Source organism: Nuphar pumila, chromosome 6 (assembly GCF_984573655.1).
Source record: "Nuphar pumila chromosome 6, dmNupPumi1.hap1.1, whole genome shotgun sequence".
NCBI lineage: Eukaryota > Viridiplantae > Streptophyta > Magnoliopsida > Nymphaeales > Nymphaeaceae > Nuphar > Nuphar pumila.
This window is the reverse complement of record NC_143254.1, coordinates 36,552,418-36,624,506: the sequence shown is the minus strand read 5'-3', so window position 1 is coordinate 36,624,506 and position 72,089 is coordinate 36,552,418. Positions and strand designations below refer to the sequence as shown.

Genomic DNA, 72,089 nt, shown 5'->3' with positions numbered 1-72,089 from the left:
GCGATTTCCATTAAAATCGTTTCACAACATCGTAGATATAATTAAATCACTGTCACGTGAATCGCTATCATCAACACACATATACGATAAATCGTTTCTTTTATTGACATGGTAAATAACAACTCGATGCATAGTATAAGCAAATAACAAATCATTGTTGCTTTTATATTGTGATTTATTCAATCGTTTCTTTGACTTGCTTAACCGTATCGGTATCCGTTGTTATATGCATCTTGAATAAATCGTAGTAAATGTATGTGCTGGCTAATGCAAATTGATATCTTGCTGATGACAGTGGTGAGTTTATCATCTAGTTGCAGTGAAGATGATCTATCTCAATCATTGAAAAGTTATGGAGAAGTGAACATCTATACTAATGGTGCACCTGAAGAAGTGAACATGTGCACTAATGATGCACATGATAAGTGTTACGTCAATGAAGCCGTACATGATACTTCAAGTACAAGGTTTTGATGATGAACAAGTGAATCAACTGCATTTCAGCTAAGGCAATGAAGAAAGATAACAAGAATTGAAGAATTCGATAAAAAATCTTTGAAGACTACTGTGCAAATGTAAAATTTATTAAGTCTTAGATTCTTGTAAGAGCCTTACTTAGAGTGCATATTTTGATTGCATTTCACCTAAAAAGTCTTTAGAAAAACTTTTCTAAAAGAACCCTTCATGAAAATCTTTTTAGAAAACACTTTATTTAACTTTTCATGTTTATTAGTCGACCAATAGACTCACCAGCCGACTAATCTTTTCGCGTCAAATTTTCTAAGAAAAATGTCATTTTTTTCAAATTAGTCGACCGAAGGTTTTATCAGTCGATCGGACAGAATGTATGTTTTTTGGAAACTTTAGCAGTAGTCGACCGGACAGAACATGTATTTTCAGAAAAAATTAGCAGCAATCGACTTAAAGATTTTTTAGTCTACTCATGATATTATCAGTCAACTAATTTTTTCTAGTCGACTAAGTTTCAAAACTTCATATTTTTAAACGGCTTGATAAACACATTAGTCGACCGACGATAACTGTCAGTCTACTAATAGTTAATTATCAGTCGACTAACTACTGTTCCAGTCGATTAATTTTGCCATTTTTTCTGAAACTTTTAAAAGGCGTGTTTTTTCATTTTTCAAACGTTTTGATCATTCAAAATGGACTGTTTTGACACCTTTTCTTACCCTCAACGTATAGAATCTTTCAACTATAAATATGAGTGCATTCCACACTCAAAAGCAATGCAATCCAATCGAATTACATTGAATTACTCTTTGCTTTTCACTCATATTCATTTTCTCACTCACTTGATATTTTTCACTTTAGTTTTCACTTAAATTCCCCTGAGAGACAGTGAATTCGTGAGTTGAGTATTTCAACAACCTCAAAAGCCAATTACATCTCATTTGCATTTATAAGAAGGGCTCGTAGGTTGTTTGTAAGTTGTTACTTATTTTATTTTTCTGTAAAAGAAAGGGACTTCTTGGTTTAAAGGAGTTGTTTGCTTTTAGTAGGTTTGTTACTGAAAGTGGGACCGGATTTGGTCTGTGTATGTTCTTGTAGCTACACAAGGTTGATAGTGAAAATCTCAAATTGGTTTTGCTTGGGGGCTGGATATAGGTCGAGAAAGACCGAACCAGGATAAATTCTTGTGTTCTTTGTGTGATTGATTTGTGAATATCAAAATCCGTTAAAATTCCAAAGACGCTATTTAAAAGTATTATTCACCTCCCCCACCTCTAATGTTCGTTGGCTCGATCCTATAGCACTTTCATTTGGTATCAGAGCAAGGTTAGCTATATTTTGATCTTACCATCATCTAGCATGGCAACAACATCATCTTAGCACAAAGAAGGATGTTCCTCTATTCGTCCTCCTCTCTTTGATGGAACAAACTATGGATACTGGAAAGTGGGAATGACAATATTCTTACAATTCATGGATCTCAAAATTTGGAGAGTTGTTTCAGAAAAGTACCAAATGTCATTAACTGATTTCAGTCAATGGACCGATAAAGAAAAGAAGACTGTTTCACTTAATGCCAAAGCTATGAATGCATTGTATTGTGTTGTTGACAAGGTAGAGTTCAATCGCATCTCTTAATACTCTACAGGAAATGAAATCTGTCATACTCTTCTCGTGACTCATGAAGGTACATCAAAGGTAAAGGAATCTAAAATTGCTTCTTTAGTTCATAAATTTGAATTATTTAAAATGAAACAAAATGAATCTATATCGGACATGGTAACTAGAATGACCGATATTACTAACACTCTAAAATCCCTTGAAAAAGAATATTCACAAGTGGATTTAGTCAGAAAAATTTTAAGGTGTTTAACTCCTGAATGGGAGAGAAAAACCACAGCTATAGAGGAAGCAAATGATTTAAACACTCTCACTCTTGAAGATTTGGTTGGTAACTCAATGACATATGAAGTCCAACTTCAAGACAGACAAGAAGAACCAAAGAAAAAATCTCTTGCTTTTAAGGCTACTTCTGACTCTGAAAATTCAGAAGAAGATGAAGATGAAGATGAAGATATTGCCCTCATTACAAGGCAATTCAATAGATTCATCAAAAAGGGAAGATTTCAAAGAAAGGTAAAGAAAGCGGATTCTTCCAATCCAAATGAAGTCAAGTGCTTTAACTGTAAAAAGGCAAGACACATCAAGAAAGATTGTCATCTTCTCAAAATCAAGACCAAGGACCAATTCAAGAAGAAAAAGGCATTTCAAGCATGTTGGGATGATAGTGACTCCTCTTTCGATAAAGAATCAAATGAAGAAGTCGCCAACATGTGCTTTGTAGCACAAGAAGACTCGGTAAGTCAATTTGAGTATGATGATTTATTAGAAGCATTTAATGATTTATATGTTATAACTCACAACTTTGCTTTTCCTAGAGCGGCTCCACAACATGGAGTTGTTGAAAGAAAGAATAGAACTTTGCAAGAATGTGCTAGAACCATGCTTCAAGATAAAAATTTACCAAAATACTTTTGGGCTGAAGCAATAAATACAACATGTTTTATTTTAAACTGTGTTCTTATTCGACTAATCTTACATAAAACATGTTTTGAATTGTATTATGATCGTATACAAAAGATCTCATATTTCAAAATTTTTGGTAGTAAATGCTTCTTGTTAAATACCAAAGATAATCTTGATAAGTTTGATTCAAAATCAGATGAATCAATATTTCTTGGATATTCTTCTAGAAGTAAAGCTTATCATGTTTTTAATAAAAGAACATCTTGCATTGAAGAATCTTTACATGTTGCATTTGATGAGAATTGTGAGCAGGTTATACCTCTAAGCGAAGGAGAATAAGTCATACTTCAAGAAGAACCTTTGATAGCGAATACTTTTCAAGAAAATGTTCCTCTTCAACCGGTTTGGAAAGAAGTTCCCAATCATCCACATGAACAAGTTATTAGAGAAATAAAGAGTGGTGTCCAAACTAGAAGGCAATTGCAATATATTGCAAATATTGCTTTCATATCTAAAATAGAACCAAAGAATATCAATGAAGCCAGTGATGATGAATTTTGGCTTTTGGCCATGTCTAAAGAACTTAACCAATTTACTAGGAATGATGTATGAGATCTAGTTGATAGACCAAAGGATCATCCAGTAATTGGAACAAGATGGGTCTTCCGAAATAAGCTAAACGAAAATGGCGAAGTCAGTCGAAACAAAGTAAGACTAGTAGCATAAGGCTATAATCAAGAAGAAGGCATAGATTTTGATGAAACCTATGCACTAGTGGCTCGATTGGAGTCAATTCAAAAGATGCTTGCTTTTGCTAGTTACATGAATTTTAAGTTATATCAAATTGATGTTAAGAGTGCATTCTTAAATTGACACATCAATGAAGAAGTTTATGTAGAGCAACCTCCAGGCTTTGAAAATGAGAAATATTCAGAAAAAGTCTACAAATTAAAAAGAGCTTTGTACGAACTTAAACAAGCACCAAGAGCGTGGTATGATAGACTACAAAATTTTCTAGAACAATCTGGTATTTCCATTGGTCGAGTAGACTCCACTTTATTTATTAAAAATCTTAATTCAGATATGCTTATTGTGCAAATTTATGTTGATGACATAATATTTGGTTCTACTAATGATTCTCTTTGTAAAGAATTTGCTAAAGCTATGTAGGAAGAATTTGAAATGAGCTTGATGGGCGAATTAAACTACTTCATTGGACTTCAAATAAAGCAAACTGAAGAAGGAATCTTCATCAACCAGGCTAAGTATACAAAAGAACTTCTCAAAAGATTTGGGATGGACTCATCGAAATCAAGAAGAAATCATATGAGCACAACTACTTCTCTTGATAAAGATGAAAATGGTAAAAATGTATATACTAAGCTCTACAGAGGTATGATCGAATCTCTATTATACTTAACTGCTAGTTGACCTGATATAATGTTTAGTGTTTGTATGCGTGCTAGATTTTAAGCTAATTCAAAGGAATCTCATTTAACTACAATAAAACAAATTCTTTGTTACTTGAAAGATACTTTAGATTTTGGTTTGATTTACCCAAAATCATCTTCCTTTGATTTAGTTTCATATAGTGATGCAGATTTTGCAGGAAGTAAATCAGATCGCAAGAGTACTAGCGGAACTTGTCATTTCTTAGGAAATTTCTTAGTCTCTTGGTTTAGTAAAAAGCAAAATCCGGTGTCACTCTCAACAACTGAAGCAGAATATATAGCGGCTAGTTTAGCGTGTTCACAAGTACTATGGATGAAACATACCTTAAAAGATTTTGGTTTGAATTACTCCACAACAACTATTTATTGTGATAACACTAGTTCTATAAATCTTTCAAAAAATCTTGTTCAACACTCAAGAACTAAGCATATTAAAGTTAGACATCATTTCTTACGAGATCATGTGTTAAAAGGAGACATTTCATTAAATTTTATATCCACTAATGAACAACATGCCGATATCTTACTAAACCACTTAAAAATGGAGATTTTATGAGAATTAGGAGAGAACTAGGTATTTGCATATTTTTAGATTTATAAATTTGCTTTTTGAAAATACTATTTTTGAACAAAAACTCAAAATCGCACCTTATTAGTCGACCGATAAAATTCTAGTCGACTGATGTTTTTAAATTTCAACTGAAGGGACACGATACCCCTTGGATTTTTTTTTTGGCAATCATTTTTTTTTTACACCCGTGTTTTTTTTTAACGCACCGTTTCACTTTTATGCCCATATGTTTTCCCCTTTTTATAAATGAAACCCTCTCTCTCTCTCTCCTCTGTCTCTTCCGAAAACCCCTAGGAGTGCTAGACGAACTCCTCCTCGCCAGAATCCTCTTGCCGTGACAATGTGCCTCTTCAGCCAACGACGCTTGCGACGCTTGCAACAACATCTTCTTACCTGCCGTCATCCACTGCGTCACCTCCTGTTCGTCGAACCCTTTATCGCCTCTTCTCTCTTGCCTAAAATTCATGGAAACTCGACATTCCTTTTTGGTGGACTGTTACTGCCGATTGATTTGGCCACTAACCGAAATTGTGATCGGTGAAGGTCTATTGTCCATCAAATCCTCTCCAGCGTATCAACGGAGCACCATCCGCATCACACGAAGGCTTCTCCAGTTTTTCTTCGTCAGATAGCTACCGTCCTCCACAAACCCTAGGAGATTTTAATGTCTTGTCAAAACCGACATCAACAGTGATTCTCTTTGACAGGTGAATCTGTTTTGTTCTTAACAACCATGCCTCGTCAGAAAACAGCCTCCGCACAAGGTACCCCTCCATCTACACCACAAGCACATCATGGATTTTCTCTCAGACTACTCATAAATCCTCTTTTATATGATACTTTTGGATCGATTTCTGCACTTCCCATTTTACCAAGCCGAAATATCATGTTTCACCTATTTTCTCGTTACAAAATCAGAGAATTATTTACAGGCATTTCACACTTTTTTGACGCAGGTGCAGACCCTCTTCATTATCCTTTGCTGATCCATTTGTTTTACACTAATTTACAAATTGATCATGAAACTGGATTTCTTTCCTCTCTTGTTCGTGATGTTGAAATTGAGTTTGATTTTAAACTTCTCTTGAACTTTGTTTACTATCACTATTGCACTTAAATACTTTCTGGGTTGTAATATTTTGAACTTGAATTTGCATTTTTTTATGCTATATCTGCACTTACTATTTTTTATTATGACAAAGGGGGTAAAAGAAAGCCGAAAATTGATGAGAAATTGCATCACATGGAAATAGCAAATGAGAAAAAGACGTTGCCTCACATGGCATAGAATTTGCATGGGAAAAAGAAAGAGAAAAAAAAATGAAAATTGCATCATGTGAAAGAATTGAAAATTGCATGCATGAAAAAGTTTTAGAAATGCATAAAGTAATGATGGAAATGCAAAATAATCAATATGTGATATATGTGCTTTGATTGTACTAACTTCTAATGTTTTGCAGCATATTGATAGAGGGAGTAAAATCTCCATCTATGCATCTAAATGCTCCATTTTTTATTAGTTTGTCATCATCAAAAAGGGGGAGATTGTTACGACAATAAAGTCGTAGATGATACTTCAAGTATAAGGTTTTGATGATGAACAAGTGAATCAACTGCATTTCAGCTAAAACAATGAAGAAAGATGACAAGAATTGAAGAATTCGATAAAGAATCTTTGAAGACTAGTGTGCAAATGTAAAATTCGTTAAAAGTCTTAGATTCTTGTAAGAGACTTACTTAAAGTGCATATTTCAATTGCATTTCACCTAAAAAGTCTTTAGAAAAACTTTTCTAAAAGAACCCTTCATGAAATTTTTTTAGAAAACTCTTTATTTAATTTTTCATATTTATAAGTCAACCAATAGACTCACCAGCCGACTAATCCTTTCGCGCCAAATTTTCTAAGCTAAATGTCATTTTTTTCAAATTAGTCGACCGAAGGTTTTATCAGTCGATCGGACAGAATGTCTGTTTTCTGGAAACTTTAGCAGCAGTCGACTAATGATTTTATCAGTCGACCGGACAGAACATGTATTTTCAGAAAATCTTAGCAGCAGTCTACTTAAAGAATTTTCAGTCTACTGATGATATTATCAGTCGACTAATTTTTTCTAGTCGACTAAGTTTCAAAACTTCAAATTTTCAAACGGCTTGATAAACACATTAGTCGACCGATAATAACTGTCAGTCTACTAATAGTTAATTATCAGTCGACTAATTTTGTTGTTTTTCCTGAAACTTTTAAAAGGTGTGTCTTTTTATTTTTCAAAATTGACTATTTTGACCATTCAAAATGGATTGTTTTGACACCCTTTCATACCCTCAACGTATAGAATCTTTCAACTATAAATTTCACACTCAAAAGCAATGCAATCCAATCGAATTACATTGAATTACTCTTTGTTTTTCACTCATATTCATTTTCTCACTCACTTGATATTTTTCACTTCAATTTTTCACTCAAATTCCTTTGAGAGACAGTGAATTCGTGAGTTGAGTATTTCAACAACCTCAAAATCCAATTGCATCTCATTTGCATTTATAAGAAGGGCTCGTAGGTTGTTTGTAAGTTGTTACTTATTTCATTTTTTTGTAAAAGGAAAGGACTCCTTGGTTTAAAGAGGTTGTTTGCTTTCAGTAGGTTTGTTACTGAAAATGGGACCGGATTTGGTCTGTGTATGATCTTGTAGTTACACAAGGTTGATAGTGGAAATCTCAAGCTGGTTTTGCTTGGAGACTGGATGTAGGTTGGGAAAGACCGAACCAGGATAAATTCTTGTGTTCTTTGTGTGATTGCTTTGTGAATCTCAAAATCCGTTAAAATTCCAGAGACGCTATTTAAAAGAACTATTCACCCCCCCCCCTCTAATGCCCATTGCCTCGATCCTATAGCATTTTCAATAAGAAGGGTGCAAGCATTGGATTCACTCTTGACTTGAATGTTCCAGCAGAAGAAATGCAATTCGATAATGAGGTAGACGATCATGATAGTACACTTTATAAATGTGCATGCACTAGGAATGTATATGATAGTACACTTGACTTTGTTTCCGTAGAAGGAATGCAGTTTAATAATGAGGAAGGTGCATATAAATTTTACAATGATTATGCCTTAAAACTTAGCTTCAGTGTTAGAAGATATTCTTAGTCAAAAAATGCACAGAGTGTCATGGTGAGAAAAACATATGTTTGTTCTAAGAAAGGTTGGAAGAAGTCAAGTGAAAATTCAACAAGGAGCAAGCCAGATTCAAGATATGGATGTCCAGCGAGAATGGTGTTAAGAAGACTTCCGAATGGGAAATATGTAATTCATACTTTAATCAATGTTTATAACCATAAATTAGCAGCTTCATTTAGGACTTCTATGTTAAGGTCACATCGTAAAGTAACTGAAGCGCATGCTACGATTGCTGAAATAACTGATAGTGCCAGCATTGCATCAAGAAAGACATACAATTTGTGCACGCACATAGATGGTAGTTGCGAGAATATGTCATTTACGCCTATGAATCTAAGAAACCACTTGAGAAGTAAGATAACAGATAACATGAAGAATGGAGAAATATGTTCTTTGGTTGATTACTTAAAAAAAAACAAGCATTGACCCTGGTCTCTTTAGTGCAATGTAAGTGGATGATGGATATGCTGTAAATATGTTTTGGGCAGATTCAAAGTCAATAGTAGATTATGAATGCTTCAATGATGTGCTTATTTTTTATACGATAGTGAAGATTAATACTAAACAATGGTCATTTGCGCAGTTTGTCAGAGTGAATCATCACTCACAAAGTTGTATATTAGGTGACGCTTTTTTGTATGACCAGACCAAGGAAAGCTTTGAGTGGTTGTTTAGAGTATTTACACAGGCAATGAATAGGAAGTAACCTGAAGTTGTACTTACAGCTAGTGATCACGCAATTGCGGTTGCAGTGTCTTATGTATGGCCAGATGCACATCATCGCCTATGTTTGTAGAATATCTTTCAAAATGCAACAAAGAACATAAGACACATATTTAATCAGAAGACAGAGTTTGACAAAAAGTTTACAATATGTGTACTTGAGAGTGTAGACGAGATCACCTTCATGTCTGATTGGGAGAAAATGATTCAGTTGTACGACCTTGAAGATTGTGTGTGGTTATAAAATTTATATGTAGAAAAAGAGAAGTGGGCATTGGCATATGAAAGATAATACTTTTGTGCAGGTATGATAAGCACACAAAGAGCTGAATCTATGCATGTCACACTGAAAAAAAACCTCGTGTTCATGTTTAACAATGTTTTGCTTCATGGAACAATATGAATTATTTGTAGACGGTCTTAGACAGAATGAGCTTGAACAAGATGTGAAATGCTTCAATACACGCCCTATAACTTTGGGCATGAAAATATTGATGTGACCTGCAGATCTGTATACACTAACTGTATTTAAATAGATTAAAAAGAAGGTTATACATGTCATGAATTACAACATAGAAGGACACATGCAAATCAAAAACATGCACAAATACCATATTGTATGGGAGGACGAAGAGCATCCAAAAAGGCAAGAAGCACATGTTATATATAATGTTGACAACAAAATAGTTGAATGTACATGCAAAATGTATGAATTCTATGTCGTCTTTCATTAAAGTCACTTAATCAAGAGAAGATACAAGAAATACCTGAGTCATATTTAATGTGAAGATGGACGAGACAAGAAAAGATTGAACTGCTAGATACAAAAAATGTCAATCAATCTAGTGTTGATGAGAAGTACCACATGGCCTCCCGTTACCAACAAATATGTAGGTCACTTATGCATGTTGCAGATTTGACATCGAAAAGTGAAGAAACCTATGTATGTATGAGAAAAGTGTCAAGGGTGTTACTTGAAAATGTGCAGTTAATTCACCATCAGTCTGTTGCAACTCATGAAGACCAGTCCAAAAAAATGGGAGTGAACAACGAAGGTGAAAATCATGCTTCCCTTGACCCACATAAGAAGTTGCACCAAAACGTAAATATCATCTTCAACAAGTCAGGAGTCAACGTTGTAGATTATGATAAAAAAAGTCACCTAATGAAGGATATCAAAAGGAAACCTACTTCTGATTGAAGTCATCGAAGGACAAAGGGTGCACTAAAATTGGTTGACAAGAAAAGGTCTAAGAAACAACCAACCTCTAAGCAAGAGCAACCAAGCCCTTTGTATGACCAGGTATGTAATACATTATATTGCTTCTCATATAAATTGTATTACGTGCAGCTTATCAATATCTAACTTGTGTAATTTCTAACATGAAACAATACCCTACAGACGTGCACTACAATGTTGAAACCTTCAATCCTCCTGACCAGTTGTTCTGGAATGATAGTTTTAGTTTTATAAGTTTTTTGGTATATAATCAATGTTGGGAGAATGTTTTCATTTCTTGTGAAACTTAATGTAGTGTATTATATTGTTCTGTTTCATGACAGGCTCAGTTCAATTTGAAAATGAGCTATGAAACACAGGAATCGCGTGGGAATTCTGTTTAATAATGTATCATTTACATGTATAAATCATTGTAATATGTATCCTTCACATATATAAATTATTGTCTCATCTAGCCTACAGAGCTATAATTTTGATACCGTAGGTAAATCGCCATTGTTCAGTGCTTATACCATTAGTAAAAATTGTTGTCTTATCTAACTTTCACATATACAAATCGTTATACATATATTATAGTTGAATTGTTACGCAAAAAGTTGTTCTGTAAATAAACTATCTTAAAAGTAAAAAGTTATTACATTTACTACCTGTGCATGATTGTTGTTAAATCGCTGCAGCTTAATTTTTACACTATTAGTAAATCACCTCTATGGTGATTTATTGGGTATATAAATTGTTATACCATGTAGTGTCCTATCGCGATTTACACAATGACGTCTATGTCGGTCACAACTGAATGAAAATCGCATTATGCATGAGTACAAATCACGGTAAAAGTGCATGGACAAATCGTTGTCTCATCTAGCCTTCACATATACACATCGTTGTTCATATACTATAGTTGAATCATTGCGCAAAAAGTTGTTCTATAAATAAATACTATTAAAAGTACCAAATAAATTTAATTATATTATATATATGTCTCACAACCAACCCAATCCAATCGCTCTTCCACCTAAACCCATAAATACAAATCGACGTGAAATTCAACGATAAAAATTAAGGTAAATTCAATGATACATATCGATTTACAGCATGATACCGATTTACGTTTTATACAAAAATAATATTTTAGTAACAATTGCAAATCGATATGAGTAAATCAGGATATTACATATCGATATTGTTCACAAAGACAAACAAAGATATATCATTGTTGTGGTAGCTTCTTAAATACAAATTGATCTTATTTACAACCATATTCATTTACCAAAAATATGAGTATGTGACAAAGATAAACAATGACTGATTAATAAATGGCCGAAAAGAAAAATAATAAACAAAGTGACACGATGTTTAGACTTAGTAAAGTACAAATCGAGAATAATTCAACAATACAAATCGAGGTAACTGCGACAACGATATGTTTTTGTTTATCTTTATTAACGATATCGATATGTAATATCATGATTTACTCATATCGGTTTGCAACTGATACTTAAATCAATTTGTAAATCGCTATAGAAGATATTGTTGACATAGACAAAGCCCGTAAAAGCAAATCGCGATAAGACAAATCGCTTCCGCTTTATGTTTGTGGTTGTACATATCGTGATCAAACACCTCCTCTATGAAAAATAATTCGCGATCTGTTATAGAAAGAATTATATAATCATAGAATGTTACGTTACATAATGAATTATAATTGGTTGCAAGTCAATCGGTGTCAAGCAAATCGTGATAGCACGTAGCCTTCATACGTACAAATCATAATTTCCACTGTAAATCATTGTGTAAATCATGATAGGAATACTGTAAAAGCAAATCATAATTTTCATTATACACAACTCTAATCGCTTTTATGATTTTCATTAACGAAGGCCGAACGTTACAATGATTTATTTATAAGAGAACCAATATATCATGAAATAAGGGGTGACGACGTGTATAGTATTGGTTGTTGTGTTGCTTTGAATATACATGATGAAATCATATATAATCTATTTGAAACAAATATGTATGTGTTAACATACATACCCATGACATAAGTAAATATACAACTGATAGTGGTTTCATACGTACAAAATTACTGATAGTATTTCCTTCTGTAAATTCATCTTGCAGTCGGTTGATGTTATCTTAGAGCTCTTTACAGAGTTTTTGGGCATCTTTTTTTGTGGATGTTTTACTGACATTAGCAGAATATTTAATAAATGATATTGCAATTCCTTTCTACAGTACACAACACAAATCGAATATATGCCACAAAAGCGATAATTTTTAAAGAAACTCATCATGAGGTTTAGTCAAAGCCCGTAAAAGCAAATCACGATAGGACAAATCTATTTTGCTTTATGTCTGTGGCTATACATGTCGTGATCAGACACTTCATCTATGAAAAATAATTCTCGATCTGTTATAAAAAGAATTATATAATAATAGAATGTTATATTACATAATGAAATATAATTGGTTGCAAGCCAATCAGTATCAAGAAAATCGCGATAGCATGTAGCCTTCATACGTATAAATCGTTTCAACCTTTTATTAATCATTGTATAAATCACGATAGTAAGGTCGTAAAAGAAAATTATGATTTTCATTATACACAACGTTAATCGCTTTTACGATTTTCATTTATGAAGGCCAAACATTACAACGATTTGTTCAATGGCACTAGTGTTTTATGCTTGTTAAAAAAAGAATATATTTTCCAAGCCTAAAACCTGTTGTCCAGGTTATCCATCATCACCGACCTGACCCATTTTCCAAGTCTAAAACCCTAATATATTTAACCTCTCTCCCTCTTTTCTTCAATATACTTTATGAGAAATATGCTACAGTTGTGCAGGCTCCATCTTCTCTGCCTCTTGGAATCCATACCTTATGCAACTTTGTCAGCTCTGCTTCGAAGCTTTCTGCGCTAGCCCATAGGCATGAACACATGTGAAGCCTTATATGTGCTCAATCTAAAACAAATGAGGGGACCACGACTGTGACATATTTGTCATAAAGTATATCAAAGTTTACGCAGAATATACCAATGACAAATATGCTACAATCGTGCGGTTCCATCTTCTTTGCTTGTAGAATTATATCGATGATGATGGGATCCCATTTATTCTGCAGCTTCGTCAGCTCTGCTTCGAAGCTTTCTACACTATTAGTGTTTCCGTCTACAAATTCATCTTGCAGTCGTTTGATGTTCTCTTGGAGTTCTTTGCTAAGTTTTTGGGCACTTTTTTTGTTTGGATGTTCCACTGGAATTAGCAGAATATTCAATAAACGATCTGTCGCATTATATTGCAATTCCTTTCTATAGTACATAAAGCAAATCGAATATACGATATAAAAGAGACAAATTTTAAAGAAACTTGTAACATGGTTTAGAAAATAGACGCTTGATTCATCATCGTTGGCCGTGTAGTTGTCAAAGTCTCCTTCCTTGCTATCGTTACCTCCTTTACGATGAAGCAAGTTATATGTTCAGCCCATGAATACGTTGTTTATAAAGGAAATGTTGGTTCATCTGTTCCTTACTCACGAAGCAAAGCGAAGCAACAACCTCCTGAACTTGTGCGACGTATCATTCGTTTATAAAGGAAACGTCATTTCACATATTGCTTCTTTTCAAAAATTGCACGCAAAGTATATAATTGTATAAACCAATAAATTATATTATGCATTAATTAAAAAATATCATTTTATTTGCAAATCACTATAAAAAAAATAAATTAAAAAATATCATGTCGATAAATTAAAAAATGTTAATTGGTATCAAGCAAATCGCGATAGCACGTACCCTTCATGCGTACAAATCGTTTCAACCTTTTATCAATCCTTGTGTAAATTGCTTACATAGAATATAATGACCATAATCATGTTATTTTGCTTCAATCATTGTGCAAATCGCTTACATAGAAAAGGAAACTAACAGTTGAAATTATCAATATATGCTAAAAAAATACTTGCAATCATTGCCATCATTATTTATGAAGTTACCTTGATTTGTAACATTGAAGTTGCATCGATTAGTACTTAACTAAGTCTAAACATCATGTTGATTTGTTTATTGTTTTTCTTTTTTTCTTTTTATGAATCGGTCATTGTGTAAATCGCTATAAGACATATCATTCACATAGACAGAGTTTGTAAAAGCAAATAGCTATAGGACATATCATTCACAATGATGAAATTGAACACATCATTTATAAAAGAAATGTTGGTTCATCAGTTACTTATTGACGAAGCCAAGCAAAGCGACACCTTCTTGATTTATGTAAATCGCAATAGGGCATATCGTTCACATAGACAAAGCTCATAAAAGCGAATCGTGATAGGACAAATATTGTTATACTATGAAACTTAAAGATTTGTGGTTCTAAGTCGATTTGTATTTATCAAGTTGCCTAGATTTGTACTTTACCAATAAACACGTGTCGTTATACCAGATAGTGTTCCATAGTGATTTACATAATGACATCTGTATCGTTGAAGTTAACTCAATTTATACTTTACAAAGTCTAAACATTGTCTTGATTTATTTATTGTTTTTCTTTTCTACCTTTTATGAATCAGTCATTATGTAAATCGCGATGGTATGTATCGTTCACTTAAACAAAGCTTGTAAAGGCAAATCACAATAGGATGTTCAAACAGATTTTGTTTGATGGGTTTAGGTGGGATGGTTGTACAGATCGTGATAGAATACCTTCTATAAAAAAATAAATCGCGATCTCTTATATTACTGGTTGCAAGCTAATCTGTATTAAGCAAATCGCGATAGCACGTGTCATTCATTTATGGATCAGAATTATGTAAATCGCAATAGGGCATATTGTTCACATAGAGAAAGCTCATAAAAGCAAATCATGATAGGACAAATATTGTTATACTATGAAACTTAAAGACTTGTGGTTGTAAGTCGATTTGTATTTATCAAGTTACCTAGATTTGTACTTTACCAATAAACATGTGTCGTTATATCAAATAGTGTTCCATAGTGATTTACATAATGACATTTGTATCGTTGAAGTTAACTCAATTTATACTTTACTAAGTCTAAACATCATCTTAATTTGTTTATTGTTTTTCTTTTCTGCCTTTTATGAATCAGTCATTATGTAAATCGCGATGGTATGTATCATTCACTTAAACAAAGCTTGTAAAGGCAAATCGTAATAGGATGTTCAAACGAATTTGGTTTGATTATTTGATGGGTTTAGGTGGGATGGTTGTATAGATCGTGATAGAATACCTTCTATAAAAAATAAATCACGATCTCTTATATTACTGGTTGCAAGCTAATCTGTATTAAGCAAATCACGATAGCACATAGTTCTTATACGTACAAATTGTTTTAACCTTTTAGCAATGTTTATGCAAATCGTTTCAGTCGTTTATCAATCATTGTGTAAATCACGATAGGAAGACAACTCGTAAAAGCAAATCATAATTTTTATAGTACACAATGCTAAACGCTTATTCGATTTTTATTTACAAAGACCAATCATTATAATGATTTGTTCAGTGGCATTTGTGTGCTACACTTATTAAAATAGATTTATACACTTATAGAATCTCACATTACAGAAAAGAATTATAGAAATATAATAAAAAATTATAGAATCCCAACAAATAATTATCAGGATGTTGATTTGTATTTATGAAGTTACCACGATAACGATATCGATATGTTTGTAAAACCCTAATATAGATTTGTGTAAAACATTATTCTATGTAAAACCCTACTCGACCCAACCTAACCCATTGTCCAAGTCTAAAACCCTAATCTATATAACCTTTGCGACAGTGCAACTTCTTCTTCTTTTTTCTCCTCTGCCTTCGTCTTCTTCTTCTTCCTTGTATTTTTCTTTCTTCTTTTGTTCTTTTGTGTTCCTTCTACTTGTGTTTGATAGATGGGGTTTGAAGCTTATGAAAAATATAACGACCATAATCATCCTCAATCATTGTCATCGTACTGGAGCAAGCACAAATATTCTGCATGATAGATAGGGGTGATGTTGATTACCATCTATTTGATCTATTCCTACTCCTAATCTTCGATATACTTCAAGACAAGTATGCTACAGTGGTGAGGACTCCATACTTCTCTCTAAAGTAGTGCACAACAGTTTTTGATATACTCCATCATTCGCAAACCATAGTTCGCAGTTGGAAAAATATTTGCCAAATGGTGCAGTGGGCTGCCATTACTAATGAGCTTGTTTGTTTGGAGAAAATGTATCATCAGTTGCACATAGAATCGCTTTGCAGCAGAAAATGAACTCGACGATGAACGATATATATGTTTTGGTGATCTCTTCTATAAAAATGAGAGTCTCTAAAAGATAATTATACATTTGATGAAAATGTCCTCCCGTAAATAGCTTTCCACACTTGGATTGCATTAGAAGCACGTCACTATTTAGACATGGGTTTTATACTGGTGATTATATCTGTCTTCTTTGATAATGATGGTCGTGTATTGTATCTAAGCCAAACCATCAGTCATGATGTATTGTAACTAAATACTAATATTTTTTGTAAATGAATGTGGTTGTAAATCATGTGGATTTGTAGTTATGAAGTTATTGCGACAACGATGTCTTTGTGAACGAAATCAATTTGTATTTAAGAAGTTAACTTGATTTTTATCGTTGAAGTTATTTTGATTTGTACTTTACTAATTCTAAATGGGACATCGATTTGTATCGTTGAATCACTAATTGCGTAAATCACTATAGAACATATCGTAAAAATTGCTATAGCACGTAGCTTTCATACGTACAAATCATTTCAGCCTGTTATCAATTTTTGTGCAAATCGTGACAGGAAGACCATAAGAGCAAATCATAATTTTCACTATACACAATGCTAATCATTTTTATGATTTTCATTTACGAAGAGCGAACATAATAACGATTTGTTCACATAGACAAAGCTCATAAAAGCAAATCGCGATAGGACAAATACTGTTATTCTATGAAACTTAAAGAATATTGGTTGTAAGTCAATTTGTATTTATCAAGTTACCTAGATTTGTAGTTCACCAATAAACATCATGTTGATTAGATTTTCTTTATCTTTTTCCTTTTATCAGTCATTATGTAAATCACGATAAGACAAATCCTTGTACATATATTGTATTTGAATCGTTACACAAGATACTGTCTTGTAGCAATTTACAAAATGATGTCTATGTCGAAGACAACGATTTGCCTTTGCTACAAATAACAGTCCAACTTATTGGCATGTTTAGTAAAATTGAAATTTTATTTCAACCCAGAGAGATTTACATAATTTGTATACACAATCTTATAAATTTGTATACAAAATTTGTATATACAGTCTACAAAATCTATTAAAAATCTTTGTACATCATATTACTCCCGGGGGGGTCGCGTCATTTGTTGCCTTCTAGGTATTCTTGTCGACTGAGTTTTTTTCTCTTCCATAATTAGAAACTTTGTCAATTTTTTGCATACATCTGTGCAAAATCTAGGTATATCATCCTACAATAAAAAGGTAATATGACACCAATATATGAATTGAGTCCCCAATAATAAAGGATAATAAAACATGTTTAAGTGTAGAGCATACAGCGTCGAAATCAGGTTCTCATCAATTATATATTGCTTCAATATACTTTATTATAAATACGACACAATCGATGCCATTATTTTGTAAAGGAGTATCGTGTGCTGAGTGAAACCTCCACTCGCCAATGTTGACACCCAAAACGTCTTTGACGAATCCCTCCTGTGGTTAATGCAGAAGCAAGTAAATTCTGGGCCACCATACAAGATATGATACACGTATAGATAGAAACTTACCAAATACATAATGTCACGTTATACACCAGTATGAAAGTCCAATGAATTATAGCACCATAGTTATTTTTTTCATAAATCCATCACGTATAAGACCCATTGCTCAGAAGTTTGCCAGAGTGTACGAATCAATATCTGTAAATCAATACAATATCTTACAAATCGATAATACAAATCGTGTTAAGACTATTATGCCTAAACCTTGGACAAGAGGTTTCTTCACTTACCTTTTCACTTAACCAAAAGCCTCTACAGTGATCATCATTACCCCAACATGGTAGTCCATCTTGAAATCAAATAAAGTATGGCATTCGGCGGGCGAAACTCTGTTGAACGAAATGATGATAATAGTAAGGTTAAAACATGAATCAATAAGAGTAAATCAAAAAAGAAAATAAATATATAAGAGAACCGATATACCATGAAATAAGGGGTGACGATGCACCTAATATTGGTTGTTGCGTTGCTTTGAATATACATAATGAAATCGGATATAGTTTGTTTGCAACAAATATGCACATGTTAACATACATACCCATGGCATACGTAAATATATAACTGATAGTGGTTTCATACGTATAAAATTATTGATAGTATTTTCTTTTGCAAATTCATCTTGCAACCAATTGATGTTATCTTTGAGCTCTTTGCTGAGTTTTCGGGCACCTTTTTTTTGGATGTTTCACTGACATTAGCAGAATATTCAATAAACGATATTGAAATTCTTTTCTACAGTACACAACCCAAATCAAATATATGCCATAAAAGCGACAAATTTTGAAAAACTCATCACGAGGTTTAGACAATATACGTCTGATTCGCCATTGCTGGCCGTGTAGCTGTCGTCGTCTCTTTCCTCATTATCGATACCCCCTTTGCGATGATGTAGGTTATATGTTCGACCCACAAACACATAGTTTATAAATAAAACGTTGGTTCATCTGTTTCTTACTCACGAAGCAAAGCAAAGTGACACCCTCCTCAACTTGTGCGATGTGTCATTCATTTATAAAGGAAATGTTATTTCACATACCACTCATTTTAAAAAATTATGCATAAATAAATTGCATTGCACATTAATTAAATTAAAAAATGTCATTTCATCAGCCGTTTATAAAACTCGACAACTAAGTCTTGATTTTCATTTACGAAGGGCAAACATTACAATGATTTGCTCACATAGACAAAGCTCGTAAAAGCAAATCGCGATAGGACAAAAACTATTATTCTATGAAACTTAAAGAAGTTTGGTTGTAAGTTGATTTATATTTATCAAGATACCTAGATTTATAGTTTACCAAAAAACATCGTGTCAATTTATTTTTTCTATATTTTTTTTGTCTTTTATCATTCATTGTGTAAATCACGATAGGACATATCATTCACATAGACAAAGCTCGTAAAAGCAAATCGCGATAGGACAAAAACTATTATTCTATGAAACTTAAAGAATTTTGGTTGTAAGTCGATTTATATTTATTAAGATACCGAGATTTGTAGTTTACCAATAAACATCATGTCGATTTATTTTTTTTACATCTTTTATCAGACATTGTGTAAATCATAATAAGACATATCGTTCACATAAACAAAGCGCATCAATGCAAATTGTGATAGGACAAATCTTTTCTGCTTTATGTTCGTGGTTGTACAAATTGTTACAGTGAAATCGATTTGCAACTGTTACTTAAATTGATATCAAGTTGTAAACCAATTTGTATTTATGAAGTTAACTCAATTTTTACTTTATCTAGTATAAACATCATCTCGAATTGTTTATTATTTTTCTTTTCCACCTTTTATGAATCAATCATCGTGTAAATCGTGATAGGATGTATCGTTCACTTAGACAAAGCTCGTAAAGGCAAATCGCAATAGGATATTCAAACGGATTTGGTGGGATGTGATGTATTCGATTGTGTGATGGGTTTAGGTGGGAGAATGATTGAATTGGGTTGGTTGTGAGACTCATTTAGCTCTCATGAAATCCAAACTCAATCTAAACTATTATGTATATATATAGAGATATATATCTACATATATTTTTAAATTAAATATATTTGGTTATCAAATGAACCCAAATTCTATTTTTTTAAGATGATCCATTTAGAATTTAGATAGATCCAAAACTTAGAACATAAACCCCAAACTCCAAAACCAAAACCCTAAAACCCTAAACCCTACAGCATAAAACCCTAAACTCTAAACATCAAAACCTACATGCTAAACCCTAAAACCCTAAACACTAAACCCTAAATACCAAAACCTACATCCTAAACCCTAAACCCCAAACCCTAAACCCTAAACCTAAAACCTAAAACCTAAACCCCAAACCCCAAATCCCAAAACCTAAACCCTAAAACCCTAAATCCTACAACATAAACCCCTAAACCCTAAACATCAAAACCTACATCCCAAACCCTAAACCCTAAATCCTACAACATAAAACCCTAAATCCTAAACCCTAAACCCTTAAAACCCTAAACACCAAAACCTACATCCTAAACATTAAAGCCTAAACCCTAAATTTTAAATCCGTAAAACCCTAAACCCGTAACACCAAAACCTACTTCCTAAACCCTAAAATCTTAAACACTAAATCCTAAATCATAAACCCTAAACCCCTAAAACTCTAAACCCTAAACACGAAAACCTACATCCTAAACCCTAAATTCTAAATCCCTAAATCTTAAACCCGTAAAACCCAAAAACCTAAAACCTAAACTCCAAACCCCAAAACCTAAACCCTAAAACCCTAAACCCTACAACATAAAACCCTAAAACCTAAATCCTAAATCCTAAACCCCTAAAACCTATATCCTAAACCCTAAAACCCTAAAACCCTAAACCCTAAACCCTAAACCTTAAACCCTAAACCCTAAATTCTAAATCCCTAAACCTAAAACGTAAAACCTAAACCCTAAACCCAAAATTCTAAAACCCTAAACCCTAAATTCTAAAACCCTAAACCCTAAATTCTATAAAAAATGGGTGTACAGATCATGATAGAACACCTTCTATAAAAAATAAATTGAGATGTCTTATAGAACTGGTTGCAAGCTAAACTGTATCAAGCAAATCGCGATAGCACGTAGCCTTTATATGTATAAATCGTTTCAACCTTTTATCAATGTTTGTGTAAATTGTTTCAGCCTTTTATCAATCAATATATAAATCGCGATAAGAAGACAACTCGTAAAAACAAATCATAATTTTCACAGTACATAACGTTAGACGCTTGTTCGATTTTTATTTATGAAGGCCGATAATTACAATGATTTGTTCAGTAACATTTGTGTGCTACACTTATTAAAATATGCTTATAGAATGTCACGTTACAAAAAGAATTATATAAATACAACAAAGAATTATAGAATCCCAACAAATAATTATCAGGACGTCGATTTGTATTTATGAAGTTACTGCGACAACAATATGACTTTGTTTGTCTTTGTGAACGATATCGATATGTTTGTAAAACCCTAATATAGATCTGTGTAAAACCCTATTCTATGCAAAACCCTACCTGACCCGACCCGACCTGTTGTCCAGGTCTAAAATCCTAATCTATTTAACCTCTTTTCTGCGACAATGCAACTTCTTCTTCTTCTTCTTTTTTCTCCTCTGCCTTCGTCTTCTTCTTATTCTTCTTTTCCTTCTTCTTCTTCTTTTTCTTCCTTGTATTTGTGTGCTACACTTATTAAAATACACTTATAGAATGTCACGGTATAGAAAAGAATTATAGAAATGCAACAAAGAATTATAGAATCCCAACAAATAATTATCAAGACGTCAATTTGTATTTATGAAGTTACTGCGACAACAATATGACTTTGTTTGTCTTTGTGAACGATATTGATATGTTTGTAAAACCCTAATATAGATCTGTGTAAAACATTATTCTATGCAAAACCCTACCTGACCCGACCCGACCTATTGTCCAGGTCTAAAACCCTAATCTATTTAACCTTTCTTCCTCTTTTCTGCGACAGTGCAACTTCTTCTTCTTCTTTTTTTTCTCCTTCGCCTTCGTCTTCTTCTTATTCTTCTTTTTCTTTTTCTTCTTCTTCCTTGTATTTTTCTTTCTTTTTTATTCTTCTGTGTTCCTTCTACCTGTGCTCGATAGATGGGGTTTAATGCTGATAACGTAGTTGTTTCACACTATAAGGAAAGATCTATATAATCTTCGATGATGATTATGGTGGTTATCTTTTGTGTATACATCGATATATTCATGACACATATGACAATGGCGTATTTGTCGTGAATTATATCAAAGCTTACGCAGAATATAACAACCATAATCATCCTTAATCGTTGCTGCCATACCGAAGCAAGTACAAATATTCTGCATCAATATATTCACGCTTGTTGGAATCCATACTATATCCAACTTTGTCAGCTCTGCCTCAAAGCTTTCTGCACTAGCAAGCTGAATTTCATGTACACCTGGATTGCATTCGAAGCACATCACTATTTGGACATGGAGGTGATGCTCATGATAATGTTTGTTTTCTTTCATGATGATGGTCATGTATTGTATCTAAGCCAAACCATTGGTCATGATGTATCGTTGAAGTTACCTCAATTTGTATTTTACTAAGTCTAAACATTGTGTCGATTTATTTATTATTTTTTCTTTTCGCCTTTTATGAATCAGTCATTGTGTAAATCGCTATAGGACATATTGTTCACATATACAAAGCTCATAAAATTAATTCATGATAGGATCATCAGTATCAAGCAAATCATGATAGCACATATCATTATAGTAAAATTGATTTGCAACTAAGTCACAATTTGTAGTTTACTAAGTCTATATAGAACTGGTTGTAGGGCAATTAGAATCAAGTAAATCGTGATAGTACGTAGTCTTTATATGTACAAATCGTTTCAGCCTTTTATCAATGTTTATGTAAATCACAATATAAAGACAACTCATAAAAGCAATTCAGAATTTGCGCAGTACACAACGCTAAACGCTTCTTCATTTTTTTTATGAAGGTCGAACATTACAACAATTTGTTCAATGGCACTTGTGTGTTACGCTTATTAAAAAAAAATTATACATTTATAGAATGTCACGTTATAAAAAAGAACTATAGAATTATAACAAAGAATTATAGAATTATAACAAATAAATATCGGGATAAAAAATCATATAATATTTATTCAGTAGCACTTGACGACTCAGATGGACTATGACATATAAATTGTCTCTTTCATTTTCTTGGTAGACTCTCTTTCCTCGGTGGCCTCTTGGTTCTCATGATCTTATTATAAATATTGTCATCATCTCTACTAGTGTATCATATTGTGATTGCATTTGTCTTCCCAAATTCATCACCTACTTTCATAACTCCTTATTCTCCCTCTCCAACATCTATAACCTTATGGCAGAGACTACTTTTTTTTTGTGAGCTGTGGTCGCTCATCATCATATACTGCAACTGAGAAAATCATTGTTGTAGTCAGAGGGATACGGTGGATGTGTTTTCTATGCTGAGAGATGAAATGATGGGGGATAGGAGGGACGCATGAGTTTCTAACATTACCACATTGCTTATTCTCAATTTCCAGATTTCGACGCATGGGTTCTCAATATTTTTTGAAATAGTTGAGGTCATATTGTTGTTCTTTATAATCATATGCTATGGCATAAACATCTTCTTTGTTCCAGCTATCCAATTGTTCCCTGAAGCGTTCATGCCAATTCACGTTCCTGACCCCACCACTATTCATCTTCCTTCTCGCTTCCATAGGCTGCTTTGGGGTAGACTGTCACAAGCCAGGTTGTAAGAGAAGTTGACTACCATGTTGCAACTCGACTTCATAATTGCTAAACAGTCAAATATCAGAGTCAGACAGTCTAGCAGCCTGAGCAACAACCTCTTGGTCCTCGTCCTCCTCATCTCCATACGGTCTCCATACAACCTATACATTGAAGATTATGCTTTAGGTATAGACATAATTATTCATGCTAATGAATGCTAAATATTAAAATAATTTATAATAATAAGTGCTAAATATATTATAATGACTGTTACTAATGAGAGCTTTATATTAAAATGATTTACACTAATGAATGGTATATATTACAATGATTTACAATAACGAATGTTAAATGCTGAAACGATAACACTTTGTACTAATGAAGAAAAATTCCTGTAATGATCATTACTTAAGAATGCTAACGATTACAATAATTTATACTAATGAAAGTTAAATGCTCAAGCAATAACGATTTATTTTAAGGAATACAAAATCCTGTAATGATCATTACTTAAGAATGCTAACAATTACAACAATTTATACTAATGAAAGTTAAATGCTAAAGCGATAATGATTTGTACTAAAGAATATAAAATCATGCAATGATCATTACTTAAGAATGTTAAACATTAGAACAATTTATACTAACAAAGACAAAATCCTGCAACGATGATTGCTTAAGAATGTTAAACATTTTAATGATTTATACTAATGAATGATAAATGTTGAAATGATTGTAAACAATTTTAAACCATTTACCTCATTTAATTGCAGACCATTTAAAACGAACTTAGCATTATCTTTCTTGACATTTATTCTAGCCCCCCAGGCTGATCTTTTGAAAACCACAAATCGCAAGGCCACACTAAGGACACAAGGCGACAATATGCCCCCACAGTTAGGCCTATAAAATCAATATATTAGTAAGACTATAACCTTCAATGATCTTAGTCTACAACTATAAAATATGTAATAAACAATTATCTAAACAAATGGCCAAAACCCTACGACGGTTTTTGTACCTTTACTTGCACGGTAAAGTTGACTATACAAGTGTGTGAGCATAGCAATAAACTATGCATAGTTGTCGACTTTATCTGAGTCTTTCAAGAATTGCAGCAACAGGTAACTTATCTTTGAACCAGACTAATCAAAAAATAAAGAAGGAAGCTGCACAACTCTTGGTCAACTCTTTTAGATGCACATGTAGCGGACTGGTCTTCCCATTTATTGCAGAAAGAAGAAACTTTTATCAATATGGAATTGCTTTCACCAGAAATATATTGACTTCAATCCTCCATCGACATTCCTAGAAGGGTCGTGCACTTGTCCCTTGCATTATAGTTTGGAATCCTATAATAGGACAACACTTTCATGGCACTTAAGGCCCATAATCTGCGCCACATCTTCTAGGGTCATGGTGATCTCAAAATAATCAAACTGGAATGTGTTTGTCTTATGATTTCACTTATTTACCAGGTGGATCATGGTGTTCTAGCACATTTTAAAAGAATGTTGGTCTAGAAGGCCATCGAAGTGCATATTTTGTAATCGATCCTTCTGATATTCACTCAATTGTCCATACCGCGACAGAACTACTGGCCACCGACACCGTCCTCTGAGCTTTTCACCTGATACTCTACTTCTCTTCTGACCTTCATGTAACACAAAATAACATATTATTCATATCAAATCAAAATTAGTCTTATTTCTACTTCTACACGTCGTTGTACACAATAATCGCTATAAATAATAATCATTGCACACTCGCTATCATAGTAACCGCTATTACAGTAATCGCTATACATAATCATACCTATAACAGTAAATCATTCACAATAATCGTTATCATAGTAATCACTATACATAGTAATTGTTATCACAGTAATCACTATACATAATAATACATATCACAGTAAATCATTCACAATAATTACTATCACAGTAATCGCTATATATAGTAATCATTATCATATTAATTGCTATACATAGTAATCACTATCATATTAATCACTATACATAATAATATCTATCACAGTAAATCGTGACAGACATGATCGATTTACGTATCTTGGTCACATTTTTTTCCTCTTCATTCTCTCCTTCCATTATCTTCCTTCCTTTGTCTCCCTCCTCTGCTTTTCAATTTCTTCATTTCTTTCTATTTCCTTCTCTTCCTCCTAATGCTTTTTCCTTTCCCTTTCATTTTCTTTCTCCTTCTGCTTCTTCCTTTCCCTTTCCTTCTCTTCCCCCTCTTGATTTTTTCTTTCCTTTTTCTTCTCTTTCTCCTCCTGCTTCTTCCTTTCTCTTTCCTAATCTTCCTCGTCCTCCTTCTCCTTCATTTGTCTTTCCTTTTCTTCTTCGTCCTGCTTCTCCTTTCTTTACCTTTCATTCTCTTCCTCATCCTCTTTATCCTTCCTTTGTCTTTCCTTCTCTTCCTCATCATCCTTCTCCTTCCTTTGCCTTTCATTCTCTTTCTCATCTTGATGTTTTTTCCTTTGCCTTTCCTCTTTTATCTTCATAATTTGCCTTTTCTTTTCTTCCTCTGCCTTCTTCTTCTTCAATTGCCTTTCATTCTCTTCCTTTTCTCCTTTATTCTTTCTTTGCCTTTTCCTCTCCTCCTTCTCTTTCATTTGCCTTTTCTTCCTTTGCTTTTCAATCTCCTCTTCCCTCTTCCTTCTTCCTTCTTCCTTTGCCTTTCCCTCTCCTCCTCCTCCTTCTTCATTTGCCTTTTCTTCCTTTGCTTTTTATTCTCCTCCTCCTTCCTTTGCTTTTTCTTCTCTTCATCATCCCTCTTCTTCTTCATCAGCTTTAGTTCTTCTTCATGCTTCCTTTGCTCTTTAGCCTCAATATCTGATGGATAATGCTCTGCATTATACAATTCGAACACTTTGTCCCTGTCTTTATTATTCTCAATTTTTATTATATTTTGGTACATTTCATAACACTCATATAGATGAGACTGACGGATAATTTCTCTAATAGTGATCCCATCAAATGATAGAGGATTTCTTGTCTGACGAGCTTAGACATTACTAACATGCACAACACATAAATTTAATTGCATCATTATATGTTACAATTGCCTCCCCAAGTATATAATAATATAAATTATCTCCTTCGTTAAACAATCACCAACATTATAAATCGTTGCAATATTTGGCTTCATAAGTAAACATTGTTATAAGATTTAACAAACTTAAGTACAAATCGAGGTAACTTCATAAATACACATCGCTACTTTAAATGTATAAATCATTGCTGCTTCAAACTTACAAATCGTTGTAGAAATTGCAACCTTCATAAGTACATATCGTTGTAACATTTGGGATTCATACGTAAACATTGTTGTGTGATTTATCAAACTTAAGTACAAATCATGGTAATTTCATTAAATCGTTATTGTTTCAAACATATAAATCATTGTTGCATCGAACATATAAATCGCTACTGCATTAAATGTATAAATCATTATAAAAATTTAGCCTTCATAAGTACATATCGTTGAAATGTTTGGTCCTCATAAGAATAAATCATGCTAACTGTTTTTCGATGCCCAGAAGGTGGATAGGTACAAATCGATTTGTTTCAGTATGAAAATAGGTGTTATTTAGCATGAATAGTACAACCAATTATAAGATTTAACATTCAGATTTACAAATCGATTTGTTTGCAGAATGAAACCTTACACGAAACTCATCGAAACGATACAAGTTTTGATAATCTGACAATAAAGGAGAAACACCAAGAAGGTAGATGCAACCGATGGTGGCAAAGATGCTGCCACTACATAGACGGTGGCAAATGATGCTTCAACAGTAAAGGTTGCTCCGACGGCAACAAACGATGACAAAGGTTGCTTCGACAACAGCAGACAATGACAAAGGGTGCTCCGATGACATCAGACGACGACAAAGGATGCTCCAGTGGCAACAAACAATGACAAATGGTGCATCGTCAAAGGGAGCTTCTGTTATAGCAGATGGTGCAAAAGTTTACTGCTTAGGGCAAAAATGGAACATTTGGACTTTAAAGAGTTAACATCATCCTCGACTTTGTGGGTGAAGGACATTTTTGTCCTTTTCTCGAATCATCATTTCTCTTTTTTGGATGGACGACATTTTTGTCCTTTTGTCAAATCGTTGTTTCATGGTGGGAAAGGGTACTTAAGTCTTTGCAACCGCACCAGACTCTGACGCTAAGTTATGCTGACACACATGGGGATAGGAGCCCCACGTACTTATATACGTGACACTCATTCGGACCCCCGAACATGCATTGTAGCAAACAATGCATTGTAGCAAACAATGCATATTTTGAGGGGAACATATAACCTGCTTTGACCAAAAAGTGTCTCTATAGATGAGACTCCAAACGTCCATGACAGCATCTCAAGTCAAGTAATTAATCAACATTTCAAGGCACATTTTCACTCGACCTATTGTGTACCTTAACTTGATGACCTGGATGGGTCTAAAATAAATGATATAGCCAAAATCAAGCCTCATATTGGTTGGCTATTGGTCTTTTTTTTCTGGCCCAATTCAAGATCAGGCTTGAACTTGCCCACTTACAACTATATTTAAACATGTTTTGGGTTTTCTGGGACATAACTAAATGTGGAAGATACCAGACCTGATCCATCTCAGCAAGAATGGAAAGATTCATTCGCACTGAGTTTTCTTCCCTAGCAGGCAACAAATAAGGTCTTGTTTAATCATATTTAGATTTGGTTTAAGATTCAGATGGAAAAAGGTAAACTGAATCTAGATAAGATTAGCTAATAGAGTACATTTTATGCGCGATCGGGACAGATGATTTAGCATACGTGTGTGGAAAGCTGCTTGTTGAAACCAAATCTGATTATTAATCGGATGCTACTTAGGGGGTGTAACTAGGTCTGGTTTGTCTCGGATCTTATCAGACCCAATTTCAAATTGGGTCTAAAGTTGAACCGAAACACGACCCAATTTAATTTGGGTGCAACTAAAAATTATGGACCCATATGGGTTATCGGGTATAAATCAGATTGGGTCTTTAATAGACCAGTTTTGATTCGAGTCTTGGCATGACAGAAAAAAAGTCAACCCATATGGGATAACATGTTTGGATATGATAAGTTTGGGCTTAACAGGTTCGGTTTTCATCTTGGGTCTTGATATGATTGGTATTCTAGACCTAATTACTTGCAAATCAAAAAATAATTAAATTAATAAAATCAGATATCCATTAAGAAGATTATAGGCAAAGTTTTTTTAACTATTCTAAATAATGCCAAAATCTAAATATAACAAGAATGTTTTCATGCCATTTGGGTACATATAAACCAGGTTCAAGTCAAATTGGATACATAACAGGTTTGGGCTCAGATCAGTTCAAGAATAAAATGGGTTCGGGTTCAGTTTGGTTCGGTCTTACAATATAGAGAACCATTTCGGTCGGGTATAAAATGTGGGTCGGGTTTGAACAAGTTCAGCTATTTATATTTGTAATATCCAAGACTAGACCCCTTTTCATTATGGGTCTATATTTTGGACCGACCCAAACCGATGGGTCTACTAGAATCAAATCATGACGACTATAATCTGTTTCGTAACGATGGGTTAGCTGGGCTATACCCGACACAGTTACACCCTTAATGCCATTGTGCTAACCGAATGAGACTATTCTGATTCAGATTTGTTCGGATATCTGACCCAAATCCAATCTGTTGACATCCTTGAACATGGATACAACTTTTACGCAGTTGCATCACACAGAACGTCTCCATCCTGAGTTGTTAGTTGCAGTGTTGTGAGAAGTGAACGCCTCAGTACCTGAACCGTATGCCTCAGTACCTAAAGCGTACGCCTCAGAGGTGGAGCACAAGCTCAAGAAACTGAGGCGCTGTAGTGAGGCATTTGTAGGCTCAAAGTGCACGCTTCACATGGGTGAAGCACACGCCTCACATTGAGACATGCTTCACTTCTAAGGCGTACGCATCATGTTACTGTAAAGCCCACGAAAATAAAAAAACACAGACAGGGGCGAGGGTTTCTTTTAAACCTTCATCCCCCCCTTTCCCCTATGCAAGTAAGGAAACCCCCTTGAGGTTTCCCTTTTCGTGCCTCCCCAAACCCTCTTTAAAAATCGCAGAGGGGAGGGAGGGATTTCTCAGCCTGTGCCTCCCTCCTCCTCTCCTCTCCTCGTCTCTTGCTCCCAGCGCCAATGACCTCACGTCTGACACCTCTCAGGGGAGCCGACGCTGCCTCGTCCCTCGTGTTCCGATCAACACTGTTGTCGCCATCGTCGATGACCTCGAAGGTACTCACCCTCTCTACCTCTGTCTTCTTCTTCTCCTTCTCCCCCTTTCTTCTGTGTTCACCGGGAGGCCAACGGCTCCCTGCCGCACCTCCCCTCTCTTTTTGCATACGTCGGGGGGTCGACAGAAGGTCAATGGCCCCCTGTTACCACCTCTCTATTTTCGACAGGCAGAGGCGATGCCCCTGCCACCCTTTTGTTTCTAAGCAGGCAGGGGACACCCCTGCCCCTTCTTTATTGATGGCAGGCAGGGACTCGCCCCCTGCCGCCTCTCTATTTTCGACAGGCAGAGGTGATGCCCCTGCCACCCTTTTGGTTTCTAGTCAGGCAGGAAACGCCCCTGCCGCCTCTCTATTGATGGCAAGCAAAGACTCACCACATACCGCCTCTCTTTTTCAACTGGCAGGCAGGGGCGATGCCTCTGTGTGATTCTCTATTCCACCTCTCTATTAATGGAAGGCAAAGACTAGTGTATCGAATGTTTGAATGAAATCCACTGCCTTATAAGAGTATGTTTTAGGAATACTCTTATGAAAAATTTTAGGAAACTTAAGAATAGTCCCGTATTTAGCATGATTTTATATAAAAAATTTATTATTATGCATGAGTACTATTTGGATTGGATGATAGAGATGCTTTTAAATATATGTTTTCTTGATTATGGATTATATTATTTTAAAAAATAATATAATTTTGTATAGGTGGTTGTTTATCTTTAAAAAAAATGACAAGGACAGATCCAGCTTGGAAGCATTGTTTTGAAGAAGATTTGAATGATAAAGAAAAAAAAGGAAATTTGGTATGTAAGTATTGTAAGGTAGTTTATAAAGGTGGTGTAGCAAGAATAAAAGAGCATCTAGCTGGAACTCACAAGTGTGTTAAACCATGTGATCGTGTATCAAATGAGGTGACATAAATTTTTGCAAAATACTTGCAAAAGAAGAAAGAAGAAAAACAACCAGAAAAAAATATATTACAAAGTAGTATGAATCAAAGCTTTACTCAAGGACTGATGAGTGGTGAAATTTCTTCTTCAACTACTAGTAGAGTTAGAAGTTCACAAACAAGAGGCCCTATGGATCAATTTGTGAGTTCAGAAGCTTGTCAAACAACAAAAAATAATGCATTCAAAAAAGAAGAAAGAAAAGAAGTATGTTATGCTATTGGGTGATTCTTTTTTGTAAATACGTTATCATTTAATTTATGCAATAGTCGATGTTTTGAATCCATGTGTGAAGTTATTCCTAATTATGGTCGAGGATTTAAACCACCAAGTTATCATGAGAAAAGAACTTGGATTTTAAAAGATGAAGTTGATAAAACTCAAATTATGTTGGAGGACTACAAAAAGACATGGGCAAGAATTGGTTGTACTATAATGGCAGATGGTTGGACGGATGGTAAAAGTAGAAATTTGATCAATTTTCTTGTGAACAATCCTTTAGATACAGTCTTTTTGAAGAAAGACAGATGATAATTTAGTAAAATTATTTAGTGAAGTTATTAAAGAAGTCGAAGAACATAATATAGTGCAAGTAGTTACAGATAATGCAACAAATTGCAAGGTTGTAGGTTTGAAGTTAAAAGATATTAAAGGTTTTCAACGATTTTTTTGGACACCTTGTGCAGCGCATTATATAGATTTGATACTTGAAGACATTGGCAAGATACATTTGCATAAACGAGTATTGGAAAAAGTAAAGATTGTAACTATATTTATATATGGACATGCATGACTTTTAAATTTGATGAGAAAATATACAAATGGTAAAGAGCTCTTACGACCAGCTATTACTCATTTTGCAACTTCTTATCTTACTCTTCAAAGTATTGGTGTAAACAAAAAGGCATTAAAAAATATGTTCTTATCTCCATAATTTCAAGATAGTGAGTATTATATCAAAAATCCAAAAGGTAAAGAAGTAACACACATTGTCACTGAAGATAAAAAATTTTGAAAAGCAATTGTTTATATCATCAAAGTCACATTACCTTTGGTGAAAGTATTGAGAAGGGTTGATAAGATGATAAACTAGTTATGAGATTTTTGTTTAATGATATGAGAAAGGCAAAGGAAGAAATAACTCATAATGTAGGCAATGATAAGAGCAACTATATAGAAATTTAGGATATTATTGACAAGAGGTGGGATAATCAAATGCATCACTGCTTACGTTCTGCAGGGTATTTTCTAAACCCACACTTTCATTACGATGATGATTGCGTAAAAGATAAACAAATTAAAACTGGGTTTATGGAATGTTTAGAAAAGATAGTGCCCAATATAGAAGAACGTTGTGAGATTTTGATTCAGCTTGATACATATGAAAATGCAATTAGTTTGTTTGGTAGACCAGAGGCAATTGGCACAAGAATGAGAAAAAATCCAGGTATATATTTTTCTTTATATTGTCTCAATTTCAATTCTAATTGATCTAATTTTTTTCTTACTAACATTCTTTTTTATTTTATTTTCTGAGCTGATTGGTGGAATACATTTGGTGATGAAACAAAAGAATTGAAAAACTTTGCAATGCGAGTGCTGGATCTCACATGTAGTGCATCAGGATGTGAGCATAATTGGAGCATTTTTTCTTTGGTAAATAAAGATATTTTCATATTATTGATTGTTCATTGTTGCATAATATATTGCAGATTTGTAATTATATAAATTTTTAATTTATAGGTATGTACAAAAAGACAAAATCGCCTTGAGCAAGAAAAACTCAATGCTTTGATTTTTATCATGTACAATATGAAGTTGAAAGAAAGAGATATAAGAAGGAAGTCAATTGAGGATCCTTTGTGTCTTGAAAATATTAATTCTGATGATGAGTGGACTATAAAGAAAGAAGATTCATTTTTGTCATAAGATGCATTAGAAGATTCTTAGCTGGATCCAACTTTTAATTTGGATGATATAGATGTTACTCCTTTTGAGACTTCACCAAGCTCAACTAAGAAACGTATAAAAAATCCATCTTCAAACAAGATGCATGCTAATAAAGGTATATCTTGTATTTAATAAATCTTATACTTTTTGAATTTTAAATATTAATTTTGTTAATATTTTAGAATAAAGGTAAAAAAAAACAAGTAGAAGATTCAGAAAATGAGAGTGCGAATAATGAAGAAACTGAAGATAAAGAAGAAACTATCCCATATATATATAGACGATTCAAATGAAGATGAACTATCTAGTCCTAATGAAGACAATTTTGTTGAAAATATTTGATATTGTTTAAGGCTTATGACTTGTTAAATATTTGATATTATTTAAGACTTGTGACGTTGAAAAGATTCGACTTTATGTTATTTGCCTTTAAGGAGACATTTAAGACTTATGACTTGTTAAATATTTGATGTTATTTGACTTGAAGAGGTATCTTGCTTATATTTTGTTAAATATTTGAAGTGATATTTTTAATTTTATTTATTCATTTATAATTTTGTGAATGTTAGTTTTGTACAATAGTGGAGGAATTAACTTATTTTATATTAATTGTGCATTTGAACTCTATTATTACAACAAAATTTTGTGTATAGAAGGTATTTCTAGAACAGGTCGATTTGGAGATGGCCCCACATGTATTCAATATGATTTCATAATTGTAGATATAACTTGTTTTATCTTGCACTATGAGTCTAACTTAATTGTGGTTTACATGTGCACGAATATAAGAAAATGAATAATACGAGTTAATTATAGGAAAATAATATTTATTTTATACTATCATTTATTAGTAGTTCTTATTTAAAATTTTTATTATTTTATTAATATTATATATTTTATTATTTTAATCATAAAGCTTACACTTCAACACCTCGAGGCTTATGCCTCGCATCGCCTCGTCACATTTAACAACCTTGGTTAGTTGCGCTAAACCAAAACTATCTTTTTCAGAAAACATGTAGCTATTTTCTTGTTGCTTCTAAAAAAACAGCCCCTCATGATATCTTGCCACAAATAACAATACCCATCTCGTATGCCTCAAAATCTCTATAATACGCAGTTACTACCAAAACGTGGCAGCCAAATAAAAATGGCTTTATCTTAAAAACTAATATTTTTAATTCCTACTTGACTGCTAGCCTTCAGCATAAAAGAATGAGAAAGTAAAAAGTTGAAAAAAAGTGTAGACTTTAAATTCCCACCAAACTTTTCATCAGAATTGCTGTACCCACCATAGTTTTCATATTTTGTAGAAAACCTCAAATTTTCACCACCTTTAAGCAAATAACACATTTCTCTACCACCCACTGTTAAATCCAATGTCGCAAAAATTTCATTGTCAAAAGAATCTGGATAAGGGAAAATATAACAGTATTTTAAAAAAATTGGTTCTTTAAAGAATAAATTTCATAAAAGTAACAATTAAAATATAAACAATAAAAATATTATAAACTGTTTTGCCGTGTTAATGTCATAATAAAATGTCTTTATAAAATAAGTGATATCTAGAGAATATAACCTTTTTTGTATTATACTAGTCACTAAAAGTATACCAATTTTTATCATGACATTTTCAAAATATTGATCACATTTGTGAAATAAGCCTAGTTAATGTAATTATGAAATTAAATTTATAATATTATCCTTAAGCAAATGTATTTTCCAATGTTGTTCTCATATTCAGCTCACTACAAATTTATCTTTGCACATGACGTGATTGCCCATGAGGGTTCCTTTCAACTGGTAGGGGCGATCTGTGAATGCCACAAAGTTAAAGTGATGTCTTGAGTTCGAAACCTAGAAAGAGCTTCTCTTACCGTAAAGTCCAAGATGGGTGTACTGTCTATTCATTGGAGGTTCTCTTGGCCAAGACAAAAAAGAAAGAAAGAGTTTTCATTTCTAATAAGTATCCAATATTGTCAAAATAAAACAAAATTAATTTTTATTAGTCCCAATTTGAAAAACGTAAAACTTTTATCGGGTAACTGAATTATGACTAAAAGTTTGGTGGTCATCTGAAAATTACCAGAGCATAAAAAAAAACAGCGGCTCGAGTTTTCGTTTTTCTGTTTTCCAGACAAGTATTCCTTCGTATTTCTCTCTCTCTCTCTGCCGATTCTCTTTCTGTGTCTCTTTTGTATTGGAGGGGGGAAGAGGAAGCCCCTTCTAGGGTTTTTGTGGGTTGCTTCTCCTGCAAGCTTCCCACCAGAGTTTTTTTTTCTCCTTAAAGCGGAAGTTTTTTCCCTCAGATCTCATCCGCCATAGCCGAGAGGGAGAAGACGACGAGTCGCCATGGCCGGACGGTACGACAGAAACCCGTTCGAAGAAGAGGAAGTGAATCCCTTCTCTGTGAGTCGTCACATTTTTCTTCCTTCGGGTCCTTGGGAAATTTGCGTTTTTCCCGCATGTTTTTGCGTTTTCTTTCGTCTGAATTAGTTGACCTAGTTCGTTTCCGGGAAGAAAATGAGGAATCGTGGAGTGGTTCTGATGGAATTCTAGTCTTCTGGTTGTTTTGAATGACGGAATCGTCCAATTCTGTTGTTTAGTCGCATTTGTTTTTTTGTTAGATGTTAGATCTGCGTCTCTCGTAGCGATTTTTGCATGGAAAGTTGGCATTGATCATTGATTTTAGAATCTAAAAGTGTGTGATGCATGCTCTTCGAAAGGGTTTGATTTCTAATTTGTTAACTAAAATCTAGGGCAGAATTCTGGAATCTGAGGGTGAATTGAGGGATTTAGCAATATCTTATTTTATCCGCTTTATGGTGTTGCGGAGGACTGGATTCGCGGAGGAGAGCATCTTGATCTCAATACTGGCATGGAAGGCATAAAATGGGGTTTGATACTTTTTTTTTTGTGTTTAGAGCATTTGTAGTTCATATCAGAATCTGTAGAGCAGGTGATTTTGAAAGGGGAATCCCTTATGCTTGAATTAATTCCATGTACCTGAAATCAACATCCCTCTTATTTTGATTCTTTGGTTGTCTTCTGATGATACTAGCTGGGCAAGGCCCTCGAACACACGATATCTTTGTGAAGATGCCTATGACTTTATTGTTTGGCCACCACATTGGACCCTCATAATGTGTGGTGGAATGAGATGATTAGTAGGAAAATTTCATCAATTTGCATGTAATCACTTGTGAGCTGGAAGGCACCATATGGTGAGCTTCTTTTCTCTCTTTTGGAAGAAGAGTTCATGAAATTACATAAATTTATTTTTGTAAGTAATTTGACAACTTAATCAGCCAATGTATTTTAGAAAACCTGAAATTTACTTTTTCATTTATTCGGTTTCTGGGACTTTGGCATAAAAAAGCGAAACAAGCATTAAAAAGAAGGGACAAAAAGAAGAAAACAAATCATATTGAATGTGAAATCTGGATTAGCATGAGCAATATTACCTTCTATAAGATCTCAGGTTTCAATTGCATGGGTATTCCCCGATTAGTCATGAAAGAAAATAAAGAAAAAGGATATGGGAGCACCAGAAACCAAAAAGATGATAAGGACATGAAGGGGAAATAAAAATCGTAGAAGTATGTGCGATATGAGTTTGTTTGATAATGAATACCAAAATGAACTTTGGATAAATGAGATGGAAAAATTGAAAGGCATGACATAAACAAAGGTCTTGGTCTTTACTATGAACTCAGGGATGCTACATTTTTTGTTTTAGTGCCCTTTCAAAACATCCCATACCCTGCAATTGAAGTTCTTGTTAACTTACAAGGAATGCAACAGAAACTGACAAATATATGATTGCAGCATACCCACATCTATTGAAATAAAAGTTGCAAAGGGAGGCCGTAGAGTATGTTTTGCTTGTTTGTTTGTTGAGCTGCATTGGGACATGCTCTTTATAATTTCTGTCATATTCCTTCTAGCTGAAATTGACCAGTTTCTACTATAGGCACCCATACTAGTGTTTTAGTGTTTGCTCGCTTCAATAGTAGTGTTGAAATCAAATGGGTGAAACATATGCTTCTATGCATCCGTTCACATAATATATATTTTGTACTTCTTTTAGAATTACTTCTTGCAGCTTGGTTGGTCTTGGAAAACTTTCTCTATGCCACTGTCCTCCTTCCTTGGCTAGTAAAAAGCTCTTATTGTGCCATTGTTCTTAAAGTATGAGCAGCAGCAGCAACATTGTGTATGAAAGGCTTCATTTACATGCAGGAGTACATATCCATGTACTAACATGTCCCATACACTGAACATGATAAGCTGTCATTATTAATTAGTTACTAATAGTTTCAGCTTTGTTTCCATAAGTTTTAAACATATAATCTTGCTTTTACAATCACACAAACTTAGATCTTTAATCATATGCAGTTTAAAAAGTGATTTTTTAGTTTTACTTTATACCTAAAAAATTTACTTCATAGTAATGATGTAACACTGCATATTTTCCTCTCTCTCTCTCTCTGTGTGTGTGTGTACACACACTCTTACAGAGGATGAGTCTTTGGTGCAGACGTGTAGGCATGTGCTTTTTTCATAAGCTTATGATTTTTCTTATACTTTTTGTATATGTGTGCATGCTTGCATGTATGTATATCAAGGTTGCAAGTATCGTATCATAACCCATATCAGTCAGGCCCAAAATAAGATATGTATCTTATCGGAAAAAATCATAATTTTTTTTTTAAAAATTAAAAAATCAGAAAAAACAGCAAAAAAACTAAAAAACCATAACACAATGATGAAATGCAACCATAAAATCACATATAAAGAATTTATGTCTTTATGAGTTGCATAAGACATCATCAAACATCAACTATCTCACAAGAACAATGCAAAATATTAAATATCTTGCAATTAAGAACTTGCCACAAGACTCATACTTTCATATTACATAAACAAAAATATTATGGCAATAGTTGTACTCGATTTTCAATCGGGTTCTACTCATTACTTGAGTGCCCCATTGTCATGCCAGATCATTTGATGTCATCTTTGTTTGAGGAGTGTGGAGCCTCATTTCTACCTTGATATAAATCTTTAATTTTCGCAAATTTTTTTTGGAGAGTAGCTTTGTAATTTTACTCATAATAAAGGTTTTTTTTTAACTTAATCCATTTTCTTGAGTGAAAAAAATTGGTGGAAATGCACTTTTTTTTTTACCTTAACCCACTTATTTGGGTGAAAACACAGTGGAAATGCATATTTACTTGATGAAATCATGAAGGCCCCCTCTCCAACACAAAGATCAGCACCCAAAATGGTCTCACCGATCCTAGGGTGAGTGGGAAGTTTGCAGGCACTGTATCGTACGATATGACACCGTATCGTACGATACATGCAATACATCTACGATCCACACCTGTATTGAGATACAGTGTGTATCATATCAATCTCTTGCATCGATATGATACATATCATACCATATCGTACGATCCCGTATGATACAGACAACATTGTATATGATACAATTTGTTACAACCTTGGTATGTTTTTATAACCAGGATCCAGCAGTCCGTGCAAAAGCATCTGGACAGTCAACTTATGGTGGAGGCGCATTTTACACAACAGTAAGTTTTAATCCCCTTTTTCCTTTTTTTTAATTTCAAAATCAAACTTCTCCTTTGTATGACAAATTGTCAATGACATGATTAAGTTGGTATTTGCCATCCTCTTTCATGTATGGTTTCTACCATGAATTCTCTGCAACTGCAACCCATAGCCGACAAACTGAGGTCATTTTTAGTTTAAATTATCCTACCCCAGTGCAAGGGGGGCTTATTGGGTATTTGGTGACCTGTGACTTATAACCCTGATGCTTATGGTTGCTACTTTTTATTGCAAATTGAACTGTTTATTTTGTAAATTCAGTGTAAGAATTTGGCTTCTGTTTGCAATTTTATATATTGAAGGACAAAATTTATGATTATCATAGTGCATGCCGGAATGGGAAGGTCTATGTACATTATTCTTGTCTTGTACACATGGAATTGAATGAAATCTACGATATTTTTCATGAGATTTTTCTTCTCAGTTGTTTTGCTTTTGCTACTTACCAAGAAGAATGAGATAAACTTCCAGTATATGTGATTCTTTCTTGGTTCTATTCTAAACATGGAATTGAATGGAGTTCATTTCTTTTCTCAAACATTTGTGTAATTTATCAGTTTTTACTGGTTTCCTAATTTATTAATTAGTTTTGATGTTTAACATTATTTGTAGTACGCTGATTCTTTTTATGATTAATTTGATTGCCTTCCTTTTTCCCCTGAGAACTTTGGTTTCTCTCTAATCTTGGGAGTTTTTTTTTCTTTTTGGTTTATTACTTCTTTTCATATTATGAATTAAGACATCCTTCTTCTCTCTCTCTCTGTGAGATGTTTGTTTGCTTTTAGTTTATAAAAATATTCTCATGGACTGTCTACACTTACCAGAATCCAGGAAGTGTTTCATCCACCATGAACAGACTTTCACCTCTTCCCCCTGAACCTGCTGATTTTGGAAGTGCGACAGTTGATATTCCTCTTGATACAGCAAAGGTATGCTGCTATATTCAGGTTAACATTGATATGCATCCATCCAAATATGAAATTTGTTGCATAAGGTTGAACTGGACTTTCTGAATATGATTTGTTGTCAAATATTTAGGATTTGAAAAGGAAAGAGAAGGAATTGCAAGCTAAAGAGGCAGAATTGAAGAAACGAGAACAGGTGGGTCTGATGTTATTCATTTTGAAGATTGTATATGTGACCTTGTCGACACATGCACTGATTTTGAGTTGGTCTGGGCCATGTTTTGACCACTTATGGTAACTCTGATCAACTTGATTGGGCACACCAGAGCTTTCATATATTAAGTTTCTGTCCAATTTGATCCATGATGCTGTATACTTTCTTCCTTTCTTGAAGTTGGAAATTACTAGGTAGAGATTGGCTCTCCTTCTTCCTTTTATATGGAATCATTATTTTTTAAAACACATTTCAAGCTTCAAATTCAAGCTTCTACTTTTTTCTTTTTGATGACATGAGTTTTGTTCAATGCTGATTTTATTTCTTATGACATGGAATTTGATTAAATGTGTCATCAAGTGCTATGTTCTCTAAGGTTCCTCATCTGCCAAATCTTAGTTATCTTTCCTTCTAGTAGAGAGAATTTTAGTGAACAGTTACCCTCCATTAGCCCTGCGTTCCTTTATATATATATATATATATATATATATATATGGCCTCAAGTTTTTGTTATCTCAATGCCCCTCCCGCCATACATATTCAGACAATTGAGTGAGTGGTTCAAAACCCCTTATCATCAATGCAATCTTTTATTCAGTGGAATCTATAATAGGGAAAATCTTTCAGAGGATCATAATATTATTTCATGAGCTTATCTACCATCTTCATGCTGGCATTCCTGTTGAGACAGTCAATTATTATTTTAGGCTTTTAGCATTATTACAATGTGCTTGATGCAAGATTTGTCTTTATATTTATTTACTGATCCTCGAGTGTGACATTTAAATGTGAAAATCTGTGAGCCATCTACAACCGTTTGTAGCAAACGTTAATGAGTTGGGTTATCGGATCAATGTATGCTGTTGGTGCTTAACAAGTTTCACTTGAATTAGATTATTAAATACTTTCCTATATGATTCATATTCACAAGTTAAGGTAAAAGACCAAATCATAGTTCAAAAGGAAAAACTCTCTTTTCCCCTTGTCTGCCACTGTTAATCTTCATCTCATTATTCCCATGTGTTACTTTATTCTTTTTCTGAATGTGCAAAGGTCAGTGATCTCTTTTGCACTTATGGAAATATCTGGAGTTACAATAATCTTGTTTATCTTATTGAGAGGTGTTCTATGTTTTACCTTCTACAGGAACTAAAACGGAAAGAGGATGCAGCTGCACGAGGTACTCTTGTCTTCTTTGCTAACGTCAACATGTTTTGTTGAAATAATATAATGGTTATTTTTTTTGCTTGCTGTGGTGTCTGGTGATTGCTTATTGCTATTAATTTTCTTTTCTGTAGCCGGAATAGTGATTGAGGAGAAAAATTGGCCGCCCTTTTTCCCTATCATCCATCATGATATTGCAAATGAAATACCAATTCATCTACAGAGGCTGCAGTATGTTGCTTTTGCATCACTTTTAGGTATTGAAGCTCCATCTTCTGGACTCGGTTCTTGCTTGTGATTCAATATATTTTGGTGCACAGGACAGCCAGTGCACTTACTAGGTTCCTGTCATACTCTTTTCCAGCCTTCTCATTGTTGGGAATAGGGACGCAGATGGACCGGATCTGGATCAGATAAATACATAGCAAAGTCGGATCCGAATCGGGTCGGATCAGCCAAAAATCATAAAAGTGGCATACTGGATCCAGTCTGTTTGCACTCCTATTTGGGAGCCGTTGGTGCCTTCTTGGACCAACAAAAATTTCATCTGCCAATATCAGGCCTTGTCATAGCTGAAAGCCTAAGTATGTCTTTTTGGCTTGGTACATAGATCGGAGGTCTGTTTTAGATAGTTTTGGGAGATCAATGTTTTGGCGCCAACTTGGAAAAAATTGCTGGACATGTGTGCACATGCAAACGATCAATGTTTTGGTATCAGCTTCCCCAAAATTGGACGTGTGCATATGCATGTATGCACACATACATGCACATAAAATGAACGTGATCTCTTAAAAGTTGAAGATTTTATATCCTGTAATGGTGTAATGTGCACACACAAGCATGTGCCTGGTTCATGTGCCAATAGTAATTATTTGAGATGGAAGATGATGTAATGGGTTCCTTGGAAGAAGTATGCAACAATTTGCATGGATGTATTCCATCCTTGAATGAACTCATTAGTTTTTATATGTTCGATTAAATGACTTGAGGTTATAAGAAATGACTTTTAAACTTCTATACATGCAATGCTTCGGACTGTGTTAAAACAATTCAAGAAGCAATGGCCTTCCTTTTCTGTCACCCAGCAGATGAATTAGGATACTAAGTAGATGCAATAAGCAGAAAATGAATAGCAAATGGTGGAGTCATCAGCTCAGTTTGTTTATCTGCCTAATGCCATATTTTTGTACCATCCCTGTGAGCCTAACTGAGTCAAGAGTATCAGATTTTATAACATACCATGCGATCTGCAGGAAACAGGGCGAGAGAGAGAGAGAGAGAGAGAGAGAGAGAGAGAGAGAGAGAGAGAGAGAACTCAATGGCTGGGGCGGCTCACAATGCACGACCACCAAGCCCTAACCATGTTATATAAAACAGCAAGTATACAACTATCCTTGTAATATCAGAGATATTACAAGGATGCCATTAATGAAAGTAAACAACATGTGTTTCATTAACATACCATGCGTATGGATCTGGATCCAGATCCATACGCAAGTTATATTTTAACACCCTCCCTCAAGTTGTACGTGATTTTGGATCATGTACAACTTGCTCTTCAATAGCCAAAATTGACGTCCTGTTAACCCCTTGGTAAACAAGTCTGCCACTTGATCTTCTGTTCGAACATGACGTAGTTCTATCTCCTTCATCTCGACTTTCTGCCGTATGAAATGTTGATCAATCTCAATGTGCTTCGTTCTGCTATGCTGGATAGGATTACATGCAATGTTTATTGCGCTTTGATTGTCACATAGAAGAAAAGATCGAATAATTGTCTCCCCAAGATCACTCAATAAGTGTCTAATCCATGTGGCTTCTGCCGTGCCTGCAGCCAACGATCTGTATTCAGCCTCTGTACTCGATCGTGCCACTGCCTTTTGTTTTCTGCTGCTCCAGGACACTAAATTGTGTCCAATATATGCACAATATCCAGAGACAGATCGTCTCTCATCTGGATCCCCTGCCCAATCTGCGTCTGTATAAGTGATGAGTTCATGTCCTCTATGCAAATTATCGTTCTTGCGATAAACAAGTCCGTCTCCTATAGTTTCTTTTAAATAACGTAGAATGCGCTTCACAGCTTCCATATGACCCTCCGTTGGAGCATGCATAAACTGGGATACCTGATTGACAGCATAAACTATATCAGGTCTGGTAAAGGTCAAGTACTGTAACATTCCCACGAGACTTCTATACATTGTAGGGTTGACACAAAGATGACCATCTTCAGAGCTCAGCCTTTGATGTAATACACTAGGAGTACTGACTGGTTTGCAATTCGTCATCCCGGCTCTTTCCAGAAGATCAAGAGTGTATTTTTGTTGCATGAGTGTCAATGTGTCTTGTTGTCTGTCAACTTCCACACCAAGAAAGTACCTCAACTCCCCTAAATCTTTCATTTTGAAAGTTTTCATTAAAAACTGCTTCACGTCTTGCACATGATTATCTGAACTCCCAGTGATCACAATGTCATCAACATATATAAGAAGAAGTATAACAATGTCTGCCTTTAGGCAAATAAAGAGTGAATGATCCAGAGAGCATCTTCTAAAACCATAACTCTAAATTTGCATAGAGAAACTTTCAAACCAGGAACGGGACGCCTGTTTCAACCCATACAGAGATTTCCTCAGTTTGCACACCTAAGCAGTAGGGTCCTTCTCGGCATAACCAGGAGGTTGCTCCATATACACTTCTTCCTTTAAAATTCCATGCAAAAATGCATTTTTAACATCCATCTGGCTAAGGCTCCAACCTCGATCGACTGCTAGAGATATAATGACACGAATAGTACCCATTTTGACTATCGGACTAAAAGTTTCATCGTAGTCTTCACCATATTGTTGTGTGAATCCTCGAGCAACAAGTCGTGCCTTATATCTGTCAATGCTTCCTTCAGGCTTATACTTGGTTTTATAAACCCATTTTGAGCCAACTACATTCTTTCCTTCTGGCCGAGGGACTATTTCCCAAGTCTGACATTCATGAAGGGCTTTCATTTCTTCATTCATAGCTCCAGTCCAATGACGAGATTGAAGAGCTTGGTTAAAACAAGTGGGTTCAGCCTGTTTTGTGAGCTGAGGCATAAACAACTGGAAATCAAGAGAGAAGGTCTCATAACTTACCCATCGTTGAATAAGATGCTTAATGCGTGACGGCCTTTGAGCCGGATCATTGGCGATGCTTTCCACATTCCTCGACTCTGTATTTTTGTCCCGTCTAGTGTATACCTGCCCAGAGAAGCGTTCTACTGGGGGTGTCTCAACTGGAGATGATTCAACATGTATTTGTGAGTCATTCAACTCCCTACTCAAGCCGAAGGAAGGACAATTTGTCTGACATGTTTCTCCTGTATTAGCAAAAAGATTTGCGCTCATCCATGGATCATATACTTCTAATTCTCGAGATGGCACCGCTGCAGAGTCATTGGCCTGAAAATTTCGTTCGTCAAAAACAACATTTCTAGAAGTCCTAATACGTTTTGTAGTAGGATCATAGCATCGATAACCTTTGTATTCATCTGCATACCCAACAAATCTGCACTTGACAGCCTTGTCCTGAAACTTATTTCGCAGAGATGAATCAATATGTACATAACATACACAACCAAAAACACGCAGCTCATCGTAAGAGGGATGTTGCCCGAATAAAGTATAATAGGGAGATTTACGATCCAAAAGTGCCATAGGAAGACGATTTATGATATGAACAGATGTGTGAAAAACTTCTGTCCAGAGACTAACGGGCACATTGCTATCATGTAACATGCTCATCGCGCTCTCAACAATATGCCTGTGTTTCCGCTCTGCAACCCCATTTTGTTGAGGAGTATGAGGGCAAGAAACCTGTCGACTTATTCCTTTATCCCGAAGAAAGGCAATAAAATCGTTCGATGAATACTCTCCTCCACCATCACATTGTAAATGCACAATATCACAAGCAAACTTTGTTTTGACCATCGAATGGAATTCCCGAAATATTTGAAAAACTTCATGCTTGTGTTTTAAGAAATATATCCAAGTATAACGGGAATAGGAATCAATAAGGATAACATAGTAACGACTGCCAGAAAGAGAAGGAATAGGTGCGGGTCCCCAAACATCAGAACAAATAATCTCAAATGGCTTTGAAGCTCTTTTATTTATAATATGAAAAGGAAGAACATGACTTTTGCAGAGTTCGCATGAGGAACATTTATGATTATTATCAGAAAATGAGCATAAACTAGACTCTGGAAGGAGACCATCAGATACAAGGTTTTCAACGAAACCTCGATTACAATGTCCCAAACGACTATGCCAAATATCTGGCTTATTACAATGAGATGAATTAAAAACTGCCAATGAAGGAAAAAACAAAGACTCTGAAGGCGAAGACACTGAAGAATGCTTGGACGACTTCGACTGGAGAACTGAGACTGAAGACGAAGACATTGAAGGAATCTCCTTGAAGACGTACATGTTTCCTTGTCGCTCCCCCTTAGCGAACGTCTTCTTCGTTCGTAGATCCTTAACATAAACAGAAGAGGGAGTAAATTCGACAGAAGAATTCATATCGTCAACAAGTTTAGCTACAGAAACAATGTTCTTTTTAATATTAGGAGCAAGAAGGACAAGTGAAGTGAGGACTTTGACATAGGGATATGTGCATTGCCAGTATGACTAATGGAATGATAAGTTCCATCTCCCGTAACTATACTACCTTTTTCAAAATAAGGCAATAAGTGAGATAACTTACCCGCATTACCCGTAACATGCGTGGCGGCACCTGAATCAACATACCATTCGCCTTGTTCATTTTGCTTGATCGTCATCTGTGACAATGCTGATAACAAAAGTTGTTGCACATCTGTGGATGGCCCTTTTGTGTCCACAACAGTAGTGGATTTATTTTCAATTTTGTTTAATTTTCCTCTATTCTGTAGATTGAACCAACAATCAGCTTTCACATGTCCTCTTTTGTTACATAAGAAACACGTGGGTACTCTCCTCTGATTCCCTGTGTTAAAACCCCCTGAGATATTAGGTGTAGGCAATATACCCCGTCCTCCCTGCCCAAAACGTTCGCGGCCTCTGCCTCCTTGATGCCCTCCATTCCATCGTCCAAAACCTACAGAAGTGTCCATGGCCAAAACTGAATGAGGACGAGCTGATTCATGTCCTTCTGCCCTTTGCTTCATAATCATCTCATGCTGGAGAAGTTTCGCTTGGAGGTCGTCAAAAGTGGGCAAGTGAGGAAGACATGATAAAGCTGTAGTAAACATGTCAAAATCAGGACCCAATCCATTGAGGAGTTGTTGAACTTTATCTTTATCTGCAATAGCACTTCCAACAACAGCCAATTGATCAGTAATACTCTTCAAGCAGCCTATGTATTCCATGACTGTCATGGAGCCTTTCTTCAAACTTTGAAATTCATTTTTTAAGAACATAACTCGGGATTCTGATATCTGAGAGTAAGTCTGTGACAGCTTACTCCACAGATCCGCCGCAGTGCAATCATCTGAAATAGTAACCAACACTTCTTGAGAGAGTGTTGACGTAATATAAGCAACTAAAGACTGATCCCGCTTCTTCCAAACTGTATACTCTGGATTCTTAATGGAAATGGTAATTGTGTCACCTTTCGCATCCTTGGTTTCCTGCAAAAGAAGCCGTGGTGGTATAGGAACTAAACCATCCAAATGTTCATCGAGATCCTGACTCCGTATAAAAGGAAGGATTTGCCTTTTCCACGTCAAAAAATTAGAATGAGTAAGTTTTTCTGTAACAAGCTGACTCAAGAAATTGGCAGAGGGACCGGATGATGAAGACGAAGAGTAATCCATATCAATAGAATAATGAATAAGCAAACAAGATGAATGAAAAGAAATAAACAGATTTGAGATCACTTAATCAATCAGAAAACTGTAATAAGGCAGATACTTGTACGACCAAAAAAAAACTTGTGGAATGAAGGAACACTAAAACAGCACAAAGAATACTAAAACAGCAATGAAGGAAGGAAAGAAAACTTGTGGAATCAAAACTGGTTTGAAATAAAAAGGGAAACAGTAGTCGGTGATGTGTTAAAAAAAATAAAAAAATAAATGGGAACCAACACAGATGATAGAGTAACAGAAAAGAGAAAACTTAGGATGAACGGAAGATGATTGATGGGCACGCTGAAGGAGGAACACGCTGCTGCTGTTCCAGAGATTTCAGAAGAGGGAGATACGCTGCTGCTGTTTCAGAAGAGGGAGACACTGCTCTACGCTGAAAGAGGAACACGCTGCTGCTGTTCCAGAGATTTCAGAAGAGGGAGATACGCTGCTGCTGTTTCAGAAATTTCAGAAGAGGGAGATATGCTGCTGCTGTTTCAGAACTTCTTCACGCACAGGGAGTTCTGCTGTTCACGCTGACCCCATCTCGATGAACACGCTGAAAGAGGATACGCTGTTTCAGAAGATTCTTGATGGCCTGTGCTCTGATACCATATCAGATTTTATAACATACCATGCGATCTGCAGGAAACAGGGCGAGAGAGAGAGAGAGAGAGAGAGAGAGAGAGAGAGAGAGAGAGAGAGAGAGAGAGAGAGAGAACTTAATGGCTGGGGCGGCTCACAATGCACGACCACCAAGCCCTAACCATGTTATATAAAACAGCAAGTATACAACTATCCTTGTAATATCAGAGATATTACAAGGATGCCATTAATGAAAGTAAACAGCATGTGTTTCATTAACATACCATGCGTATGGATCTGGATCCAGATCCATACGCAAGTTATATTTTAACAAAGAGCACACTTGTCTTGTGTACTGCCACGTCTCTGGCTTCATACAATAGAGATAACCCAAATCGTTCATGTATATCAGAGCTTTTGAACTTCCTAAATGTTTCCTGGATTGCTATCTGCTATGTCAGCCAGGTACGGGTGCAGGTACGGAGGGTACGTAGGACACATCAATTCCAAAAAATGTGGGTATGGGGACACAGCCATATATATATATACAAAATAAATTTAAAATAAACTGAATATATTCTAAATGTATATGCTATATCTAAAATATATATTATATACTGAAAATATAAAGTTATAAACTGAAAGTATAATTATAAATTATAAATTGAATACAAACTTGTATGTACGGGGTAAAATGGCATGTCTAGGTGTCGACGTGTGTCAACATGGGGACACACGTGTCAACAAGGCTACGGAGGGCAAATTGAGTGTCTGTGTGACATAGGCTATCTGTAATCATAGTGATCATGTGATAATGACAAATAAAAGCTGACCCAAAATATTGATGTAAAATTTAAAAGCTAAACTTTCCTTCTTTAAATTGAAAATGCTGAGAAGGTAGATCAAGACAAATATTTTCTTTTTCTTTGGAGTGGAAGATGGGAATAGGTAAATTCCTAATGTTGAAGATTGAATGGTATGCACAGAAACAGAACTTGTTCAATCTCCTGAACAAAAGAAAAATGTAGAATTTGTTCAGATGCATGCAATAGACAAAACCAAAGATGCCATGTTGGTAATGTGTGGACGCACAAGTGTATGTGTGTTGAATAATTAAGATTATCATCTCGAGAATACAAAAAGGAAAATCTTTCTCATATGTGTCAGTGTGTGCACGTGTATGTGTGCATGCACACCCACCCACATTGTTTTTGTAAACAATTCTGGAATTTTCATGCCCCACATGTAGATGTTTTGTGATTGGTAGAAGTCAAAGTTTAGTATGGACATAGGAACCTTCACAGAATGTGCAAGTTTGATGTATTTGCCAAAAAAAAACTTTGCATTAATGAGCTTTGGTTACTGTGCAGGACTTGTCCTATGCCTTACCTGGAATGTAGTAGCAGTCACAGCAGCCTGGATTAGAGGAGAAGGTCAGTTATTTAGAATTATTTTTATAGACTTTAGAATATATATTTCCATTTTGCTAAATGTAAAATTTCCAGTTGCATCAACAATTCCAAGCTAAGAGGCGGTGGGGTTTCATTTTTTATCTGTTAGTCAATGTGCATTCCAGGTGTAACAATATGGTTGCTTGCCATTATATACTTCATATCTGGGGTCCCAGGAGCATACATTATGTGGTATCGCCCCCTTTATCGTGCCATGAGGTAAGCCATGCTCTTCAATCTTTTTCTTTTTCTTCCATGTGCCTGGAAGGTTTTCTCTCAATGTGCCCCCTGTATGCATTTCCGAGTATTGATGTATGGTTATATACTTTTGAAAGATAATCTTAGTTCAATCTCGTGTACTTTTCAGGACTGATAGTGCTTTGAAATTTGGGTGGTTCTTCCTTGCCTACGTGGTAATGTTGATGCCCTATTTATCCTAGTATCTACTCTTTCTTTTTTCCTTTTGAAGCATCCACGTCTTTGACTAAACCTTCTAGTGAATTTCTTGCTGTTTTCCTTCAGTTTCACATTGGCTTCGTCATTTTTGCTGCTGTGGCTCCTCCGATTATCTTTAAAGGAAAATCCTTGGCGTAAGTTTTTTTTCCTCTAGATTGCTTTGCAAATAGTACAAAGAGGCCTATTCATTTATTCTTCATTCTTTACTAATTTGTGCAAGTAATATTGTTGGACTTGGTCAATAAATAACTGAACCTGTTCCATAATGTAAAGGGCTCTTAAGATTCATGCAGACTTGTAAACATGTAATCAGTCGTACCTGTAAACATGTAATTAGTTATGATCCCTTGTGGTCCTTCTGATGCACAACATTTGCTTAAACTTTTAAAATTCGAACTAAAAGCTAGACGACATTGATGTCTTTTTGCAATAGTAAAGTAGGTTATCTTTTCTGCATCAAATGCATCTTGTTTCACCTTTTCGTTCCTTCTTTTTCTTTTGTCACCTTGAAGCAAAGAAGAGGCCATTTTTTTAGGAACTGAAAACCACACAAGTATTGTATTCACATTGTGATTTTGCAAATGTTATGAACTTAAAATTCTTAATTCCATTTCACCTGCGAAATAAGATTAGATAAAAAATAGTCCTACTCTAAACAATTCAGTCTTTCACATTTGTGTCGAAAATTGCCCCATGTGTATGTGATTATAACCACTATCACTGATATCGACGATATTTTGAAAATATCATGATAAATACCGATATTTTAAGATAGCCAATATTAAAGGTAATATCTCGTGATATTTTCAAAATATCGTGATATTATCGCGATATTTTTGGGAAAATACTCTTTTTTTAATTTTAAGTTTGCAATATCCTATTTTTTTGTTTCTTTTATAATTTTAAACTTTTAACACCTTTAAAACATGTTTCTCCATATATTTGAAAGAAAAATAATGCAAAAATTATTATTTTCTTAGCTCTTTTGTTGTTATTTATGTTTTTTTCAATTTTTTAAACTCCTGAAATATTCTCAAGATTTATCAGCTTTTGAAAATCTCTCCGAGAAATTACATTTAACCATACAGGTGACTATGATTATAACCTATGTAATAGGGATTCGGCTAGCAGGGTGCCGCACCTGCGTCGACGCGACTCGACGAGGGTGCGGCCAACCAGACCCTGGGTGCGTTGACCGCACCCAGGGACATTTCGGTCCATTTTTTTAAAAAAAAGAATTTTGCCCTATGAAATAGGCTGCAGAATTTTAAAAAAAATTCTTGGGGGGGGGGGAGCGCTGCCCCCCTATAACGCGCCGGGGGGAACCCCCGGACCCCCTTTATATATATTACATTTTTGCCCCTGCTGCACCCCCGCACCCGGGTTTTTTGGAAGTGCCGAATCCCTGCACCCGCACCCGCACCCGCACCCGCACCCACACCCATGTGACATAGATTATAACCTTGCCAATGAAGCTTTGTTTAGTCGAGATCTCTTTCTTGGTATCTTGGATGGCTTTGAAGACTTCAGTTGCCTGCTTGTGGAGAATTTCATTTCCCTTTCCAAATCCATGTTGGTAAATCATCATGCCCAGACTTTCTTGATTCTAGACTCAGTTTCATTACAAATCCATGATTGAGAATCTTCATTTTTCATTTTCTTGAACTGAGGTTCGGCTTTAGAAAACCAGGGCAGTGTTCATGTTGGGAAGAATTGCCATATGAAGACTATATAGCAGGGTAGTTGGTCAAGCTTGATACTTAGGTTAGAATAAATTGTTCAAGTCAGTTGGTTCAGTGTGCACCTGGACCATATATCATTTATGAGTATTTTTACCAGTGCCATTTCTGTCATAATCCATGCAAATGTCCTGATTCATATAGATGGCTTTGGACCCTAAGTACCCAGACTTTTTCCTTGGAGAAAGGTGTTGCATTTGCATCTAATAAACCTTCATAGCATGAGTTTTAATTGATTTCTCCTCAAAGCTACCATCATGCTAAAAAATAGAGCCCAATACTGGATTTTATTGTAGGAATGGTTCATGCCAATGTTGAAAATTGTGTATCATAACCCGTATCGGTTGTGTCCAAAATAGGATGCATATTGTAAAAAAATGTTAATTTTGTAATAAAAATTCAGCAAAATCTAAAAAAATAAAAAAAGTCACGAAAAATCCTAAAAAAAAATGCATGAAACAATGATGAATTTCACAAGATACAACCATAGAATTGTGAAGAATCAAGAACCTTCTATCAGGAACAAAATGTCCACCAAAACCCAAAATGGACAAGTTAAAAAAAAGGCCACTATGGGCACACTCACAAAACCCACAAAGGACATACACAAAGAAGGCTCAAATATAAAAAAATATTATTTTATTGAACCACACAAGTATGCAAGAAGCATACTTACAAAGAGGGGGTTCTCCCCTATATATACAGGCAAAAAGGAAGCCCATATAGCCATTCGAGCTGTCACATGGGTACATGCACAGGTACAGGTGTGGGTACGACACGACGATTTCAAAAACTACCAGTACGAGACACACACACACACACACACACACACACACACACACACACACACATATATATATATATATATATATATATATATATATATATATATATATATATATATATAGAAAGGGAGAGAGAGAAAAGGAACCCATCTTTCTCCCTCTTCCTCTTTCTCGCTCCAACAACACAAAGAAGAACCGAAGAAGAAGAAGGCGAAGCCAGGTACGCCTTTCCCTCCTCCCCTTCTCTCTCTCTTTCCACCACTTTCTTCCTCCTCCTTCGGTTCTTCTTCTTCTTCCTCCTCTCTCTCTCGTCCTTCTCCTTTGTTTCTTCGTCTTCCCTCTCTCTCTCTCGCTCCTTCTCCTTCTCTCTCTCTCTTTTGTGGGAAAACCAGAGAGAAAAGGGGAAGATGAGAGCGAAACCAGAGAGAGAGAGAGAGAGAGAGAGAGAGAGAGAGAGAGAGAGAGAGGCTTAAAGAAAACTTGGGTCTGGGTTGGATCAGACCCAGAGCAGTGTGGGACCTAACCCACGGCGTACCCTCACTGCATCCGCTACCTGCCCCCGTGTTGATGCGTGTCAACACGGGTACGTTGGTCAGTTTTGCATGTCTGCGTTATATAGTGTTGGAGCCCGTCCAACGACTAGTCAACTGTTTGTTGACCAAGACAAAAAACAGAAAAATAAATAAATAGAAAATTACAAAAGATATTTGTTTTATATACAATACATATATGTATATGTATATATATGCTTATAAAAATACATATACATACATAGGTATGTAATATACATATAGATACATATATATCATATATATACATTATATATATGAACAATTTAACAAGAATCACATATCAAGCATTTATATTTCTATGATTTGCATAGGACATCATCAATAACAAGGACAATGCAAAATATGAAGTATCAAGAACATGTTGCAAGACTCATAGCTCCGTAATACATAAACAAAAACAAAATAACCATGTTTGTGAATACTTAACTGTTACATAGCCAAGTTTTTTCAAAATATAAAAAAATAAAATGTATATGATTTCAATAATTATCATTATCATTATCTTTTTCTTTGTCTTCTCCTTGTTCGTCATTGACACTGACATTTTCCTTAATATATTTAGTCCACTGAATGTCTTCTTCATTTAAAAACACTTGGTTCTTCTTTGGCTCATGCATCCAACACATTAAAATGTTCTAGACCAATGAGATCATATTGTTCCTTATGCCCTCTTTGATGATAACTTCTCAATTTGCCTAAAAGATGACATGAAAAATTAAAATTAGTTGGGTGTTGCATGATATAAAAAGAACTTTAAATAAACACATGAAAATGCCAAATAAATTTAATATTTTTATATATTTCTGCCTTAGCCATAAGTTGTAGCGAACGTAAACGAGGTCATTGAGTTTTTTGTTCTTCAATTTATTTCTTTTTTTTGTATGAATTTGTTCAAAGACGCTCCCATTTTTTTTCCATCCACTTGCACTGCATATTTGACTAGAATATGAATGATAAAAACTCTCAAATTTGGAACATCACTCCCAAACCTATTATATCATATGTCTAAAAATACAAAAAAATGAAATGAGAAAACAACAATAGGTAACATCATAAATAAATAACACAATGAAATTGAAATAGACAAAATAAATTACCTAGACGCATCATTGAATGGTTCCACACTGCTACAGGTCTCCTTATATCATACAATGCAATTGTAAAATTATCTTCAACAAGATACTATGATCAGGACCTTAATATTCTTGATGATAAACACGTGCACATATGCACAATAAGAACTCTTAGAACACTTGTGCACAAAAGCACAACCCACTAAATCTCACAAATGCACAAAGGCATAAAAAGAATAGAAAAACACTTTATTAATCACTTGGGCTTTTACGCAAAGCACTACTAAATACAATAGAGGGAGGCCCTTTATATAGGGCAAGGGAAGACCCTTGGAGCGGCCCAACGACTAGTGGTGGGCTCCCCAAGGTACTTGAGTACATTTGAAAAAGAAAAAAGAAAAAAGAAAAAAGAAAAATGAAAAAATAAAGAAAAGAAAAAGAAGATTACAAAAAACATATTCAAGAATTGAATATGCATAAAATGGGTGAAAAGATTGAATTACCCCTACGACTAATAATAAATAAATATATTTTTATATATATATAATAGGTAGATACATATATATATATTATATATATGTATATGTATTACCTTATATATATAAAATATATATTGGATTATAAGAGTCGATTACATAATTTAACACCCCCCTCAAACGTAGGGCAAGATGACCGAAAGTTTGCCAAGGAGGAAATTGAACCGCGAAGCACACAAAGTTTTGGTGAATAAATCTGCCAACTGATATTCTGAAGTTACATATGAAAGATCTATAACTCCTTTCAGATATGCTTCCCGAACACAGTGACAGTCCATCTCAATGTGTTTAGTCCGCTCATGAAAAATAAGACTTTTGTCAATGTATATTGCACTCTTGTTATCACAACATAGCTTGGTGGGCCTTTCTATTGTGATCCCCATGTCTTCTAATAGCTGATGAATCCATACAATTTTCATGGTAGTAGTTGTCATGATACGATATTCAGCTTCTCTTGAAGATAGAAACACTTTTTGCTGTTTTTTACATCTCCATGAGATAAGCGAGTCTCCTAAAAACACACAAAAATCAGTGGTGGAGTGACAGTTATTTGGGTCACCTCTCCAATCAGAGTCAATATAAACAATTAATTTTAATTCAGAAGATGAGGATAAGAATACTCCCTTGTTTAGTGTGCCCTTTATGTATCTCATAATCCGCAAAATGGCACTCATGTGAACTGATGCTGGTGCATGTTGGAACTGACTTGCAGTATGAACTGCATGAGAAATATCTGGTCTAGTAATACTCAGATACATCAATGATCCCACAAGCTGCCTGTAGGGGGTGGGATCATAGAGAGGAATGCCATCATCAATCTTCATTTTAGCTCCTACTATAGCAGGAGTTTCACAAACTTTATCATCCGTAATACCTGACCTGTCAATAACCTCAGATGCAAGCTTAGTTTGAGACAAAAAATACCCTCTATGAGAGTAGGCCACTTCAATACCCAAAAACTAAGTTAGAAATCCCAAATCAGACATTTCAAATCTATCCTTTAAAATATATTTTATGCTTTTAACCCCTTTAGAATCACTTTCGGTTATTAGCATATCATCTACATACAAAAGCAGAATGACAATTCCTGCATTGGTTTTTCTAACAAACAAAGCAGTGTCAGTGAAATAGGATGAAAAATCATTTTTTAACATTACGGAGTTAAACCTATCATACCAAGACTTGGGGGCTTATTTTAAACCATTAAGGGCTTTTCGAAGGCGAAACACTTTCCCTTTAGGAGTCTCCATTCCTGATGGAACATCCATATATACTTCTTCATTTAAATCGCCATTTAGGAAGGCATTTTTAACATCCATTTGATAGATGTTTCATTTGTTAATTGAGGCAACGATGATGAGGCATCAGACAATGACCATTCGGGCCACAAGGGCAAACGTTTCTTCATAGTCAATCTCGTATTCTTGACTATATCACTTTGCAACTAACTGAGCTTTATATTTCTCAAGAGATCCATCACTCTTAGTCTTTATCTTAAATTTTCATCTGCACCCTATTGCTTTCTTACTCTTAGGAAGAACTTGAAATTCCCAAGTTTTTGCCCTAATGAGAGTTGAAAGCTCGCATTCCATTGCTTTCAGCCACTCATCATTCTTTTTGGCTTATTCGAAGTTCTTGGGTTCTACATAGGAATGAATGGCGCTAAGACATGCTCTATGTTTAGGAGTAAATGAATCATATGAGATGAACCTAGAAGGCATCTTTCTATTTCTCTTAGTTCTTTATAGATTTTCATCATTTGTTGGGTTGGAACCACTAGGTTCATTGTATTTTTCAATCGCACTCCTAAAACAGTTTCTGTCTCTATGAGTATATGTTATAGGGTCTCTCGATGGCCCTTCATCACTATGTTGGGAGTTAGAAGGATGGAAGAGAATATCTTCTAGTGAGTTCATCATCACTATCATCATCATGAGCTAATAATTCAAATAAAAAAGAGTAATCCATGTTTTCCTTAAAAGGTTCACTTCTTTCAAAACCATTAACATTTTTCAGAAAACTCACATTTCTGGAAGCATATAATTTATCATTCTTAATATCATTAAAACGAAACCCCTTTTTGGGTTTCGGAATATCCAAGAAAGGCGCACACAATGGCTTTCGGTGAAAGCTTGTCGTTCTTGTCAGTAAGAACAAAGCATTTGCAACCGAAAATTCTCAACCGACTATAGTCGGGTTCTTTGGTATACAACATTTCAAAAGGCGAGATATTGTTCAAGTTTTTTGAAGGTAGCCAATTTATTAGATAGACAGATGCTAAAGCAGCTTCAACACAAAAACCTTTTGGAATGTTTTGAGAAATCAATAGAGTTCAAGTTGTTTCTATTATGTCTATGCTTTCTTTCGGCTAATCCATTTTGTTGAGGGGTTTTCGGACAAGATCTTTGGTGAAGAATACCATGACCAAGATAATTTTTGAATTCACTTGAAAGGTATTCTCCACCAGAGTTAGTTCTAAAATTTTTTAGATCCCCATTGAATTGATTTTTAATCATCATATGATAGGTTTTCAAAGTCGAAAAAACTTCATATTTGTGTTTCAGAAAATAAATCCAACAATATCTCGTGTAATCGTCAACAAAAATGACATAATATGCAAAACCTCTTTTTGACAAAACAGGTGCCGGTCCTCATACATCCGAATGGACAATTTCAAAAGGTCTTGTTGTAGACATAGATTTTTGACAAAAAGGTAATTTTTTCATTTTCTCAAGTGTATAATCGTTACAATTGAAATAACTTTTACATAGACTTTTAACAAAAGGTAAATGAAAATTTTTACAATATTTGGATGTACACGTCTGTTGTGCCATACATTAATATCTTTTTGTTGGACAACATTACAAAAAGGGTTCTTTGAAATTTGAAGAGAATCGGCGTAGTAAAGATCACCCTTCCTAGAGCTTTCCCCAATCAACCTCTCAGACTGGCGATTCTGTATCCAACATTTGTTAGATGAAAATTTTATATCACACCCATGATCCGAGAGTTGAGAAACCAAGAGTAAATTTAAGTTTAATTTATGTATAAATCTATTTTTTGGAATAAAAAAACCTTGTTTTTTAAAATTTTCAATTCCTTTTACTCCAAGAGATGTTCCATCCGTAGTTGAAACAAAGGATGGGGAGCGATTATTTGAGTAATCGAAAAAATAACTCATACTTGGGGTTATGTGAAATGAAGCACCTGAATCTAAAAGCTACGATGTCTTACCAGGAGGTGAAGAGGTTGACATGGTGGCTCCGAAAATAGCCCATTTGAGAAGAGGTTGAAGAGCATCCACAATTTGTTGCAATGAGAGAGCTCCATTTGAAGATGATGATCACTCTTCCTTTTGAGGTTGGGATGTGGTAGCCATGGCAAACAACTTCTTCCATTTTGGACATATTGGCTTGATGTGCCCCGATTCCTTACAAAAGTGACACAAGAACTTGCTATAATCTCTCTTTCCTCCTTGACCGTTTGAACTTTGGTTTTGATTCTTGAAATGAAGAGGCTTATAGGTCCTTAAATTGCTCCTCGATCTTGAAACAGAATTAACACCTTCATTTTCTTCATTATTGGAAGGTGTTGCTAGAACACTTGGGTTATTCTTATTTATACCCATACGTATTTTTTTTCCACTTAGTTTAGTAATAACATCTTCAAGAGAGGGGAAAGTGAAGGCGAATAGGAGGGACGATCGGATTTGTTCAAATTCGGGCCTAAGCCCATTCAAAAAATTGAAAAAACAATCTTCTTCTAATTGTTTGTGCCTAAGTTCAATAGCCTCTTCGTTCCATTTGGGTTCAAGCATGGCAAGCTCATCCCAAATGGAAGACAACTCCGCGAAATACTCTCTAATAGTCATTTCGTTTTGTTGAAGGGTTAAGGCCCTTTTTTGAAGATAGTATTTGTGGGACAAATCCCTTGAAGTGTACATTTTTTCAAGGTATTCCCATGCTTGTGAAGCTTTCTTGAATTTTATAATGTTGGCATTGATTCTTGTCTCTACGGACGAGAAAATCCATGAGAGGATTTTGAAGTTCCTCTATTCCTCGATCTCTCATTCTTTATGTTTTTTTGCTATGATGTTCGAGAGCCTTGGCTCTTTCTTTTCCTTCAAGAATTTTTATTTCTCCTCTCTCCATTAAGGTGATCTTGGGCTCCGGTTCGGAAATCGAGCTTTGGACATAGCCCCAAAGCCCTTTTCCTTTAATATGCGCCTCCATATTTTCGGCCCAAACGTGATAGTTGGAGCCATTAAGTTTAAAGTCTAGAGAGAAATGAGAGTCTTTTTTCACCCATTGGAGAGGAGAAATGAGAAAAAAGATACGTACCTCAAGAGATTTTTAGATCTTTATTGGTAGAAGAATCTTCTAAAGTATTGGATGAACGAAAGGATCCACCTCAATCACTAAATATTTGAGGGCACATTTTTCGAGGCACCGGAAAATGTGAGAATCCACATGATCTTTCTTTCTCCAATCCCGCTTTGATACCCTGTAAAAGTATCTTCAACAAGATACTATGATCAAGACCTTAATATTCTTGATGATAAACACGTGCACATATGCGCAATGAGAACTCTTAGAACACTTGTGCACAAAAGCACAACCATGGTTGCCAGTTGAAGAAGTGGGAGCGTGAAGCGATACAGGAAGCAGGAGCGGGAAGCGAGGCACTTTCAAAATTTTCGGAAGCGGGAAGCGTGGGACCACTTAGGAGTGAGTCGGGAATCGTCCCGGAAGCGAACCGAAAGCGACCTAGGAAGCGAGGGGAAAGAAAAAAAAATAAAAATAAAAAATACAAAAATACAAAAAAATTGGGGAAGCGTGATGGGAAGCACGCTTCCCATAAAAGGGAAGCACGCTTCCCATTTAAAAGTGACGCTTCCCCGCTTCGGAAGCGCGACGTTTCACGCTTCCCCTTTTACTTAAGCGCTTCCGGTAACTCTGATCCCAACCCACTAACACTAAATCTCACAAATGCACAAAGGTATAAAAAGAATAGAAAAACACTTTTTTAATCACTTGAGCTTTGACCCAAAGCACTACTAAATACAATAGAGGGAGGCCTATGTCACATGGGTGCGGGTGCGGGGATTCGGCACTCCCAAAAAACCTGGGTGCGGGGGTGCGCCAGGGGCAAACATGTAATATATATATAAGGGGGGTCCAGAGGTTCCCCCCGGCGCAGGTCCAGGTATGGTGATAAATAATAAGATCAACTTAAGACCTAGGTCCGGACCCGAAGGCCCGATTAATACATTGTCCCATGTATAGTTTGTGAAATTTTATACCAGACCCGAGTTCTAATTAAGACCCACAATTTTTCAATCTAAAAATTATAAAAATATGGTTTTACTGGGTATATAGTCCAGTTCTGATTCATGTAGTTCTTATCGGGTCCAAGTATGATTTTTCTTATAATGGACCTGATTAGACCCGGGTCTGAACCCGATACCATACCCAAAAAGCAGTTCCAAGTCTAGTACAACCAAGGTTCGAACCAAACCCGACCCGTTGACACCCCTAATGGTAAAATCATAATTGAAAAGTATTATGTAAAATATCAGGTCATTTTGTCCGTCTAAAACTGTTAGGGCTGTCAATGGATTGAGTTTGACCTGGACCCAACCCGTAAAAGACGCCATAGGGTTTGGGTTTGGTAATAAAGAAAGAGGTCTAACTAAAATCTGGGTCAGACCAAAGAGTCCGATTAGTATATGACACCATAGGAGGGGAAAAAACTCGTAATAGAACTTCCAGCTCTACCTCCTCTATTGGAACTCCCTCCTCCTACTCGTCCTCTTTTTTTTCTACCCGCAACACTACTGCTAGCATCATCTACACCTTTTCTCTTTGTTGTAGAGTTTCCTACTTCTGACACTATGCTAGGGGTTGTAGGATCAGAAGTGGGTAATTCATCTATGTGATAAACATTATCTCATTCATCTCTTCTTGCTTTTTTTCCTCAAATTGTTAAGTGGGTAACTCATATATGTCATAAACATCCTTTCATGACTGTGCATACCACATTTCTACCTCATTCATTTCTGGCTTTTTTTTTATCAAATTGTTGGCATCCCCATTTCATGGCCTCGGCAAATTCCTTGAAGTGCTTGATATTGTGATGTGTGCCAATTAAATGATGCTTCAACTGAGAGATACAAAAAAAAGTATAAATCCCAAAGTTGAACTCGATTTTCAATTTATTCTCACTTACTACTTGAGTGCTCTATTGCCATGTCGGGTTATTTGATGTCATTTTTATCTAAAAATATGAAATTTATTTTAACCATTTTCTTGAGTGGGAAAAGGGTGGAAATGCACTCTTACGTGGGAAATTGTAAAAGCCCTCTCTTTTGGTCACAAATTGGTCCCCAAATAGCTCTCATGCCTCCTAGGGTGCGTGGGTTCTCCTCCAATGGACTATATAAATGAGAAAATTGGCCTTAGGGGAGGTATTTAAAATCCAAAACTAAGAATAAGTTTTGACCCTTTTTAAAATGTGTCTATGGTGTATCGTATGATACACCCTATATCGTACGATACTAGGCTGTATCGTATGGTACACTCGATGACTACTATATACACTCGTATCGCGATACGAGTGCATATCGTATCGAAAACCCTAAAAGTAACGATATGTATCGTATTGTATCATACAGATGACTTCAAGATCATTTGTAGATGTGTGCTTAGGTAGATCTGGAACCATTGCAAACTGCGGGGACTTTTGTTGAGGGTGCTACAAAGTTTTATCTCCATCATGACTGATATTGCAAGCTAAGCCTGACATGATTCATGTCCTTATCATCATTGTCTTCTTCTCTTTTAACTTGCAATCAGACAGACTAGGTGCCGGCGCCACCTAACTTGAGTCTTGAGTCCAACTTGGTGCTGTATCCACCATCTCCAACATGCTATCATGTTAGGTACACATACCAACCAAGTCTAAATTTATTTGGTCAGCCCTAGGTATCCGACTTGGTTACAGCCACAATGTCAGTGTGCCATTTAATAAACATTGTTAATTTGCAAACATTGATATCGATTTGATGCTATGGGAAAACTAACAATGAAAATAATTTAGCAGATGAAGTATTAAATGTAACAAGTGAGAACAGAAAAAAATAGAAAGGACCAAATGGCTTTACTTTTGGGATAAACTCATAAACCAAATTATTAGCATTTTATCTTGTACCTTTGATGTTACTGAGCATTTTGAATGTGTCCGCATGTATTTGATTCATATTTACAGAGAATACCTAGGTGTCAGTATTCTTTCTGTATGACTTTTGGAAGTTGCATTTGGCATACCAAAGAATAACTCTGTATTTTGCTCATTTATGGACTCTCCTGCATGCTGACTTCTTGAATTGCTATGGAACAGTGGCATCCTACCAGCAATTGACCTTATGAGCCCACACGTCATTGTCGGGGTATGTTCTTTTTCTTTATTGTCATAATTGACTAGTCCAATCAAATAATGGAAAGGCACCTCGATCTGCACGTGCTTCCTGTCAAGTTTATCAAATTCAGCATTGTTCGGTCTGTTTAGATGGATGAAAGACTCATGATGAGAAGCCCTCATGGTTTTGCATCCATTTAAACAGGTCACTGCAGCTTCGTACCTGTGTGTGTGTCCTTGACATTGTCTCGTTTCCATTCGTTAAAACTTCTTTCATTTTGCTCTGATGTTCACTGCCCGATCTTACTCTGGACTTCTTTGGTAGTTCTATTTTACTGTTCATGACTTGCTACTGCTGTTTTTGATCAGATCTTTTACTTCGTGGGGTTTGCATTGTTCTGCCTAGAATCACTGCTCAGCATCTGGGTTATCCAGGTATGGCTACGTACCATCCTGTTGCATTCCATTTTCACTTGGTGTCTGTGTCAACATTGCTCTAAGTTCCATCCTTCCTTTCTCCCTCATCCATTTTCCTTTTCCCATTGTTTATTTCTTTGTTTTGATTTATACGAGCAGCAAGTCTTGATGTACTTCCGGGGCAGTGGGAAAGCTGCTGAGATGAAGCGTGAAGCTGCACGTGGTGCTGTTAGGGCTGCACTATAGAGATGATATTATAGATGGGAATGGTTTCATGCAATTACGATGATCTATTCTTTGGGTCGAGGAGTTTGAGGTTCTCTGCTTCAAAGTGATGAAGTTGTGTATCATGTTTTCCTTTTCTTTTTTGATGCACTAAACAAAATAGATCAGCATAGGTTTGTTAATTGTAATTTGTTATTAACTGATTTTTTGGTCAATGTTTACAGGTTTTCCACTTTTAAACTCTTTTTTTCTGACTGCCTGTGTTGATTCTTATCTCTTAATGTGCTACTGGTATTCTTTTTTTTTGAATGCCCCTCTCTCTCTCTCTCTTATATACATATAGGTAGGTTTGCGCCAAGTTGTGTTCACCCACCCTGGACCATCCGATCAAATGGTCAGCTGGTCAAAAGTGTGTGTGTGTGCATTCTGTCATCTTCCCACCTTGTGTCGGTAACCATATGTATATCAGAGAGAGAGAGAGAGAGAGAGAGAGAGAGAGAGAGAGAGAGAGAGAGAGAGATTATCCGGGTTATTATGATAAAAGCAGAATGTTACAAAGTATTAAAGAAAAATAAGGACTTGTACATGAAAACTAATATACCCAACTAAATCTAAAATTCAACTATTCCATGATCTTATAAAAGTTCAAAGAATATCCTGACTTACCTATTCTAAGAGGGGAAGCCTTACGACCCCCAACAAACTGAATCCTTTTTTATTGTTATAATAGTAATAATAATGATAATTATTATTATTAACCAATACAAACTTATTCTAAACTGAAGCTTTTAGAACTACATCAAAGTAGCCCACAAGCGGTAGGCACACAATAGCTAGGTAGATCAGTTTTAAGATGCACAAGCTGAAGGATGTCAAGAGTTCGATACTTGAGGCATCTGTCTCTTGCTGCAAGGCTGTGAATCGGCAGGATTCCTGTTGGGTGAGGAGGGCAGCTTCAAGGTTTTATGCCATCGTGTGAGGTGACCATAACTCTGTAGGACTTTCCAACACATAAGTCTACTGACCCGACCCGTGTTGTCAGTATCAATGCGAATCAGCCTATTCATATTGTAGCGGCTCAAAATCTATTCGATAAGGGCTGATTCGGCCATCGCTAAATTATATATATATATATATATATATATATATATATATATATATATATATATATATATATATATATATATATATATATAATGATTTTTTTTACACATTAAAAAACTACAAATGACTGATTCGGCTCGAATTGGCTAATTTTCTGAATCAATTTAGGTCCAAAACTGATACCGGCAACATTGCTCCTGATCTGATACTGGTTTGCCCTATTACTATTATTGTTCACCATCTAAATATTCCATTGCTTTTAAGTTTGGAGTAGGTCGAACGTGAAGCCATTTAATTTATGAGGCTGCCACTATATCCATCTAATGCCAAGTTTTCATGCTCATATCACTCAGCAATGAAGTGATGGTGACATCTCAAGGTTGTCAAAGTTTGTTAGTTTCACGTTATTGCTCATTACCATTGGACGTGGTTTCACTAAAACTACTATCAAGATCCACAAAGACTACAAGTAAAACATCATCTTACAAGGAAACAAGGGTCCTTTTTATTGCATAACTATCAAGATCCACAAAGATTACAAGTAAAACATCATCTTACAAGGAAACAACGGTCCTTTTTATTGCATAAACGACATACATACGTACCAGACCTTACAAAACAACAGAACACTGTTTTGACATTAAAGCCCAAAACAAACACACCACTGTTAAGACTGAAAAACCAGACATGAAAAAAGTAAAACCCATAGAGAGGTTAACACATGGTCAGGCACATCCTCGCACAGTCATAGACACATCGACCACCACCGTGCCCAACATTCTGGCCTGAACCTGAGAGGCAGCTGGCCGGGCAAGTCAGCTTCTTCTCTGCACAAGGCCCTGTTTTTGGACAAACCATGGATGACAATCCAAGCCCACCTTGATCAACAGATCTCCCACTGGTCCCACCTGGACCCATGCAGGCCCTTGGTCCCCATGTGAGGGGCCCACCTGGACCCCACGGAAATGGGGGCCAATGGCGAGGAGGGATGAAGTGACAATATGTGTCGTTGGGAAACAGCTTGAACCACTCTTCAATCTTCTGCATGCAGGCGCTGCTTGGCTCATGATGGTTCTTCCGTGGACCTCCTCCTTGGTAGTAGTGGGGGTTAAGGTGCTGGCTAGACTTCTCCCTCAGTTCAGCACCAACTGCACCATGGCCATCATCTTTTGCTGAAACAGATATAACTAACAGTGCTAGCAACAAAGGGATTATTGCAAAAGTGTTAGAAAGAGACATGCTTCTAAATGTATTGGACATGAGATAAAAGGACTGCATGGCCCTATAAATAGAAACAAAAAAGCCAAGTGTTAATGATAGGGACAGACATCTAGGAAATTCTTGTGCTTGTAAAATCCTTCTCTCCGCTCTTTTGGGTTAGCACTATTGGTCGATATATATATATATAGGTATCATTTACAGAGATAGTTTACGTTAAGTAGTTGCCAAATGGCATGCAAAACGTATTCGTTTGTCCTTTCGTTTTAAATTTCATCCAGGTTCTCTCTCTCTCTCTCTCTCTCTCTCTCTCTCTCTATATATATATATATATATATATATATATATATATATATATATATATATATATATAAACTCAAGAAAATCAACCAAAAAAACAAAAAATAGTTTGGGTACTGGTACTGGTATTTGTCATAGTTGCCAGAAACGGATAAGGGTACTGGTACGGGTATGGGTACTTGTCATAGTTGCCAGAAATGCATACGGTACTGGTACGGGTATGTGAGGGCTTAAAAAGTTTCTTTTTTTATTTGGAACTCATATTGATATGATTTTGAAAAATACCAGTACAAGTTTCTTATAAACATTGATAAGGTTTTTCTAAGAGAATTGAAATGAGTTTCTGAAAGGTCTATACAAAATATAGTTTTTCATAAAGATATTTATAAATGAAAATAGTTAAATATACATATATATATAATCAATCATTGTTGTATATTAATTTTTTAATAAATTATAATATTTAAAAATCTTAATAAAAAAAGTGACTTTGTAAAATGATATTGTTGTTATATGAAAAAATATTAATAGAAACTAGCTTGATACCCATTTATAATATAACGGAAACATGTTTCTACCTAAGATGGTACACATTTCTCATATAATAGGAAGGAGTTTCTTTTAACATTTGGAGTTTCTTTTAACAATACAATCCAAGGGTTGATTCCTATTAGTTTGACCATGCTGAACACATCCATGGTTCAAATTTAGTCAGAACAACCTTTCCCTATGAGTTTCAAGTAAGGGGTTACTTATCCACTAGGGTAGCTGTGTGTGTTTGTGTCCTGCATTTTCTCAGAACACTGTCATCCTGTTTTTCCATTTAGAATTTACCTGGATCAAAAAAATTCAAAACCAATATATACGTGTAAACGGGTAGGGTCAGTTCAGCTTTTATATTGAGTTTCATTGGACCTATATCCAAATCAATACAGACTACATTCATATCGATTCTAGGTTTATCCTTTTATTCTAGATCCGTATGGGTTATTAGGTCCGGATCCACATGAAGATCAGGTCATGAAATTAAGGCTTATTAACGCCATTTTGCTAAATCACCCCTTGGAATTTAGATTCAGCTTTTCATGCACTCTCAGTCAATCAAGTAACCACACAAATCCACCTGAAAAACAGATGTTTTCAGCTCGCTAGCATGTGTGTCATGTGCAATGCTGCAAGAAGACCTTGTTTCTTGCATTAAAGGCCCTTGAAAATTAATGGTTATATTTCCAAATTTTTATCATAATCTGAAAGTTCACATATTTTGATCCATCACATCGGCATTCTAGTAGAAATGCAGAAGGAATGAGCCCTTTTTAACTGATATTCAGGGATGCCTTTTCCTCAATTTGTGGGACATGAGATCCAAATTTTGATGTAGTTCAATTTGGGGACGTTACAATCCATGAAATGTCTTATGACTGCACTAACAAAACAAGTTAAATAGCGCCCACAAGGGCTCTGCTCATCTGGTAGGAGCAGCTTGTGAATGTCACCAAGTTGATGAGACATCACAAGTTCGAAACTCAAGGGTGGCATCCCTTGCGCAAGGTTGAAGCTGGGTGTACTCCACAGTGGACAGGGATGGGGGGAGGTTTTACCAATCAGAGGCCAGCCAATGTGCAGTCGGTGATGAGGGGTTTTATGGGCCTCTCTTACAACCACCAACTCAGAAGATTGCATCTCTCTCTCTCTCTCTCTCTCTAAATTGATCCAAACTAGCTCTATAGTAGGTGAAGTCAGACTCTACCTATGGGCCTGGTAATTAAACAAGCTGAAGGAACCCAACATAGGGGCTCGGTTCATTCTTGTGACGAGTCCACCCGAGGCGAGCTTGAGCTGATGACAAGCCTGAGTTAAAGAGCCAAAACTGAGCTGGTTCATTAACCAAAAAATTGTATATTTTTTTAACACTGAAAATAGTAGAAATTGGACTCTAAACCTAAAGAGCTAACCCCAAGTAGGTTCATTTACAAAATAGCTGCATTGTTTCAAAGCTGTAACAGGATTTGAACTCTAAATTGATTGCTTTGCATGCGAAACACTTCAACTATAATATAGATAAAATATATGTAAAATATATTTATTACTAGATAATGAGCTTATACGAGCCAAGCTGAGCTGGATACTCGTTCTTGTTTGGTGCCGAGCCTATATGTTTCACGACTTCAAATTAATGAGCATTTTACGAGCCGAATATGAGTTGAGCCTTGAGAAACTCGTTTCAATTCCCAGCCCTATGAGCAGACTGAAGGACTAGGTGTGAAGTTATTTTCGGGTTGAGCTAACACAAATCTCATGCGTAAGATCTTTTGGGAATCTTGATAATGTCAACTACAGAAAATCTAAAACATGATTTTTTTTTTTTATAACATGAAGAAACCATACCCTGCATGAAGACATGGTCGTGCTGGCTTAGCCTGCCATACTTACCATCGTCGTGCTGGCACTTAAAACTCCAAGGCTAGGATCCCTGCCCCAAGAACACCTTATCAAATGGAAAAGAAAAACCTCCCCACTTTAATTTTGCATTGGCGGGAGGCTTTTCATCTCATTTTTTTGAAGAAAAAAAGTTGCTGGGGACACCACAACAAAGCAGTGGATTAGCGACGACCTCATTCCATCGCTAATCCGTTGTTAACCGGCTTAGCGACAGATTAGCGACGTAGAGGCGACGGACAACTTACGTTGTGAATTTTTTGATGCTAACTGGCGACAGAATAAATCAGTCGCCCGTTCCGTCGCTAATTGCGACAGAATAACGAACGATGGATTCCGTCACAAATCCACCGATACTAAACGGCGACCTCGGCTTGGTGACAAATTTACATCCGTCGCTAAGCCATCGCTAAATTATATGTATAGCGACGGATATATCCGTCGCAAACAAGAAAAAAATAAAAAAATTATTTGAAAATTAAATATCGAGAACGCTACAATTTATATTTCCTGTAAATAAAAAACAAAGTATGCATAAAATTTCATATAAAAGGAATATACAACAATTAATTGTTCCACTTTAAAATTAACAAGTTTAATTATTTATAATTCAACAATTACATATTCGAAACAAAAAAAAATAAAACTTCTTCAACACATTAATCTAATCATCGCCAAGATTTTGTGCGTCTTCTTGTTCATTGCCTTGATCTGTCCCTTTAGCTCCGCTACGCTGATTATCACTAGCAACCTACACAAGAAAAGAAGAGTCAGTATTGATAAACAAAATATATTGAAATAAATTATACACTATATGTGATTCTATCATGTGCTCATATGTGTTCTAAGGCAGTAAAAAAACTTTATATGTGATTCTATCATGCTCATATGTGCTCTAAGGCAGGCAAAAAACTCTATATGTGATTCTATCATGAATGATATGTGTTCTAAGGCAGTAAAAAAAACTCTATATGTGATTATATCATGCTCATATGTGTTCTAAGGCAGCTAGAAAAACTCTATATGTGATTCTACCATGCTTATATGTGCTCAAAGGCAGGCAAAAAGCTATATATGTGATTCGATCATGCTCATATGTGTTCTAAGGCAGTCAAAAAATTGAATATGTGATTATAGCATGCTCATATGGGTTCTAAGGCAGTCAGAAAAACTCTATATGTGATTCTATCATGCTCATATGTGCTCTAAGGCAGACAAAGCAAAAAACTTTATATGTGATTCTATCATGAATGATATGCGTTCTAAGGCAGTAAAAAAACTCTATATGTGATTCTAGCATGCTCATATGTGTTTTAAGGCAGTCAAAAAACTGAATGTGTGATTATAACATGCTCATATGTGTTCTAAAGCAGTTAAAAAACTGAATACGTGATTATAGCATGCTCATATGTGTTCTAAGGCAGTCAAAAAAACTTTATATGTGATTCTATCATGCTCATATGTGCTCTAAGGCAGGCAAAAAACTTTATATGTGATTATAGCATGCTCATATGTGCTCTAAGGCATGCAAAAAACTCTATATGTGATTCTACTATACTCATATATGCTTTAAGGCAGGCAAAAAGTTATATATGTGATTCTAGCATGCTCATATGTGTTCTACGACAGTCAAAAAACTGAATATGTGATTATAGCATGCTCATATGTGTTCTAAGGCAGTCAAAAAAATTGAATATGTTAAGGCAATCAAAGTTACATGAAATCTAACGACATGCAATATATTGCATGAAACTTTCATACCTGAGAGGGACCTGCAATCGAAGTTCCCTTGTTCAGCAAAAAACTGTTGAACTCAGCTCGGAGAACGTCAACGACGATTTCATGGAAGTAGTCACGCAATGTGTCCTTAACGAACTGGCGTACATCTTCACCGGAAAGAATAGGCTGCTGCTTGGAGCTTATGTCGGCGGAAGAAGTCTGTGAGCCGTAACTGGAAAAAGCAATAACAGGTGAAGTGTTCATATTACTCCCAAACCCGAACACACGACCCTTTTTGGGTTCACCTGCTGCAATCACCCATGCTGCAAGATCAAATGATGGATGCTGAGTAGCGTCATCACCATATCTCTCTATCATCTGTTGCTCATATGCCTCCTACAAAATAATGTTTAAAGTATGCATTAATAATTAATGATAACATTATGATAACTTGCATATTGCAATGATTATTAATAGAATAAATACATATCGTTGTCGTTTTCGCCTTCTCTGATACGAAGTTTCCCGTGGTCTTTCGTTTATGTGTTTCAACAAATACATCCTTATATGGTACAATGCCTCTTTTTTCTGCTTCCTGCGAAGTTAAATGATAAAAGATTTAGTTAACAAGTTTGCAAAAATACTTATAAAATTAATATTATATATTGATGAGTTACCATTTTCTTCAGGTGGCTCCCAAATGTTTTAGATCCATTTGTGTGTAGATGGGCTTCGGGCATTTTCGCTCGATTTTATGCAGCCTTCGCAGAGCAATTTTGAAATGCATCCCCCGCCCACTTATCACACATTCCATTCCAATAATCTATTCTGATAGTAATAGGGTCATGGCCCTTCCACTGTAGTGGATCATCTATTTCGCCAGATGCTTTTTTTGCTGCAGTCTTCGTATTGTGCAACATGTCTGCAAATCGATTGGCAGCCACCTTCTGCCACACCTTCCTTGCATCATTTTCCTCCACTGTAGTTGCGAAGCGATTCAAAGCCTACAAATATTTTCAGAAAGTTAGTAGACATGACTAAAATTTTTTTAAATAGAAAACACATTAACTATGAGAAACAACTATATACCGTGAATGAGGACTACAATCTATCTATCACTTCTTTTGGATACTCTTTCCATTAAGCGACTGGTCTTGGTAGATGTTGAAGAAGTGAATTTCTAATCTCGCGTACTACTTCTTGTGGCTCAAACCTCGTTCTGCACATGAATTGGTACACAGTAAATATCAATATAAAATACTTATAAGATATGCAATAATTGAAAACGAAATACTTACGATCGATTATTGATATACACTATTTGAATGAGTCTTCTTGTGCCAGACTGAGAAGACCCTGCTTCCTGTGTTGGCTCCTGACTTGTGTGATCAACTGATGTAGGTGGGTCGTGTACAGGCGAAACATCATCTGTAAAAAAATACGTTAGAAATTCTCAGAATGCGCATTTCAACCAATCAAGCATCCAATTAGTTAAATGATATACCTATCATAGGTGCCCATGAAGATGAAGGCTGGGCCTGGCTACTACTAGATGAACGACCACTGTAACCTCCACGAACCATATTCTAACAAATAACATATGTCATACAGTACATTCAAATAATTTGCATCAAGTATTACAATACATTCAAATCATTCGCATCAAGTATTGCAATACATTCAAATGATTCGCAACAAGTATTACAATGCATTCAAATAATTCAAATCATTCACATCAAGTACAATACAACCCATTCATTCACATCAAGTATTATAATACATTCAAGTCATTTACATCAAGTATTATAATAATTCAAGTCATTCACATCAAGTATTACAATACATTCAAGTCATTCACATTAAGTATTACAATGCATTCAAATCATTCACATCAGGTACTACAATGCATTCAAATCATTCACATCAGGTATTGCAATGCATTCAAATAATTCACATTAGGTATTGCAATGCATTCAAATAATTCAAATCATTCACATCAAGTATTGCAATACAACCCATTTATTCACATCAAGTATTGCAGTACAACCCATTCATTTGCATCAAGTATTACAATACATTCAAGTCATTCACATCAAGTATTACAATGCATTCAAGTCATTCACATCAAGTATTACAATGCATTAAAGTCATTCACATCAAGTATTATTGCAATGCATTCAAATCATTCACATCAAGTATTGCAATGCATTCAAATCATTCGCATCAAGTATTACAATACATTCAAATAATTCAAATCATTCACATCAAATATTACAATACATTCAAATCATTCACATCGAGTATTGCAATGCATTCAAATCATTCGTATCAAGTATTACAATACATTCAAATAATTCAAACCATTCACATCAAGTATTGCAATACAACTCATTAATTCGCATCAAGTATTACAATACATTCAAATAATTCAAATCATTCACATCAAGTATTGCAATACAACTCATTCATTCACATCAAGTATTACAATACATTCAAATAATTCAAATCATTCACATCAAGTATTGCAATGCATTCAAATAGAGGTTTGTATGACAAGATTTTGCTCACTAGCTTGAGAATTCTTCCTCGTCACTTGTTTGACTTTCATATTCTTCTTCTTCTTTATTGTTTACCCATCCACTTGGTACATCGTTTAGATCATATTCTTCTATGAATGTTTCATCGGCCAATGGAGATATGACATGCATATCATGCGCAATATCGTGACCATAAGCGAAGTCATAGATATCATCTGATTGATAGTAATCACTGTCTTCAGCTAACTTGTCTTCCTGTAACTGATCATACTCAGGGTATAGTTTGGACTTCACCTTGCAAACTGCCCACCATTCATTTCTATCTGACTTTTTTATACTCGGATATGAAGTATAATAAACCTGTTGAGCTTGGGAGGCTAATATGAATGGTTCATATGTTCCAAACCTTGATTTATGATTCACCTCCAAAATGCCTGAAGCTTTGTCGAGTCTTGTTGCAGTTGGATCAAACCAATGACACTTGAATAAAGTTACCCTATTATTTATGCTTAAGTAAGTCAACTCCATTATTTCCTCTATAACACTATAGTAATCATGTTCATTTTCACCGTAGCTGCTACCCTTTACACACACGCCACTATTCATCATTGATTTGTTTATACCGTAATCTTTTATATGGAACCGATAACCATTTACGATGTACCCGTTGTAGCATTGCACAACTTTGGTCGGACTATTTTCTAAATCACATATTTCTTGATCTTTAACATCACCATGGCGGACCTACGCACATACATAAACAATGATTATGAT

The 72,089-nt window shown here is 35.3% G+C and overlaps 1 protein-coding gene across 4 annotated transcripts; it reads left to right on the top strand.

Moving 5' to 3' along the window:
* The first annotated feature begins 35,105 nt into the window (after positions 1-35,105).
* On the top strand, positions 35,106-62,238 carry LOC149834641 (secretory carrier-associated membrane protein 1-like). Of its 4 annotated transcripts, XM_090011516.1 has the most exons (14): positions 35,106-35,369; positions 35,725-35,857; positions 38,492-38,557; positions 39,422-39,526; positions 39,636-39,698; positions 40,863-40,896; positions 41,015-41,137; positions 48,699-48,761; positions 48,905-48,998; positions 49,147-49,192; positions 49,302-49,369; positions 61,339-61,387; positions 61,726-61,791; positions 61,933-62,238. In XM_090011516.1, the coding sequence occupies exons 4-14, from the start codon at positions 39,446-39,448 to the stop codon at positions 62,017-62,019; spliced, it is 774 nt and encodes a 257-aa protein (XP_089867642.1). In that variant the 5' UTR covers positions 35,106-35,369; positions 35,725-35,857; positions 38,492-38,557; positions 39,422-39,445; the 3' UTR covers positions 62,020-62,238. The 4 variants fall into 4 exon arrangements, with proteins under 4 accessions (XP_089867642.1, XP_089867638.1, XP_089867641.1 ...); XM_090011512.1 differs by lacking the exon at positions 35,725-35,857; XM_090011515.1 differs by lacking the exon at positions 35,106-35,369 and having other exon boundaries at positions 35,476-35,857.
* Positions 62,239-72,089: the final 9,851 nt, after the last annotated feature.

Excerpts from the sequence above, each read along its gene's own strand:
- LOC149834641 (XM_090011512.1), top strand. The coding sequence starts at position 35,313 with ATGGCCGGACGGTACGACAGAAACCCGTTCGAAGAAGAGGAAGTGAAT. Across the intron at positions 39,699-40,862 it reads AATTGAAGAAACGAGAACAG|GAACTAAAACGGAAAGAGGA; the intron begins GTGGGTCTGATG and ends TACCTTCTACAG. Across the intron at positions 61,388-61,725 it reads GCCCACACGTCATTGTCGGG|ATCTTTTACTTCGTGGGGTT; the intron begins GTATGTTCTTTT and ends GTTTTTGATCAG.